This window comes from Lygodium microphyllum, chromosome 3 (genome assembly GCF_053477565.2).
Source record: "Lygodium microphyllum isolate KBCC chromosome 3, Lygodium_microphyllum_v1.1.10, whole genome shotgun sequence".
Classification (NCBI taxonomy): Eukaryota; Viridiplantae; Streptophyta; class Polypodiopsida; order Schizaeales; family Lygodiaceae; genus Lygodium; species Lygodium microphyllum.
In genome coordinates, this window is record NC_141137.1 from 19404146 (window position 1) to 19476234 (window position 72089).

At 42.9% G+C, this 72089-nt stretch overlaps 1 protein-coding gene across 1 annotated transcript; it reads right to left on the reverse strand.

Moving 5' to 3' along the window:
• Positions 1 to 9641: 9641 nt before the first annotated feature.
• On the reverse strand, positions 9642 to 56170 carry LOC148038117 (uncharacterized). Its single transcript, XM_087669147.1, has 3 exons — positions 55859 to 56170; positions 10080 to 10171; positions 9642 to 9993 (listed from the first exon to the last, which is right to left on the reverse strand). The coding sequence occupies exons 1-3, from the start codon at positions 56115 to 56117 to the stop codon at positions 9877 to 9879; spliced, it is 468 nt and encodes a 155-aa protein (XP_087525273.1). The 5' UTR covers positions 56118 to 56170; the 3' UTR covers positions 9642 to 9876.
• Positions 56171 to 72089: the final 15919 nt, after the last annotated feature.

The window sequence follows — 72089 nt, forward strand, 5'->3', positions numbered from 1 at the left end:
AGTTGGTAGCTTTGGGTCTGCATTCCTGGTTTATAGTTTGGTTAGAGCTAGATGTGCCATCATGGACCCATGGCTTATAGATTGGATTGTTTTTTGGCTACAGTCTACAAGGCTTGTAGAGGTCATGTTGGTGAGCCTTCTGTGCTCATTTTGGGGTCCAAATATGGCTACCCTCATAGTAGCCCTGCATGATTAGTAAATTGTCTTTGTTGGGCTTATGGTGAGTTCTTGTAATGATTTTGTGAGGGATGGTACATTGTTATGCAATTCCTAAACTATGATGGGCAATAGGTGTTTGCTTTGGGCCAAGGATGGCTCTTTTGGTTGACTTTGTGTTTATTTTGCAAGCATCATACATTGGTTGGGTTTGATTAAATTCAATTGTTCTTCAATTAAGTTTGTCTTGTTGAATGCAAAGATTATTTTAGCCTTGGGAAAAGGCATATGGATATGTTGCTCTATGAAATCAATTTGATATTGGGTTTTTTACTTGAATGGTCACCCCATCAAAATTTCCCATCCTACATCATTTTGATTAGGAAGAACATAGAAAAGCATAGGGATACTTTCTATCTTGATTATTCTATCAACTTACACTTGCCTAACATTGAGTATGGGGAACCTCCATACAAATTTAGCCCTGTATCAAATGGTACTGAGGGTTGACCTAGTTGTTGCTAAAACTCATAAGGCAAGATGTTGAAGTTGGATCCCTCATCGACTAGGATTTCTTTTGTGGCTATAAGCTTGAGACGCAAGTATGCGCTAGTGGGATGATGTCCTCCTCCTCCTCATCTAGATTGTTGATTGAGACTACTTGGACTTGGAGGGCCTACTATGATGCAATATTTCCTTATGGTATGGGATTCCTTTCCTTGCTCTAGGCCTTTATGGTGGCATGGGGTGTTGTGGGGTTCTCATACTGTGGATGACCTACAAATAATATTATTTGATCGGCTCCCATTGAAGTTTCTGATTCCCTCCCTATTAAGAGTTTCAAGCTCTGTGTTTCCCATTTTGCTAATGGCCTAGAAATGGTGAGGTCCCAACCCTTTTGGATTTAAGCTTCAGTTTGTGCCCTTCTAGTGAATAGAGAAGAACCAAGTTCCCTTGCTCAAAGGATTTTTGCTGCACATGTTTATCAAACCATGCCTTCCTACAAAATTTTTCCATGAGGCAAGCACATGAACAACCAAGTGTTTGGTTTCTGTCAACCACTCCAATTTGGAAAGACGTTTGGTGTAGGTCTTGTTTCCTTCCCAATGTTCTTGTACTACAATACACATGCTAGGAATAAGGAACACTATAGGAATTAAAGGGGTTTCCGTCTTGTAAGCAATGCAGTATGCCTATAGTACTACCATTAGTTTGTTGTCCCAATCTAACCTTAATCCCAATACTATTTTTGTCATTATGTTGAACAAGGATTTATTTATTGATTCGGAATGGCCATTTTCTTGAGGGTAATAAGGAGCTGACTTCTTGTGAATGATTAGGAATGTAGAGAGTAGGTGCTCCAACACTTCATTAATGAAATGGGTAGGTAGGCCCTTGTTATTGAAGTGTTGGAGCACCTACCTAACAAGGGCCAAAGCTATAAGCCTACCTACCATGCATTCAATCTAGTCTCGTGAACCAAGTTTTGGCCCTTGTTATTCAAGCACAAGCCAGAGGCTTGGGCCTTCTTGTCATCAACTATGAGGTTGTGCACCTAACATGCATATTTGAATTACTCTATAAAGCTATATGGGTCATCACTTGCCCTGTATTTGTTTATCTCCTTGGCAACTAGCAAAATCTTAGTTTTGTCCCTAGAGTTGGGAGCTTCTCTTATTCCTATGAGTAGTATATTGGCCAGTTGGGTACCAACATGTATAGCAAATGAGTTATCAATCAATCTATGTTGCACTAAGGTAATCACCAAGTTAATGTGAGGCCCATGAACATTGTGGTTTACTAACAACCTCCTTATGTTGTTCATTTCCTTTTCCATGTCCTCTTTGTCTTGTTGGTGTGCAAGTCCAATAACTTGTTTAGCATTTCCTTGCTTTGTCCAACCACAATACTATAATGGTCTTCTAATCCTACGTATGACACCTCACTAAGGTCCTTGTTGGCTATAGTTAAAAATTTTGAGAGTGCAGTTTTCAATTCCTCATGTGCATCCTTGAAGAATGCTTCCTTGTCCATTGTGCTAATCTCACCAAGTGATATGCCTTAGGTTCTACCTCAAGTTTCTTTTGGCCTTGGTTGTAGTTGTTGTCTTGGGGTTTCCTTCTTTATTTAATGCCTTTTCCTACAACTCTCATGGGTTTCAAGAATTCTTTCTAACTCTTTCTTCAATTGACAACTTAACTCATATGTGACTTATGCTCAACCAAGCTTTTGTATATTTTCACAAGCAATGTAATTTGCACATAACAATTATTTGGTGTGTGCTTGTACTCAACCAGGATTTTTGCTGTTTCCCAAAAAAATGTGTTGATGATGCAAACAATTAATATGGCAAAGCTCATTAATTAATGCAACAATTCCTAGCAAGGTGCTACCATAGCCTCTAGGCAATGCAAGCTTCCAACATGTGTTTTTGCAAGTCTCTTTATGATTGGCAAGGTTTTCCTACAATGTTGTTAAGTCATTCCCTTAATGCCTTCAGAGTTTATTTTTAAAAAATTAAAATAAATTATATATATAATATTTACCTTTGTAAGGTCTTATTTTTTCTTTTTTCTCTTTTTTAAATAAATAAAATTTATATTTTACATTGGCAGATTGTCATGTTGATAGATGTTTTAATGTTGACGATTCTTGATAAGTTTGTGTCGAAAACCCCTCGTTATTTCTATGTCAACGAGTTTCTAATAGCTAATCAACTTTTAGCATTGCTAAGTTTCTCACCATTGACAAGCTTTCCCTATTCATAGATTTCTCACTATCAATAAGTTTGCACTATCAACGAGTTTCTCACAATTGATGAGTTCTAGTCGTCGACGTATTTCTCACACATTTGACCAATTTGTTTTGACATTAATGAGTTATGTGTTACTGTTGACAAGTTTTGGTTTTGGGTCGATGTTGATGAATTTTGCATTGATGAGTTTTTCATAGATAAGTTTTCCCCAGTTGATGAGTTTTCCTTCATCGACAAATTTGGTTTGGTGTTGATAAGTTTTGCATTAATGGGTTTCAACAAGTTTCTACTTGTTAATGAGTTTCTCAATCGTTGACAAATTTCCTTCTGCTGATGGGCTTCTACCCACTTGATAAGTTGGTGCTGATAAGTTCAAGTCAATAAGTTTCAATTAGAATTAATGTTTGGTTCCCTATCATTGATGAGTTTTGTGGTATTTATAAGTTACCCAACCTCGATGAGTTTTTCTCTAGTTGACAAGTTTGTGGTGTTGACAAGTTTTGTACTGATTGAGAAGTTTCTTAGCATCAGTGAGTTTTTGGCATTGGTAGGTTTCACGTTGGCATTGACACATTCACATTGACTAGTTTCCCAATGTTGACAAGTTTAGTTCTATCCATGAGTTTTGCATTGGCAAGTTTCATTTGGTGACAACGAGTCTTGTGTTGACGAGTTTTCCCCATGTTGATAAATTTGTGTCGATGGGTTTGGTGGCATTGACAAGTTTTCCCACATTGACAAGTTTCTTGTGATCGACACATTTCTAACAATCGATAAGTTTCCAAGCTTGACTAGTTCTGCCTTGATGAGTTGGCGCATTGACAAGTCATCGGATTTTGTGTTGACAATTTCTTCATTGATAGGTTTTGGTGGTAAGTCTCTCATGCACCTTGACAAGTCTCTTGATGTTGACAAGTTTCTTGGTGTTGGTGAGTTAGCATTGATGAGTTGGGTTTGATGAATTTGGCATTGATGGTTTTTCCTCCACATCAATAGATTTTATCTCATCAACAAGTTTTGTACTCATTGACAAGCTTTGTGCTTGTTCTTGACAAGTTTTCCACCTATTGATTAGTTTCTATCTTGTTGACGACCGTCGATGAGTTTCTCACTCATTAATGAGTTTTTTCCCATCAATGGGTTTCTACCAATTGATGAGTTCTAATGGGACAAGTGGTAGACAGCTCACAAGATGGTTACAAGGAAATATTTTCAATATTATAATGCACAAATGCAACCTCAAAAAGGGCAATTTCATAACAAACACTTGCCATAATAGATTTAGTTACAACCAATTCAATTTTATGCCCCACTCCTTCCTCACAATTGATGCATGCCCCCAATTGAATTATAAAATTTCATTTTAGCACATTGATAGAAAAATACATTTGTTGGCAGTGGATGAGAGGTGGTGGCTCTTGGTGGTGGCGGCACTCCTTTGCAATGGTGGCCTTGTCAATTATGGCGGTGGTTCTTGATGGAAACAAGTGGTGGCGGTGGTTCCTTCTCAACAGCAACAAAGGGATTGGTGGAGATTGGGAGGTGTGGAGGGGTTGATGCTTTTGCGCTCGTGGTGCTGATTTTGGTGGTGGTGTGTGGTGGGAAGATGTTGAGAGGGTGTGGGAGGATGTGGTAGAGAGGAAGTTTGATGTCTTTATGTGAGGATGGAGAGGATAAGTGGATAAAAGAGTGGTGGTGGAAGAGGTATTAAGTGGCCATTTAGAGGGATGTGGCAGGGGTGGTGTATGGGTGGAGAGATCTTATGGTAGTAGGTTGGTAGAAGGCTAGTTGTGTGGGTGGTGTATGGTGGATCTAGTTGGGAGAAAGGGCGGTGTGCATGGTGATGAGCTTTTTGGTGTGGTTAAGGGGTTGAGTGGTGAAGAGAGTGAGAGGAGGTGGTGGTTTTTGGAAGGGAGGTGGTGATGGAGTTTTTGTAAGGAGGTTATGGTAGTAGGCCATTGTTGTGGTGAGTAAGTGGTGGATGTGGAGAGTGTTGGAAAGGTTATGGCAATGGGAAAGTTATGCATAGTGGTGGTGGGGTAAAAGTAAGAAACAAAAAAAAGGGTGCTCACTAAATAAGTCCAATCTCTATGCATGATGTTCTTCCCTCCTTGCATTTCCTGGCACTGCGAGCTCTCAATGAGAGTCATCTTGAGGGCTTTCTCAACTTTCAATTCGTAAATTCTCCATAAGCATACGATTATTTGTGAAAATGTCATCCTTAAGCTTCATATACATGTCATGTTGTTGTTGATGATGGCTACAAGATGGGAGGCAAGAGCCAGGGTTGTGGTGTTGGCTGCTAGAGTGGTTGAGGTTGGTGGCGATGGTCTTGTTGAGGCAACAGCCAATAGCACTACAAGAGGTGGAAATTTTAACATTGGCGACAACATGGCCACATGTAGGCAACATTTAACTCCTGTTGCCTCCCCCTCTAGCATCATTGAATCCTCATGAATCCCTCATCATCCACCTACACAACTGCCTACTATGTTGCCTTAGCTCCAAAGTAGATACACTCCATGGCTTGGTACCCAAAACTATGGTATCCCAAGCACTGACCAAGCTACCCTTCACAATGATCTATTGTCTAAAGGCGTGCCTACTAGCCTCGATCTCTAAACACTTGGCTATTTACTTGATATCTTTCACTAACACCCGTATTTTTAGGACCCCTGTGGTCATCATTGCATTAGCAAAGCAAGGGGAAAGGACCATATCGAATAGGCACCCGATATCCTCTACCAATTGTCGGTACTCAACTACAACTTCTAAGAAAAGCAAGGTAACCAAATAACGAGGGAATGTTGTGGAGCTTGAAGCTCTCAATTGTGAAGCCACTGCCACCACAGAACCATGTAAATGATGCCTTTCGTGGAGACTATGGGGAAGCTGCCAACAAGTTCCAAGGCTACCTTCGTTGAGGTGTCAGACCATAAAGATGCCTTGACCCATTAGCACTCCCTCTGCAATATGTATGGTGCCAATGTGCAGGGTGGAAAGAAGCCAATCATGAAGTAGTGCACTACGACCTTACCAAAAATTGTGGCCTCCTCTAGTTCCCTTTTTTTGGCACAAATGGACAATAGCTACTCCCTTGCTGAGAGTGACTCACACAAGGCATGTGAAGGGGGACACTCATTGAGCGTTCCAATGTCAGAGTAGGTGTTTACATTATGGGTCTTCACTAGTGACCTTTTAAGAGTGATATCATTAATCAGTGGAAAGCTATCTCAAAGGGAGGGGGCAATAGCAACTATTTCGAGGGGTGGGTTGGCGGACCGGTTGGGGGGGGGGGGGGGGGGGTTTGGTTTTTGCCCATCTATCTCTAGGTGGAAGGATGAGGAAATTTTGAGTTGTGTCCAGAGTCATGAAGAGTTCCTTCTACATGTCGCTCATGAAGTGACCATCTTGATTTGATACAATGGCTAAAGATAGGCCATGTAACTTGAAGACATGAGTAAAGAAGAGATAAGCTACCTCCGTGGCATCCAATGGTGGCTTGGCGAGTATAAAGTGTGCTTACTTGGAAAAGTGGTCCACACTACAAAGATGATGGTATAGCCATGGGATTCTAGGAGTTCAACAATAAAACCCATTATGATGACATCCCATGGATGACTTGGCACTAGCCTTGGTTGAAGAAGTAAGCCAATCAATTTGGTGCGTGGAACTTTCACTAATAAAATCCATGATGATGACGTCCCATGGTGGGGGGGGTTTTGGGTTTTTGCCCATTTATGTTTAGGTGGAAGGATGAGGAAAATTTGAGTTGTGCCCAAAGTCTTGAAGAGTTCCTTCCACATGTTGCTCATGAAGTCACCATCTTGATTTGATACAATGGCTAAGGGTAGGACATGTAACTTGAAGACATGAGTAAAGAAGAGATAAGCTACCTCTGTGGCATTCAATGGTGGCTTGGCGACTATAAAGTGTGCTTACTTGGAAAAGTGGTCCACCACTACAAAGATGATGGTATAGCCATGGGATTCTAGGAGTTCAACAATAAAATCCATGATGATGACGTCCCATGGATGGCTTGGCACTAGCCTTGGTTGAAGAAGTAAGCCAATCAATTTGGTGCGTGGAACTTTCACTACCTAGCACATGGGACAAGTCTTCACATAGTTTATAACCTCCTCCTTTATGTTTGGCTAGAAGAATTGTTTCCTTAGGACCACTACTGACTTGCTTTGACCTTTGTGTCCCCCTAGTTTCCCATCATGTACTTCATGTAGGATGATCAACTCCACACTATTGGGGATGTACAATCGCTTTCCCATAATAAGGATTCCTTCTTCAAGTGTATACACACCATGTGGCATTTTCTCATGTCTCACTTCTATTAGTTTGTGCATTTCTTGATTATGCTCTAGGGCCTCCTTCACTAACTCCTAGCTTATGTTTGATTTCCATGTCAAATTTTGCCAAGAAAACTAGCCATATGGCTTGTTTGGCAGACAACTTGGGATGGGACTAGAAGTATTTAAGTGAGACATTGTCCATAAAGATGACTATGCGCTTCCATAATTAATTTGATTTGGTGTCACATCTTTTTGATAATGTTTCATTTAGAGTAGCTCAACTTTTCTCTTGAATGAAATCCACATGCAAACTAGTACAAGTCAATGAAGAGCATGAAAACTTAGTTTGCCCTAATCTTTTGTCATGCTAAACCACTACGATTATGGTTGGGAAGCCTGAAATACAATATGATAATATCTATAAACCACTACAATTCTGGGTCTTCACTAAGGACCCTTTGAGAACAAGGGAAAAGCAACCTCAAAGGAAGGGGGAGGGGGTGTCCTATACCTGGTGACTAGGTGCCAAAGACAAAACATGGGGGAGGAGCAGCGAGTGGCATAGTGCCAAGCAAGGACATAGAGTGTGGGATGGCAAGAGGTAGATTGGGAGAAAGCAATGGAGGGCAATGGCATCCCAACTATGGTAGGCAATAGTGATCGTCGAAAGGGGGGCAACTTTGTCATGCATTTTTAAGGGGGTGCTTATGTGGTAATGAGGACTGCAACGTTGGTTGTTGCATCAAAGAGGAGAATCTAGAAATTAATCATGGTATGAGTGAGGAGCACATTTGGAAGGGGTAGTTTTCATGATGGATTGTAATTTTTGCCCTACCTTTTGCCAATGTTCTAGAGCTTGAACATGGTTCAAGCATGCTTAAACATAATTAATTGGATTTTGTGTTGTTCACATCGTGTCACAAACAATGTTTCATTCAGAGTAGCTCAACTTTGCTCTTGGATGAAATCTACATGCCAATTGACACAAGGTATCGAAAGAGCCTTGAAGAACTAGATTGCCCTTAATTTTCCTCACGCTAAACTACTACGGTTATGATTGGGATACCTAAACTACAATATGATGATATCCATAAACCACTACACTAAATTATTTCCTCAATTGGGATGGATCACCTCTACAACCGGTTCAATGTAAGAGCACAAATGTGTTGTCTGTTACCAAGGCACACACTTATAAGAGCTAACTTGGAATATGTCGTGATCCCTTGTCATATGAAATTGTCTTATATTCATGGACTCATGGCTCATCCCTACAACCACTTCATTGATGTAGGAGTGCACAATTGAAGCAACAAAAGATGAGCCACGCATATACAAGTGGGTATAGTTGAAAGGGAGTTGAGAACTTGGAAGCACTTCATGTGAATTGTCTTAGGGGGGTGCATTTATGGGACAATTTTCTCACTAGTGTCCAATTTAGTGTTTCAATCAAGTATCTCTCCTCTTTAGAGTTACACGTTGGTAATAACTCAAACTAACCAATTGTAGAAGCACTAAAACATCACAACTAGAAATTTTTGGTATGCTCTCCCTTGTTCAACACCCGTGTTCTATTCCTTTGTTGTCTTGTGTCTTGTAAAAGATCCTTTGTTGTCTCACATCTTGTGTTAAGTCCATGCCCCCCTCTCCACCTTTCTCACCACACCTCATCTCTCGCTTTTGCTAAATACGATTTAAGCCTAATGTCAGAATGCTTTTTGCAATGCTATTTATATCAATATACTGCAACTATCAATAGTATAGTGATAGACGTGCTTGGACCCTCTTTCAAGTGCATGAAAAAAATGAATTGTACATGTTAAGTCCCAAGCTAATAGGGTGATGCACAACAATGTGGTACACTTTGTGTTGCTTCAAAGAGAGCTTGACCACAATGCTGGTTTCCATGCCATGCTCTATATCTTTGAATCAATTCTAGATATGGATACTTTGAAAAATTATGATTTGATTTGCAAAAGCTGAGACCATTGTGTTGTAAAATCCTTGTTAGGCAAATTTCCACGCCAAAGAGCAATGTTTGACAAATTTAAGAACACCCATTCTACTTCTTCCAAGCTCTTGAGCCAAATTGGCACTTGTGAATTGACTACAAGAAACAATAAACATAAGAAAAGGATACCAAATGAAGCAAGTAAAAGATGGGATAGTCAAATACACGTCCACATCAATTGACAAAGGGAGAAATCGCAAGCTTTTGTATTACGGATAAAGAAATTCTGAATTGTTTAAATTTGCCATTACAGTTTCAAGAATTTATTAATATCATCCCTAAAGTAAAATTCAGTAATGAAGGCTAATATATGGGCTCTGTCTACTTTAAGGTACTGTCAATTTATAATATAAGCAATTTGTTAGGCATTGTATATTCTCAACCATAAGATACATTCATTTCTATATGTTTCCAATTCAAAATCCCTCACCAAATCATGCATTAAAAGGAAGAGCTGGAGGTCTGCATATTTCTCAGCAAGGACTGGAATATAATAGTACAAGTCCCCTCTCAGCAAATAGTAATGCGGATCACTAGTGATAATAAGACTTACATCCAGCAATTATGCTGGCCCACAATAAGATCAAATGAGGAAATTGGCCATTTTGTTACTACACTACAGCTTCTGCCATCTACGAAAGAGTCAAAATTTACTTCAAAATTTCACCCTTCCTAGTAATAATAACAGGCGTAAATTTTACATCTGGATACTTCTTCTCAATCCATAGACCATCATTTTCCATGACAAATTTATCCTCAGGGTCAATCTGAACAAAGAACAAGTATGTTAGGTTGGTGTGACATGACAGGAAGGTGTAATGCTATTCTGATACGAATGTTCAAGGTTACTCGCCTCTGGGGTCAAGTACTCCAAACCATGAGAGTAACTGTCTTTGAGAACACTCTTCCAATCTTTCCAAAGCTTCTCTATCTTGGTGGCTTGACCTGCAACATTAAGACCATCAATGACAGAACAATAAGGCAGTACAACTCTCCTCATGACTCTCCACGGCTGCCATTCTATCATGCTCACCAGACATCCCAAAGGAGTAATTAGCTTGTCTCAGTTTCTTCTATAATCACTATGCTGAATATTCGGAATGTTTCATTCAACTACATTAAACCAGCCATGCAATAAAGGTTCTTTATAAACTTCTCGAAAAAAACCACCAAAACTTTAAATTTTTTTAACTTGCCTTATGATTCCAAGAATAGACCAATTAAACACTATTTGCACCTTTTCAAGTTCAATCCAAATGCCATCAATCGAGATGACCTAACCAAGATATAACAACTCTGTGTGAAAAATTAACACTTGACACATTTACAAACAAGTGTAAAAAAATTTGCACTTGATACTTTTACAAACAATTCTCATCCTAAGAGACGTAAGTCATATGCAAATGTTTCACATGTTCCTCCAACAACTTGCTATAAATAAGAATGTCATCAAGAAAAACAACTATCCATTTTTCAAGATACGAACGAAATAAGTCATTCATATAGAGGTAGCTTGATGGGGATGCACTATTGACTAGGTCCTCCTACTCGCAACCAAAGTATTATCAAAATTCTTTGTATACTTGTAGACATCCTCAAGTAAATGAAGTGGATTGTTGAACACCTCATTCTGGTAGTTCAAAGGCAATTCGAAAATATATCTTGTATAGAGCAATGCTTAAGGATCATCCAAGGCCTTTGTTTTGTACAACAGATCTTTTCTTTAAACTCCTATGTAGAGGCATCCAAGCTCTTCTTCTTGATATCCAACTCAAATAATTTTTAAATCAATTTCGATCATTGGTCACACAACGTTTTCAAAAAACAGTTTAAAAATCAGTCCAACCCACTACGCCTACGTCTTCCCTTGTAACATGATTTTTATTTATCTGATGCACTAAGCATCATTGAACTAATATAAATCAAATTATACCATCCATTTGGCTAGCCATTAATCGATATTTATCTCGTCACATTCCTTCTCCCCTTTAAACGGATCAGATAGAAACTGAAGAGGCAATGTTCTCGTGGCTACAAGCACAAGTCAAAAATGGAAAGAGCGTAATTCAACCACTTGCCATTGAATTTCCATGACTTAAGCTTGGAAAATTGTCACAAGTAATGAATCTCTATTGGATTTAAAAGAAGAAAAAACTTCAAGATATTACCCATGCGTGTATTTGGTTTCGTCGGGAGAAGCCAAATGAGCATCCTCTATGTGTTGAGGTTCAATGACAACAAGTATATCGAAAAAAGATACATCGTGTGTAACAAACCTTTTGTATATGAATTATTACCAAGATATATTGGCTCAGTGATTCCAAATTAATTTGATACTCATGTACTTTGAAGGGCGATTTATATTATTTAAGTGTTTCAAAACATGATTAAATGTTCATATTTCTATTTAAGAATGGCCAATGGCGAGAATACCCTATAGTTATACTTGGGTCATCATTGATGAGATGCCCACGAGAAATTAAAAGTTTAGTTGGACGGTCAGATTGACCAGAAAGCTCAAATGACTAAGACTTTTACACTAAGTTATATTGACTAGAAACCCATATAATGAGTAGTTTTAAAAAGTAAAACCAGATGCTCATGATCAAAGAAACAAATGATGAACTGATGAACTTATATAATGAAGCTCTCTAAAAGCTAAATTTGGCGACTCCTAAAATTTAGGAGGTTACTATTTTTAAAAGTTACTCAAATGGAAATTATGTTCCAAAGGCGATGGAATTTTGCAAAGAACAATTTGTCTTTAGTAACTATCTCAAATTCTTAACCATTTGAGAGTTTTTTTTAGTAGAAGGTTTGGAAGCTTTTTTCTCTAGAAAAGTAGCATGTGGCATCTAAAAGAAGGCACATCATTTTAAAGAGATAAGTGAAGTGTCATTTGTAGCCTCTACTTTCCACTTTTGAGCATCCAAGTCCACATCTATATATAAGATATCTCTCTCTTCATTTGAAATAAGCTCTCATGATGAAATTTCAACCGCGTGTTTTGTATTATTCTATCTATCTCTCATTCAAGAAGCATTTTCTACTTAGTTTGATCTAACCAAGCACTAAAGAAGAAAATCAGCTTGCTGCCTAAGTTTGCAGGAATTAGAGTTTTAAAACCCTAATTTTTAGAATTGGAGCAAATCAAAATTTTCTATATGGTTTACGCACTTGGTGCCCATGGTTTTGTTTCAATAAATTCTTGTAAAGGAGAAGGGGCCGGTTTCCCTCTTAGCGTGGTGTGGACCTCTCTCTCTCTCTCTCTCTCTCTCTCTCTCTCTCTCTTCTAATTTTCATAGTGATAATTGATCGAGCTGGTTAAGTTCAAGTGTTGTCATTCTCACGTTCTTCCCTAGACTTACATTGTGGAAAGCCATGATAATAAGAGAGAATGTATTAGGGGAGAGAAAATAAAAAGATAGAATGAGTACACAAGAGTATGTGCTGGTCAAAATTCATAGAGAGACAGGGCACATTTGAGTATACAATTGAAAACAGATTACATTTGATGCAAATCTATTCAATCACTTCTTTTTTTTGTGCACAAGCAAGGGGGGCCACTTTGGTCAGACAAAAGCATAGATTAATTTTTAGAATCCTTTCAAAAGAAAGATTAGAAATGTTATTTGGTCCTTCTTTCTTCCCAAGAAAGAAATCCATACACGGCTAAAGCAAATTTAACCACGCATATCTCATAGATGGCTTGTCTTCCACGTTAATATGTTGGAATCGACTTTCCCACCCCCTACGACAAAAATGTCAACCTTTTCCAACTGGTGACGGCCCTCTGTCCCATCTCATCAAGTATCATGAGCCCGACAATTGTGTCTCTACTGGACACATCCTATTTGTCCGAACAAACGTTCTGCCCAACATGCTTTCCTACTTTGTTTCTCCCTCTCTCTCCAGTTGCTCAATACCTGCCAAAAGACATATCACGTGATCAATCCCTCCCAAAGACATAATTCTCTCTCTCTCTCTCTCTCTCTCTCTCTCTCTCTCTCTCTCTCTCTCTCTCCACAATCATTTTTCTCTCCGCATCTAATCCACAATGTTTCTATCATGAGGACATGTATTTTGAAACCTCACTTAACATGTGGATTAATTTTTAATCTCATGGTTAAGTAAGGCTTGCACATGTGAGGTGTAACTGAGGTTAGAGTCATAGAGACAAGGGATGCCCATTCTGGCACATAGAAACGGATTAACACGTTCCGGGAGGTCCGAGCCCAAGAAACGCTGGCAAAACGTTCCAACCCATTCCCTCTCTCGTTTCGGGCCATTCCCTAGCCATTCCAGGTTTGTTCCTTGTTTAGAACAATCGTTCCAACAGTGGACCTTTTTTCTAAAAAGAAATCATTTGAACAAGCGTGGCTCGTTGGTCTGACGTCGCCTGTTCAGTCGCGCGACTCTCGCCTCTCCTGCCTCTCTCACTTGCACATCTCTCCTATCTCGCCTCTCCTGCTTGCTCCCACCTCTCCTACCTGCCCTGCCTACCCCGCCTGTCTGGCCTGCCTCTCTTGCCTGGCCTGACTCCTATCTGCAATCAGGAGAGGATCATTATCTCCCCCAAATTTGGGGCATTTTGGATCAAACTTCAGTTGTTGGCAATTACCCCAAAATTTGGGGCTTTCTCAAGGATTGGGGCCCAAAATTGGCTGCAATGTCCCCATTTTGGATCAGACTTCAGTTGTTGGTAATTGCCCCAAAATTTGGGGCTTTCTCAAGGATAGGGGCCCAAATTTGATTGCAATGTCCCCAAATTTGGGCCATCATCCAGGGATCTAAAAGAGTCCCCCATTGGGGCATTTTAAATCAGTCATTGCCCCGAATTTGGGAGCTAAAAATGCACCAAATTTTGGGGCATTTTCAGCAAGGGAATGCAGGCTGGAATGCCCCAAATTTGTGGCATTTTGAATCAGTCATTGCCCCAAATTTGAGAGCTGAAAATACGCCAAATTTTGGGACATTTTCAGCAAGGGAATGCAGGCTGGAATGCCCCAAATTTGTGGCATTTTCAGTAAAAGGAATGCAGGCTGAAGTAGCACCAAAATTCAGGCATTTTTAGCAAACATTTAACACATGCATGTTGAAATTTTGGCTGCAAATTTCTGCAATTTCATTGAACTTTACTCACTATTTATCACTTTTATATAGGTGGCAGCATTGACATCCATGGGATCTTCATCATCCTCAACAAGTACTTCGTCAACAACTGGACGAGGTCGAAGCACTACTTGGTCATGGTGGGATGAGGTAGATGCAGGGGTGCCATTGAGAGGTGGAGGGGCTTGCCCTTGGAAATGCAAACTTTGCTCTTATACTCACACTAGTAGGGATGATAAAGTGAGAGCCTATCTTCTACATGAGGAGGGGAAAGAGGTGTGTTTTTGCACCAATGTATCAATTGAGAAACGGTTGGACTTACTTGACCGCATAGCCAATTCTATGGGGAATTCACATGCTACGAGGACTCCAAATATAGCAGTGGATCCAACAACATGGACTCCAAGGCCAACAGGGCATGGTGCTTCATGCAGAAGACCACCAGGATTAGTGGCTACACAGCCTTCTCGTGGGCCATCAGTGGCAACAGGTCGTGGCGTTAGACAAAGTTCATTGCACACTTCATGGGAACCAAAGAAAAAAGAGGAAACAGATGCAGCAGTGGCACGCTTTTTTTACCATGGCCATATTGCATTCAAATCAGCCAGGTCGCCTTATTTTTTAAATATGCTGACAAAGATTGCAGAGTATGAACCCACATATAAGCCCCCTTCATCAAAAACTATCAGGACTACATTGCTTTAGAAGGAGAAAGCAACAGCCATAGAGATTGCAACAGCAAATATTCGCAATCAATGGGCAAGAAATGGAGTGACATTGATAGCAGATGGATGGAGTGACACACGCCATAGGTCCATACATGTCGTCGTTGCATATTCTAGTGGGGATGTATACTTCATTGTTAGTCATGATGCTTCAGAGACTAGAAAGAGTGCTGATGTATTGGCATCCGAGTGGTGCGAGGCAGTACAGGCTGTTGGGACAGAAAATGTAGTATAGTTTATGGCAGATGGTGAACCTACAAACAAGGCAGTAGGAAACATTTTAATGGCAATGTATCCACATATCACCTTTAGTCCATGCATGGCGCATTGCTTGAATTTGTTGAAGGATATTAGGGGCTTGCCATGGATTGCATCTCTTGTTGCGAAAGGCAACAAGATTATCACATTTATATCTAATCATCAGTACTTGCATGCTGAGTTTCGCAAGAGAAGTGACAAAGAACTTCTCAAATACTAGGATACACAATTTGCATATAACTTTCTTATGCTTGGTTGATTGCACTATTGCAAAGGTGCAATTAGGCAGCTATTTGCTAGTGATGAGTATGAAAACTGGATTGGGACTGCCACTACTACTGCTGTGTTATGTAATGCATATGTCTCTGATAGAGATTTTTGGGATGAGGTGAATCGCACCAACCAAATGGTTGATCCTATTATGCACATGTTAAGGCTTGCAAATGGCATGGATCCATGCATTGGAAAGATCTATGAAGGTATGGATTGCATGATTGAAAGGTTGAAGAGTTTGGAACCAAATGCAAACAAGTATAAACCTTGAGGTGGTCAAGGCTTGGAACACATTGCTTGCAAGGCTTTATCCTAGTCGTGAAATACGACACAAAGTTAAAAATCATCTCTCTCTGTATCAGCAAACATTAGGGATGTTTGGTACAGAGGATGCACTAGAGGACAAGACAAATATTGGGGTTGCTTTATGGTGGGAGGACTACGAGGCAGAAGCTCCAAAGTTGCAGAGTTTGGCTATTCGTATTCTTAGCCAAACAATTAGCTCTTCTTGTTTAGAGCGACTATGGAGCTCATTCAATCACATTCACTCAAAGAAGAGAAATCATCTTGGTACAATGAAGATGAATGACCTAGCTTATGTGAGCTCCAATCTTCGCTTGCTAGCTCGTACATCAGTTGCAAAGGTTGATTCTTTTATACGTTGGGAAAAAGATGGTGATGATGATGATGATGGTGATGGTGATGGTGATGGTGATGGTGATGGCAAGGATGTTGTTCAGCAGGATGAGCATTTAGGCACAGTGGAGCCATCTTCCATGAATCAGAGCACTTAGCGGCTAGCCTTTTGGAACTTTAGAGTATTGACTTGGAAATTGGGGCTCTTGTAACTTGGATCTTTAGACTTTAAAGTTTAGTGCATATTTTGTGTCTTTACAATGCACACTTGTTGGACTTATGCAACATTGTTGATTACAATGTTGAATCATGAATGCGACAATCCATTGCTGATTACAATGTTTTGAATATTTATTATTGTTGAAACTTGATTACTATGTCTCTAATTTCACGAATTATGGTTGATATGATATATCTCTCTAGATTCTAAGATTTAAGTGTTGATTCTCTCTCTCTTTTTCATAAATCTCTCTCTCTCTCTCTCTCTCTCTCTCTATATATATATATATATATATATATATATATATATATATATATATATATTCCACAAATCGAACATCTTGACTCTGTATACCTCCTGGGAAACGCAATCATAAAGTCTATATCCTTGGGACTAGAAGCTAAATCCCACGAACACCTGTTTCTTGGAATCCGGCTCAAACTTGTCTCTCTTCTTCGAGATGTGAATGCATCGCACCCGAACACCCTGAAATAAGAGACATCTGCCTTCTATCCAAAATAATCCTTGAAAGAGGTCATACCGACCACGGCCAAAGTAGGGTATTAGTTAAGAATGTGGACCACGATAGCCACTGCTTTGGCCCAAAGACATTGAGGTGTCTGCCGATAGTCCATCGTAGTCCGCCCCCATCTCGATCACATTGCAATTCTTTTACTCCAATATGCTATTCTCCTTAGGGGTATTCGTGTTGGCAAACTCGCCATGATCTACACAAAGAAGAGTTAGTTCATGGGAGACAAACTCCCCTCCCTTGTCGGAACACATGGTCTTGAGTTTCCTATCAAACCTATTCTGTTCAAAGATCAACCAATCCTTAAAATGTGAAAATGCTTCAGACTTCAAGGCCAAGAAATACATCTATGTCATCCTGCTAAAATCATGAACAATTAGCATAAAATACAAAGTCCTCTTAAGGGACTCTATCCTCATGGATCCACATAAGTCCATCAAAACAAGCTCCAAGGGCTCCTTAGCCCATCATGAAGCCTTGCTGGAAATAGTATCCCTATGCTGCTTGCCACCACGAATACAAGATACACATGGCAGGTGGCTCACCCCAATCACTAGCAATCCACATAACAACCGACTACGAGTTGCCTTCCAAAGGTACTCGTAGTTGAGGTGGCCAAACCAAGCATGCCAAAGCTCAATCTAATTTTGTGAAGAAAGAAGAAGAGAAGAAAATGCAAAATAAGACCGCATCTTGTAGACTCCATTCTCCTCATATACTACACAAAGAATTTGTTGAGAAACACCATCAAGAACTCAGAAGGAGTTCTTATCGAACTCAATTGTTAAACCAAGAGCATAGATCTTGTGCACTAAAAGGTGATGATACCTTAGACCCAGCGCATAGAGCATCTCTGATGTGCAACCACTGCCTTGCCATCCAAAATCAGCTACATATCACCCTTGCCTTTGATGGGCGATGAATTGTCACCTATAAGGATTTTTCCATACATTGAACACATACGAGCAATACCTTCTAAAGAAAGAGTCATGCGGCAAGAAGCAACACCATCCACAATCCACTCATGCGACTATGGGGCCATCATCGTTGCATCAGTGGTGGCTGTCGGACAAACATCCTCTACTACCTCCAAAAGGAGGAAGGCAACTGATGAAGGAGTAGCCAATGCTTCTAAGGCCTTTGTAGTCTTCTCCTTCTTGGTGTCCTTCTTGTACTTGTTAGCACAATCTTTCTTCCAATGACCTATCTTGCCACATATGTGACAAGTAGACTCCTTGGCTTTGTCCTATTTAGACTCCCCTCCCCCTCCCCCTCCCCCTCCCCCTCCTTTTTCTTCTTCTTCTTCTTCTTCTTCTGTTGGAAAGACTGATCAGTCAAAGCCTCCAACTTAAAAGCGTTCTAATCTTTTAGTTATTCCTCTTGGTCTCTATTCCCACTTAAGGGTCTCTGTTCACCCTTAAGTGGTGGAAGTGAGACCTCTTGGTCTTTGTTCCCACTTAAGGGTCTCTGTTCACCCTTAAGTGGTGGAAGTGGGAGGAATAACTGAAAGATTAGAACACTCTTAAGTTGGAGGCTTGGACTGATCAATCTTCCCAACATAAGAAGAATAATAATAATAAAAAGGAGGAGGGGGAGGGGGAGGTGTTAGCGATGACAGCAGTATTGCAGCAGGCAGTATGGACAATGCAGTCGATGCCACGTCAGCAGTCGCAGCCACGTCAGCAGCAGTCGGACAGGTCAGACAGGTGCCACATGGCACAACAGCAATCGGCCAGGTTTTCTGTGCAATCGACCAGGTTTTCTAAGCTATTTATAGCAGTTTAGTCCAGCACTTGGATACACATTCTAATCTTGAGATCTGACAGAGACAGACTGCAGAGATGGACAGCGCCTGGGCTGACAAAGATCGAGGTCCTCAAGGGGGAGACACGCACAGATATTTTCTCTGCACCTGTGTATATTTCTGCATTCCTCATTCTACAGTGCAGATTTTCTGCGTTACATTGTCTCCTTTTCTCTCTCTCCTCTCTGTGTTCACTCTTTCCCAATTTTTGTCCTACGCTTCCACATCGCTACACTCTGACATGGTATCAAAGCGGTGAAATCGGATGGACTAATTGAAGAACCTATTTGAAGAGGAGATTTCAACGCGACACAAGGCTACGTTTTCAGCATTCGAGGGCGAGCAGGACAGCTGTGCATCGGAACAAGGCTGAAGTGAGTGTGGGTGTGCCGGAAAGGAATCCAGCTGGTGAATTTGCTGCAGGTTATTGCTGTTCGAAGGGGGGGGAGGCTGTGTTTTAGGCCTTCCATTGCAGATTTTACCTTTTCATCGCCTCTGGCAGCTGAAGAAAGTTCGGGAAGCGGAGAAAACAGCCCTCACAAGCTGCATTTACACAGTCAGAGGGGGCTGATTTTGTGTTTATGCAAGCATTGCAAGTGAACATGTCTACAAAGACTGATTTGGAGTTCCAGGCGATCATGGGCAAGAAGGTGCCTGTCCTACCGGCTCTTCCATCAAATCAGAAGCTTGATGGTGACAATTACCGCATCTGGCAGGTGATAATCTTGGCCATTGTGGAGTCTTATGATTTAGCGGAGCTTGTGATGGAGGAGATTAACAGGGCCTCGATGAGAGATGAATCCAAACTCTCTTCCAATGCTCGTGCGGAGTTGACCAAGGTCAAGTCTCATTGGGACAAACCAAATGCTACGATTCGTTCTTTTCTTTTTCTGTCTTGTACTACAGTCGTGATAGCTCACATCGAGCACTTGACGGTGGCTCGACAGATATGGCTGGAGCTCGACCAGATGTGTAACCAGATGACCCTGATGAAGAGGGTTTCTTTGAAGGTGCAGATGTGGACCTTGTCCGTTAATAAGTCTACTTCGCTTTGGGAACACATCAACAAGCTTCGGCAGCTTCTGATGCAAGTTCAAAATGCAGGGAAGCCTATTTCCTCCGAAGACATGGCCATCACTTTATTGTCCCAATTGCCGCCACGATTCAGTACTTTTTATTCCACTCTTATTGCATCAGGGCGGAAGTTGACTCTTCGATGGGAAGAGTTGGTTCCTATTGTCTTGGACCAAGAGGAACAATTGAAGGGACAAAATGCTTTCAAATCGGAGGCTTTGGTTGGTCAAGCCTTTCAGAAAAAGGGGAAGGACCAAAAGAAGAAGGAGGAGGACAACAAATCCAAGAAGGACAAGGAGAAGGAATCGACTTGCCATATTTGTGGTAAGACCGGTCATTGGAAGAAGGATTGCCCCGACAGAGACAAGAAGGACACCAAGAAGAAGGACACGAAGGATTCTAGAGCGGTGGCTGCACCCTCATCAGCTGCTTTTCTACACTTAGCAATCATTGAGGACTCTACACCGAAGACTTCTGATACTGCGATGACAACTCCCCAAGCTCGAGAGTGGATTGTGGACAGTGGTGCCTCACGGCACATGACTCCTCCCGTTGCTGTTGCCCATTTGAGACCTTCGTGTAGACAGATTCTCATTGGAGACAGCTCTTCTGTATCTATTGTTGCGCGGGGTGAGATGCAACTGATTCCAAATGGACATGGTGGTACCCACATTTCCGAGGTGTTGCATGTGCCAGGCTTGGGGTATCATTTGCTTTCGATCCATAAGATTTGTTCTCTTGGTCTCTTGGTGGAGTTTGACAGTGATGTTGTTTGAGTCCTTGATCATGGATCGAGGAAGGTTATCTCTTCTAGGTATGAGGAGAATGGCATCTACAAATTGAAGTCTTCTACAGCTCTTACCTCTCTTCTTCTCACCTCTCAGACACACTCCAAGCTATGGCATACTCGGTTTGGCCACCTGAACTATGAGTACCTTCGGAAGGCGTCGCAAGGATCGTTTGCCGAGGTTTGCCGGACATAGTGGTGAGCCATCAGCCATGTGTCTCTTGCATTCGTGTGAAACTGCATTGGGATGTGATTCCCAACAAAACTTCGAGGCGGTCTACATCACCTATGGAGCTTGTATCTACGGATCTTTGTGGCCCGATGAGAACTAAGTCTCTGAAGGGGAGCTTGTACTTCATGTTGATCGTAGATGACTACAGCAGGATGACATGGGCCTATTTTTTGACATTGAAGTCGGAGGCTTTCTCTCACTTCAAGGATTGGCTTCTCTTTGAGGAGAACCGATCTGGCTGGCGACTGAAGACCTTGCATTCACAGAAGGGCAGTGAATTTATGTCTAATGAGTTTGCTCGTTTTTGTGCAAATAGGGGCATTCACCAGGAGTTTGCTAACACCAACACTCCTCAAGAGAATGGCATTTTGGAGCAAAAGAATCGAAGTGTGATCGAGATGGCACGCACCATGATGGAGTACCGACAGACACCTCAGTTTCTGTGGGCCGAGGCAGTGGCTACCGCAGTTCACTTACGCAATCGATCTCCCACTTCCGACATTGAAAGGATGACACCTTTTGAGGCTTACTTTGGGACTAAGCCTGATGTCTCATACTTCAAGATCTTTGGGTGTGACGCCTATGTGCACATCTCGAAGACGTAGCGTGACAAGTTCGAGGTGGCTTCCCAATGATAGGTTTTTGTTGGCTACAGCTCTCAGTTCCAAGGTTATCGTCTGATTGATCCCGTCAAGCGAGATGTCTACACGAGCCGAGATGTACGATTCGTGGAGGTTCCAGCCACAGAGGGGGCTGAGGAGCACCCTGTCCTTGGAGATCCAAGGGAGAGTTGGGCTCCCAAGATAGTTCCTTTGGAGCCAGAGCCTTCTGATGGAGATTCTTCTTCTGATTCATAGTCTTTCCTTCCACCGGCCACCCCAAAGGAGATTCCACCGGTAGATGTACCCAAATCTTCAACAAATGGAGAGCGATGGGGAGAGGTCTAGCCTCCTCCTCGTTGGGCCCGTGACACATTCCGAGATTCAGGGATCAAGAGGATCACTGAGGAGTGGGAACCGCAGGATGGACCGCAAAGGTCACGGAGGCACCATGCACATTCTACGGAGCTTGTTTGCTCTAACTATTGTTTGATGACCCATGTTATGCAGGATCAAGAGCCCACTTCTATAAAGGAGACTTTGCAGTCTGACCATTGGTGGAAGGCTATGGAAGCTGAGCTAGAGGCTATTGAGAGAAATGGCACTTGGTCTCTTGTGCCTCGTCCCTCTCACAAGAAGGTGATTGGCGTCAAGTGGGTCTTCAAGACCAAGTACCTTAGCGATGGTTCTTTGGACAAGCACAAGGCTCGCCTTGTTGCTAAAGGTTTTGCTCAACGCCCAGCATTGACTTCCATGATACTTTTGCCCCCACTGCTCGTATGGCGACTATTCGAGTTGTTCTTGCCTTGGCTGGTCATAGGAGATGGCCTATCTATCAATTGGATGTGAAGTCCGCATTTCTCAATGGTGACTTGCAAGACGAGATCTATGTAGAGCAACCTCCTGGCTTTGGTTCCTTGAAAGGGAAAGTTTACAGGTTGAAGAAGGCCTTGTATGGCCTCAAGCAGGCTCCACATGTATGGAACGAGAAGATTAACTCGTTTCTTCAGTCGAAGTTGGGATATCGGCGCTCCAAGGCCGATCCGCAGCTTTATGTGCACACTTCCAAGGTTGGTCGTGTGTTGTTTGTGTTGTATGTTGATGATTTGATTTTGACAGGGAATCATGCACAAAAGGTCCACGAGACCAAGACAACTTTGCATCAGACGTTCGAGATGATGGATTTGGGGCTTCTTCATTTCTTCTTGGGTCACGAGATTTATCAGTCTCACAGGGGGATCTTCATCTCTCAGCAAAGATAAATTCAGGAGCTCTTGGTGACTTTTGAGAAGGAGACTTGTCGGACCATTTCTACTCCTATGGATCCGAACTGGAAGGCCACTTCACACTCAGATTCTCCCTTGACAGATGCTTCCCACTACCATCAGTTGATTGGATCCTTGATTTGGTTACTCGACACTCATATTGATCTTTGTTTTGCTGCAGGTCTTTTGGCGAGGTTCATGAGTGAACCTAAGCAGGTGCATTGGCAGCTACCTTGCGGATTCTTCGGTATTTGAGAGGGACCTCTGACTTAGGGATTTCTTATCTAGCAGGTACAGATGCTTCAAATCTTGTTCTTGCAGGTTGGAGCGACTCGGATTGGGCTAGCAATGTGGACCATCGGCGGTCTACTACAGGTTACTGTTTTACCTTGGGTACAAGTGTTATCACTTGGAGTAGCAAGAAGCAGCCCACAATAGCCCTTTCTTCTACTAAGGCGGAGTATCGGGCCGTGTCTTCCACCACACGTGAGGTTGTGTGGCTTCGGAGTTTGTTGGAGGAGCTTTGCTGCCCCCAAACTCATTCTACTCTTCTGCGGTGCGACAATGAGAATTGCATTGCCTTGGTACGGAATCATGTATTCCATGCCTGGATGAAGCACATTGAGACTTAGTATCACTTCATTCGGGAGAAGCTTCTCGATGGCACCATTGATGTGGAGTACTGCAAGAGGAAGGATAATCTTGCAGATTTGTTCACGAAGGCGCTTTCCTGGGCTCCTCTTCGGCAACATTCCAAATCCCTCAGTCTTTTGCCATGTCCAGGATCTAAGAGCAGGTGTTAGCGATGTCATTCCCTGGACAGCAGTATTGCAGCACGCAGTACAAACAGTGCAATCGATGCCACTTCAGCGGTCACAGCCACGTCAGCAGCAGTCAGCCAGGTTTTCTGTGCAGTTGGCTGCATTTAAGCCGACCTGATTTTGCCCATTTTTTGTGATTATTTTCTCTGCTATTTATAGCAGTTCAGTCCAGCACTTGGATACACCTGATCTTGAGATCTGACAGAGATAAGACTGTAGAGACAGACAGCACCCGGGTGTTGAGAAACCCTTCACCCGCAATTTGCATTTTTTGCGTTTTTGCGTTTTGCGTTTAGCGTTTGCAGCCCCAAAAGGGCACCATCCTAGACTGACTGTGCCTATTTATAGGCCACTCTCTCATTCATTCACCATGGTTGATTCATTCAGTCCGTCACCTCCTCTCCAACCCTCTCCACTACCCTCACACCCCTTCAAGAGAACATTGCGGTTCGTGGTTCGTGGCTGTCTTCATCATCTTCCTTGTGCTACGACACCCTTGTTCCCTTGTATCACATTCACTCCATGATTCAAGTCTTCATCATTCCATTCATCAAAGTTTCGTCTCTCTTCTCTTCTCTTCTCCATGTTTGCCAAGTTCATTCCCTGTTCCTCCCCGCAAACCCTACTGTCTCGCTGGTACGTCATCTTTTGACATGGTATCAGAGCCAATTCTGCTCAAACACTGGCAAAGATCCCCCACTCCAGTGAAGGCAAAGACCGGTGGCACGTTCGGCATCGACTTCTTCTTCTTCTTCCGCTCCATCAAAATCTCGTTTTTGCAGGTTTCAAGTGTTTTCACATTGCTGCCCACACCCCTTTCGCAAAGGACATCACAATCTCAGCTATCCCTTGCTATTATCTACAGTCTAGCGCCTGTTTCCAGCCTTCCACCCGCAGTTTGCAACTGTTTACAGCAGAACGATTGTTGCTGATCACTCTCCATTCAGAAAACAATCTCGTTTTTGCAAATTTCAGGTATTCCAGCTTGTTGCCCACACCCCAAACGCGGAGGACATCGCGGTCCAAGATGGCCATTGCTGTCTAGAACAGTCTGGCGCCTGTTTCCAACCTATCACACACTGTTCAGAGCTAATTTCAGTATATTGACTACTGCTGCTGTTTTTTCCCTGCGTTTTTAGTCTTTCTCTCACCTTCTGCCTACGTTTTTAGTCTTTCTCTCTCCTGCTACCTGCATTTTTAGTCTTTCTCTCTCCTGCTACCTGCATTTTTAGTCTTTCTCTCTTGCAGGCTGTCCTGCCTACGTTTTTGGTCTTTCTCTCACCTGCTACTTGCGTTTTTAGTCTCTCTCACTTGCTGCCTACGTTTTTAGTCTTTCTCTCTCCTCACCTGCGTTTTTCTACTGGTTGCAATCTCTTATTGCTAGTCACATCCTCTTCCCACTTGCAGCTCACTTCCAGCCCTTCCACTACCCTCCCACCCCTTGAGGCGGACATTGCGGTTCGTGGTTCATGGTGGCTAACCTCTTCCTTCTTCAGCAAGGCACACTGGTATCCATGGCTTCTTTACCAATAGATGACTAGTCTGCTGATGGTTCCTACTGCGGCACAAACGGTCAAACCTTTGCTCCCTGCCCCCCCCCGAGTATATATGCCTTCCACCAGACACTCCTTGTGCCACCTCTTCTTTCTAGGCCACAAAGATCGTTTTGCATCGGCTATCAGAGTACTATGCTCAAGGCAATAAGACGCATGTGATGCGCATTAAGTCCTTTCGAGCACATGGAGGATCCATTGGCACTGCGATCTCCTGGAGATCGTCGCAATGCCAGCAGCAATCTTCTCCCACTTATTTTCAAGTACAATGGCTTCCCTACAGATCTGCAATTCGCTCCATCGAGAGACAATGATTGTTTTATATAGTCTCCTCATCTGTCTGCTCCTTCGAGAGACACTGGCTGCTCGACTCCTTCCTCTTCTTCGGCTACCCCGTCTGCTCCATTGAGAGACAGCGACTGTTGCCCACCTCTTGCTCATTCTGAGCCCCACTCTTCCCCACCCTCGACTACTCAGGTTCGAGAGGCTACCTCTGGGAGCTCTTCGGCACCCATGTTGTGCTAAGAAATGCACTTAGCCGCTTAAACAGCCCCAAAACATGCTTATTTTAGGCTTATTTTAGCCAAAATCCTAAAACGGGGAGTCAATCAAGAAAGTTAAGTGGGAGAGGATCTAGAACCCTAATTTTCTATAAATTGGCAGCCAGCCCTCAACTCTTTTACAATCTCGTTGTTGCAGGTTTCAGGTGTTACCAGCTTGCTGCCCACACCCCGGTCACGGAGGACATCTCAGCCCTCGCTGTCCATCACTGTTCGCTACAATTTGGCGCCTGTTTCCAGCCCTCCACACGCTGATTACTGCTATTTCTGCCTGGCGGCTGACTGTTGTTCCATCTGCATTGTTGTCGTACAGCCTGCCACGCCAGCAAACTGCTGCGTTTGCAAGCTCCAGCTGCCGCCCTGACAGTTTTCTCTCTCCCATCTACAGTCGCTGCAGTCTTTCTCTCTCCTGCAGGCTGTCCTGCCTGCGTTTTCAGTCTTTCTCTCTCCTACCGGCTATCTTGCTTGGGTTTTTAGTCTTTCTCTCTCCTACAGGCTCCGTTTTTAGCCCTTTTCTCTTCTCATTGCTATCTGCATCAAATCCAGCTTCTCACTGCTGTGTTTGCTGGTATTTGACATCCGGAGGCTGCCTTGCTGCGATTCGGGATCCGTTCAGAGTACGAGACACTCTCCAGCTCATTACCCCTGCTCCTGATCCTAGAGATACAGGAGTTCGAGATTCAGTATTCATTCACTGCATAGTGTGTTTGCTACATGAGCATCGTATTATTAGTAGTCATATCATTTCATTTATTCACTGTGTTCATTGTCTCTGAGTTACTCTAACCCTAACCCTAACTGTGTTCTTTTTATCAGTCTGTGCTTTGTCGTACGGTTTCTATTTATGTTTCTATGTTAGGGTATTTTTCTTTACATGGTATCAGAGCCTGTTACTCTCTAAGAAACCTAGGCCTTTGATTTGAAAGCTCTTCGCAAGAAGCAAGAACAACAGTAGGTTCAAATGACTTTGAACACATCAACACCGATTCAGTCTCAAAGCCGAGAACCGAGCGAGAGTGAGCCGATCAGCTTGCTTTACAAAGTTCCGACGTAGTGGAAGAAACATCTGAGTACATGGAAGAAAAGATAGGCAAGCTGACCTCTGAGGAATACAAACTGATCATAGCCTATCGACAAAAGAAGATTGAAGAGCTCGACCAAAGGATTGCCCTTCAAGAAAAGCTTCTAAATGAAGGTATGCATGGATTTCACTCTTCAGATGTTGCGCGTAAGTCTGATGATGTTGCAGGGCCATCGAGACCACCATCAAGGATGGGCCCTCCTCTTGGAGAGCAAGATCCGGAGTATGTTCCATTTTTTCAAACTCTTCCATTCTCTCTGGTGCAAGGTCCTTTTGATTCGTCTTTTGTGCCTTCTTCTTTTACCTCTTCTATTTTGCAATATACTGGTAAAGATCATATGGAAAAAAGAGTACAATCTGTTGACTACGGAAAAGGTTCTCTAGAGGACCAATTCTTGAATGTTAATACACGTCGCGGGGATTATAAGAAAAAGCCAAGTAACTCTTCTTTTGTCCTTCCTTTTCCGTCTACTTCACATAATCAGAATAAATTTGGTGTTCCTTTCACTTCATTACATGGTGTATCATCATCTTCACAGTTTCATTTTCAGTCTTTAAATGATAAAAATGAACAAAAAGAATCTGCACCTCATACACCTCACTTTCAAAACCCACCTATCCCACCACATTCTTCCGCTCCTTTAGCACTTCCATTTACACCATTTACATTTCCATTTCAGACACCTCATGTCGCACTACACATCACACCGCGGGGTTATGGAAACATAGGCACATCCTTTAGGACCTCATCCTTCCCTCAACCGAGTGGTGTTCTAACTACCTCATACACACTTTTGGGATCAATGCAGCTTGGGTATCCCACTCAGTCTCTCCCGAGTGTGGATCAGTTGCCTCCACAGTTTGCCTCCATGGCATTACCTAGTGACCTTCTGGTCATAATGCTATGTCCCAGTCTTACTTTGGACAAGGCTACTGTGTCCCACTGCCTCCACCTACACTCGCACCTTATGGAAACATTCATGTTCCAGTGCCTCCGCATCAATCGCCACTCATTGGACACTCACAGCCTACTTCTGCCTACCCACCTCTTCCCCCTCCTTCTTACTCTTATCAGACACTCTCACCTCCACTATCTTTCCCACCATCATCTTACTCCACCCACCTGACACCTCATGGTTCTAGCTCATCTTCTGTCAAGAAATGCATTTAATGACAAGACTCGTTTTAACAGATCAAACTTTACTACTTGGTCGAATTTGATGAGACATGTCCTTGATTCACAGAACCTATGGGATCTAGTGCAGGGGTTGGAACCCCAATCCGATCCCACATTTATTCCATACGAGGTCGTCCACTCATGGAAGACTAGGAATGCCTCCGCTATTGTTGAGGTGATGCAGGGCTTATTGCTAGCGTTTCATTCTCAACTTCAGTATTTTGACTTAGCATCAGAGCGATGGGCACACTTGATTGACCGCTATACGGCTCGAGATAGGACCCGTCGTATTAATCTTGACCATGAGCTTCAGCTTTTCAAAATCACCAACCGGGATGACTTGAAAGTCAAGTTGGCTGAGTATCGGCGTCTCCTCGTTGAATTCTCCACAACCGAGACTCCGAAGTCCTCTAACAATCAGGTCACATTGTTCCTAAATAAACTCCCCAAGAAATACTTCAATTTGTGGAAGGAATAGTTTCAAAGCCTACCATGCCTACATTCTACGAATTTGAGTGTCAGTTGTTGCGTTACGTACGGTTGTTCAATCAATTTCATATGAATTCCTCTTCAAAGGGGACTCTTCTTGCTCATTTCAGAAAGGGCAACCAGGGAAGGGCAAACCAAACCAAACCTCCACTCAAAATTAAAGTCAAACTCAAAAGCTAAATCAATCTAGGGATTCTCAAGGAAACTCCCAGTCACAACTCAAACCTGGGTGGCAAAATATACCTAAAAAGAAAAGGTATTGTCAACATAGTCAAAAGACTGGCCATTTTGACGACGAGTGTCGATCAAAGGCACGAGGCACAGCACCAAAACCTAAGACTCAAACCCCTGCCAATCAGTCGGGCAACCCCCAGCAAGGGGGGCAGAGTGATGGCAAGGGGCAGTTTAAAGGTCCAACTCACACTGCCACCGCACAGTCATCTCAATCGACAACGTTCTCAACTCCAGAGGACTTGTCTGACTGGTCTACAAAGGCCCATATCTTCTCCATAGAGACATTAGATGCGAGTCTTGTCCCACATCTGTGAGATGCCTCCCGACGAGGTTACTGCAAAGGCCCACACGTCACAGCTGAGCACTTCAGCTCCAGTTTGGATTGTGGACAATGGAGCTACACATCACACGACTCCTATAGATGACATTTTCCGTACCCAAGCCCCTGCAGCAGGGTGGGTCCGTGTAGGAAACAACTCCTCAGTCAAGATTCGAGCTCAAGGTTGCATCAGTTTTGCCACTGACAAGGGTCCGGATCTGGCTTCACTGAACAATGTATATCACGTCCCTTAGCTTGGGGTGAACTTGTTATCTGTTCAGCAACTTTGCCGGTTGGGGCGAGCAGTTTTCTTTACAGCGACCACAGTCGAGGTCCTTGACTCTCTGACAGGTTTAGTGATTGCTCGCGGCGAGGCACAGCCTAATGGCCTATACAACATGACACTTTTTAACCGAGCCGACCGTCGAAGGCTCCGTGTTCCATAGCTTCCAAGCCTTAGCCACATCTCGGAAGCCTACGCACAATGAGCGTCTTTGGCATTTTCACTTAGGGCATCTTGGTTATGACTCACTTTATGAGTTGTCACGCCGTGAGCTGGTTGAGGGCCTTCCACGCCTGAAGCTAGCTCGAGATGTCTGTAAAGCTTGTCAGCTCAGGAAGCAGCACTGTACCCCATTTCCTCAGTAGTCTACACATAGAGCTGAGGAGCCTCTTAGATTGATTCATGTTGATCTTTGTGGACCGACATCCACTGCTGCTTTAAACGGTGCACTGTACTTCTTTTTTATAGTGGATGATCATTCTCAATACATATGGGTGTACTTCCTCAAGCATAAGTCAGATGCTTTCACCTATTTTTTTGCTTGGGTGCTGCTGGTTCATAACCAGAGTGGTCGTCGTGTTGGGTGCATGAGAAGTGATAGCGGTGGTGAGTTTATCTCCCACGAGTTTTCCGAGTTTCTACAGAAGCATGGCATTTCTCGCCAGCTCACCTCTACCAACTCCCCCTCTCAGAATGGAGTCGTAGAGCATAGAAACCGCACAATAATGGAAATGGCACGCTCTATGCTGTTCGCAGCAAAGCTTCCTCAGCGCCTTTGGATCGAGTCTGTTAACACTTCGGTGTATATCCTCAACCGGTGCCCGCCTGCGGCTCTTCCTCAGAAGACCCTGTATGAGGCATTTTTTGGCTCTCGGCCTATTATTTCTCATTTCTGAGTCTTCGAGTACCGTGCGTACACACATACGCCTAATGACAAGATAGGAAAGCTTACTCCACGAGCTAATCTCCTTATTTTTGTGGGATATTCCTCTAAAGCGAAAGCCTATCGTTTGTTCGATCCTCGGACAAACAAGGTGATCGTTAGGCGGGATGTCGTCTTTGACGAGAGGAATATTGTGCAGTCTTCTGCACCGGATTCCGGTCCACTTCCTTCTTCCACATCATCAAAGATCGTGCCTACTAAGCCTGGTCTACTTCCCGCTCCTAACATTCCGCAGTTTCTTCACCTCCCAGGTCCCCCTTCGCGAGACCTGCTATACCCTAGGGATACGGTATTCCGCTTGTAGAAAGCTCTTTATGGGCTAAAGCAAGCACCGCGGTCTTGGTTCCATAGAATGGATGAGTTCTTACAGACTCATGGATACCATTCTACCCCTTATGACCCGAACTTATATGTTCGATCCACTCCAGAGGGGGTTAGCTATATCCTGCTATATATTGATGACTTACTCATCACAGGTTCAGATTCAGCTGCCATAGCGGAAATTAAGGCTAAGCTTAAAGCTACATTTGAAATGATAGACCTTGGTTTGTTGTCTTATTTTTTGGGGATGGAGGTAGTTCGTTCTAAAGAATGTATTTTTGTATCACAACAGAAGTACGCACTTCAGCTTGTGGAACAATACACTTCGGATCAAACATGGCCAGTGGCCACGCCTATTGATCCTAATCGAAGGATACCCTAGGACAGCCCTTCGATGCACACACCTATCGTTCTATTGTAGGAAAACTTCTTTGGTTAATTCACACTAGGCCAGATTTAGCTTACTCATTTAGCATACTCAGTCAGTATTTCACAGCACCTAGGATGTCACATTGGATTGCATGTCTTCGTGTGTTACCTTATTTGCGGTATACTTTTTCTTATGGCTTGACATATGGTTCTGGATTATGTTTGCAAGGGTACACTGATTCTGATTGGGCAGGAGTGTCAGAGTGCAACGGTGCGGAAGCGTAGGACTGAGAGAGAGAGAACGCAAAGAGAGAAGGGAGAGAAAGAAACAGTGGACGATGAAGATCTGTTGTATAAAGAATGCTGAATACAAAGATATACAAGGGCGCAGTGCGCTGGACTGCGTGTCTCCACCTCGACGATGCAACCTGCTGTCCACCTCGAAGTCTGCTGCAGTCTGCACTGTCTGCTGTCTGAAATCTGTGAACAGAGACAGAAACTGCGCGTCACCGGTCTGTAATCTGCGTCAGAGAAGTGTGTATACAGACTGCTGAAAGTGTCGACTATAAATAGCCGAAATCTGCCAGGAAATAGGGCGCAGCCAGAAAATAGGTCGGCTGCATTAAATGCAGCGGATGCAGCCGACTGGGCTGCAGGCAGTCGGACTGCCACGTGGCAGTCCGACTGTGCAGCTGCCCTGCTGGTCCGACTGTGCAGCTGCCCTCCAAACAGGCTATGATCTCTAACACCCCCTCTCAGAGCCTGGACAGAGCAGAAGCCTGAGGGATCTGGAATGTCGCCGAAGTAGAGCCTGAGGAAGCGCCTTCGTAAACAAATCCGCAAGATTATCCTCCGTCTTGCAATACTCCACAGTGATGGTCTCATCCAAAAGCTTTTCTCGGATGAAGTGGTACTGGATCTCAATGTGCTTCGTCCGGGCATGAAAAGCAGGGTTCCGTGCCAAGGCAATGCAACTCTCATTGTCACATCGCAGCAATGTAGGACGAGTCTAGGAGCACCCAAGCTCCTTCAATAATCTCCGAAGCCACACAACCTCGCATGTGGTGGAAGACGCGGCCCAATACTCCGCCTCAGTAGACGAAAGGGCTACCGTGGGCTGCTTCTTGCTACTCCATGAAATAACACCTGCACCCAAAGTAAAACAGTAACCTGTAGTAGACCGCCTGTGGTCCACGTCACCGGCCCAATCCGAGTCGCTCCAACCTGCAAGTACAAGATCTGACCCATCTATCCCTGCGGGGTAACGAATCCCCAAATCAGACGTCCCCCTCAGATACCGAAGTATCCTCTGAGCAGCCTGCCAATGCACCGTCTTAGGTTCACTCATGAACCCTGCCAAGAGCCCAACAGCAAAACATAGATCAACCCTCGTGTTGAGAAGCCAAATCAAGGACCCAATCAACTGTTGATAGCGGGACGCATCCGCCAAAGGAGAAGCTGAATGGGAAGTGGCCTTCCAGTTCGGATCCATAGGAGTAGAGGGGGCCCGACAGTCTCCCATCTCAAAAGACACCAAGAGCTCCTGTACATATCTCTGTTGGGAGAGAAAGATCCCCCTCTGAGACTGATAAATCTCATGGCCCAAAAAGAAATGGAGTAGACCCAAATCCGTCATCTCGAACGTCCGATGTAAAGCTGACTTTGTCTCCTGGACCTGCTGTGCAGCATCACCTGTGACAATCAAATCATCAACATATAATACAAACAGCACACAACCATCCTCGGAAGTGTGAACATACAGCTGCAGATCGGCCTTGGACCACCGATATCCCAACTGAGACTGGAGGAACGAATCAATCTTCTCGTTCCTTGCACGCGGAGCCTGCTTGAGGCCATACAAGGCCTTCTTCAACCTGTAGACTTTCCCATCTAAAGAACCAAAGCCAGGAGGCTGCTCAACATAGATCTCCTCCTTCAAATCACCATTCAGGAAGGCCGACTTCACATCCAACTGATAAACAGGCCATCTCCTATGGCCAGCCAAAGCAAGAACAGCTCTAATGGTTGCCATACGAGCTGTGGGGGCAAAAGTGTCATGACAGTCAATCCTTGGGCACTGTGCAAAACCTTTAGCAACAAGGCGAGCCTTGTGCTTATCCAAAGTACCATCACTGAGGTATTTGGTCTTGAAGACCCACTTGACTCCAATCACCTTCTTCTTCGGGGGGCGGGGCACGAGTGACCAAGTGCCATTCCTCTCAATAGCCTCCAACTCGGCTTCCATAGCTTTCTTCCATGGTGCGGACTGTAAAGCCTCCTTCACGGAGGTGGGCTCTCGATCCTGCATAACACGGGTCATCAAACAATAGTTGGAGCAAACAAGCTCCGAAGAATGCGCCTGGTGCCTCCGTGACCGCCGCGGACCATCCTGCGGTCCCCACTCCTCAGGAACCCCCTCGATCCCTGAATCACGGAGTGTGTCACGGGCCCAGCGAGGAGGAGGCCGAATCTCCCCTCGTCGTTCTCCATCAGCAGAAGACTCTGGAATATCCACCGGTGGAACAGTAGATTCTGTGTCAGAAACAGAATCATAATCAAAAGGCACAGGCTCCAGTGGAACTGTAGAAGGAGCCCAACTCTCCCCTGGATCTCCAAGAACGGGATGCTCCTCACCCGTTGAAGTAGCCGGAACCTCCACAAACCGCACATCATGGCTAGTGTACACATCCCGCTTGACGGGATCATACAGTCGGTAGCCTTGGGACTGGGAGCTGTAGCCAACAAATACCTGTTTTCGGGAAGCCGCTTCAAATTTATCACGGTGAGCCTTGGGAATGTGAACATAGGCATCACACCCAAAGACCCGAAAGTAAGAAACGTCTGGCTTCGTCCCAAAATAAGCCTCAAATGGAGTCATCCCTTCCACGGCCGAAGTAGGGGATCGATTAAGGATGTGGACTGCAGTAGCCACAGCCTCGGCCCACAGAACCTGAGGGGTCTGTCGGTGCTCCATCATGGTGCGCGCCATCTCGATCACACTGCGGTTCTTCCGTTCAAGAATACCATTTTCTTGAGGAGTATTGGTATTGGCAAACTCCTGGTGAATTCCTCTATCTGCACAAAACCGAGCAAACTCATTAGACACAAATTTACCTCCCTTGTCGGATCGCAAGGTCTTCAACTTCCGGCCTGATCGGTTCTCCTCAAAGAGAAGCCAATCCTTGAAGTGCGAGAAAGCTTCTGACTTTAGTGCCAAAAAGTAGGCCCATGTCATCCTGCTATAGTCATCCACGATCAGCATGAAGTACGAGCTCCCACGCAGGGACTCATTCCTCATAGGGCCACATAGATCCGTAGATACTAGCTCCATCGGTGTAGTAGACCGCCGCGAAGCTATGTGGGGAATGGCATCCCTATGCTGCTTCCCTCGTATGCAGGAGACACATGGCTGCTGGCTCACCACTATATCCGGCAACCCTCGAACAAGCTGGCCACGGGACGCCCTCCGAAGATAGTCATAGTTCAGGTGACCAAACCTAGCATGCCATAACTTTGACTATGACTGTGAGGTAAGAAGAAGAGTAGAGAGAGCAGAGGAAGACTTCAGTTTGTAAATGCCGTTCTCCTCATATCCAGATGAGAGAACCTTCCTCGATCCACGATCAAGGACGCGCACCGTAGTACTGTCAAACTCCACCAAAAGACCAAGGGAGCAAATCTTATGAACTGAAAGGAGATGATACCCTAATCCTGGTACATGAAAAACCTCTGAGGTATGGGTACCACCTCGTCCATCCGGAATAAGCTGCATCTTACCCCGACCTGCAATAGAAACTGAAGAGCTGTCTCCAATGAGAATCTGCCCACGCGAGGGTCGCAACTGGGCAACACCATCTGATGAAGGAGTCATGTGCCGTGAGGCACCACTATCAACAATCCACTCTCGAGCTTGGGGAGCCGTCATCGCAGCATCAGAAGCATTCGGTGAAGCGTCCTCAATGACAGCTAGATGAAGAAATGCAGCTGATGAGGGTGCAGCCACCGCTCCAGAATCCTTGGTGTCCTTCTTCTTGGTGTCCTTCATGTCTTTGTCAGGGCAATCCTTCTTCCAATGGCCAGTCTTTCCACAAATATGGCATGTGGAGTCTTTGTCCTTGTCCTTCTTGGACTTGTTATCCCCCTTCTTCTTCTTTTGGTCCTTCCCCTTCTTCTGAGAGGCTTGACCTGTCAGTGCCTCCGTCTTGGAAGCATTCTGTCCCTTTAACTGTTCCTCTTGGTCCAAGACCATAGGAACCAACTCTTCCCACCGAAGAGTAAACTCTCGCCCAGAAGCAATAAGGGCAGAGTAAAATGTACCGAATCGTGGCGGCAACTGGGACAATAGTGTGATCGCCATGTCTTCGGAGGAAATCGGCTTCCCCGCATTCTGAACCTGCATCTGTAGCTGCCGTAGCTTGTTAATGTGCTCCCGTAGCGAAGAAGACTTATTAACGGACAAGGTCCGCATCTGTACCTCCAAAGAAACCCTCTTCATTAGGGTCATCCGATTGTACATCTGATCAAGCTTCAGCCATATCTCCCAAGCCACCGTCAAGTGCTCGATGTGAGCAATCACGGCTGTAGTGCATGATAGAAAGAGAAAGGATCGAATCCTCACATTCAGTTTGTCCCAATGAGACTGGGCCTTGGCCAACTCCGCACGAGCATCGGAAGAGAGTTTGGACTCATCTCTTACCGAGGGCCGGTCAATCTCCTCCTGTACCAACTCCGCCAAATCATAGGACTCAAGGATGGCCAACATCATGACGCGCCAAATGCGGTAGTTGTCGCCGTCGAGCTTCTGATCTGTAGGAAGAGCCGGTAAGACAGGCACCTTCCGGTCCATAACCGCCTGGAACTCCAAGTCCATCTCTGTAGACATCTTCAACTGCAATGCCTTCTCAAACGCAAAAGCAGCCCCCTCTGACTGGGAAAACTCAGCCTGCTAAGGCTCTTCTGCGTCCTGAACCTTCTTCACCCGCCGGAGGCGATGAAAAAGCAAAACCTACACTTGTGGGCTGAAAACTCAAACTTCCTCTGCGTCAAACAGCAATAAACAGCAGCAAATCCACCACCTGTACTCCTTTCCTGTGCGCCCACACTCGTTTCAGCCTTGTTCCAAGGCGCAGCCCTCCTGTCTGCCCTTAAACGCAAAAAACGCAAATTTGTGTCGCAATGGAAACTCCTCTTCAGGTTGATTCTGCGCTCAGTCAGCCCTCAAACACTGCTCTGATACCATGTCAGAGTGCAGCGGTGCGGAAGCGTAGGACTGAGAGAGAGAGAACGCAGGGAGAGAAGGGAGAGAAAGAAACAGTGGACGATGAAGATCTGCTGTATAAAGAATGCTGAATACAAAGATATACAAGGGCGCAGTGCGCTGGACTGCGTGTCTCCACCTCGACGATGCAACCTGCTGTCCACCTCGAAGTCTGTTGCAGTCTGCATTGTCTGCTGTCTGAAATCTATGAACAGAGACAGAAACTGCGCGTCACCGGTTTGTAATCTGCGTCAGAGAAGTGTGTATACAGACTGCTGAAAGTGTCGACTATAAATAGCCGAAATCTGCCAGGAAATAGGGCGCCAGAAATAGGGCGCAGCCAGAAAATAGGTCGGCTGCATTAAATGCAGCCGACTGGGCTGCAGGCAGTCGGACTGCCACGTGGCAGTCTGACTGCACAGTCCGACTGTGTAGCTGCCCTGCTGGTCCGACTGTGCAGCTGCCCTCCAAACAGGCTATGATCTCTAACAAGGAGATCCTGACACCCGGTGTTCCCATGGCGACTACCTCTTTACCTTGGGCACGGCTCCCATTTCTTGGCCCAGCCGTAAGCAAGAGACGGTGGCGGCTTTCACAGCCGAGGCTGAGTGCCGGGCTCTCTTCGATGGCACTACCGAGGCCATCTATCTAAGGAGTTTATTGGCGGCGCTTCATTTTCCATGTGACTCTCCCACGGTTGTCTACTACGACAACCAGAGTGCCATTGCCCTTGCGGGCAATCCGATCATTACACCATGGACACGGCATGTGGGAGTCCACTTCCACTTTTCCAGAGAGCAGGTTGAGCTAGGCACTATTCGCCTGGTGTTTGTGCCTTCATTAGATAATTTTGCAAATATCTTGACTAAAGCGGTCAACCGGCCGGTTCTTCAGTACCTGCTATCCAAGATCGGCTTGGGTACACCCTCCCCTACTTCTTCAGCTTGACAGAGAGAGGGTGCTTCCCACTTACTTTTCCTTCCAGTTTGAGAGGGGGCGGCTCCTACTCTTGATCGTGACAGTGATAATGCTTACAGTTTTTTTAGACATTACATTCACTTATTCTTTTGTATTGTATTATGGGCATTTGTAACTTCATCCGCACTATCAAGATGACCTGATTGTAAAAGGACACTTGGACAAGTGAACACTTCCCCTGCGAGGACACCGTCCCAGTGGCACCGTTGCATAGCATATTGCATGAGCATGACATCTTGCATCTCCCTTTGCATTACCCTATGCATTGGCATTCTGTTCATGTCAACATGCATCTGTGCACATTTATCCCTTTTCAGTCTTTTGGAGTGGTCGACTCTAGGATCCACCATATTCGTAGCATAACACATAGCAATTCTCCTAAAGGCAGTTTCCCTACCCTTGCTTGCTTGCTTGCTTTGCTTGTCTTGCTAAGCCCACCGTTTTTTTTTGCCTCTCACATATTCAACACATGATTGGCACATACACTCCCTTTTATCATCCTTAGGCACTTATCCTCATCAGTGCGAGGAATTGGCTTGCTAGTTTTGTGAATAACTTGGGTTTAAAACTCTCTTTATCTTTTCCTATCTGTCACTTAATCGGCCGCTGCCCCTATATTACTTATGTATTTTTAAAACACTTTTCAAAAAAAAAAAAAAAAAAAAACAGACAAGTCCATTGTTGATTCCATCCGCCTTTGTAGGCCTTGGTAGGCCCTTGGGCAGCCGACGAGCACCCTTGGTCCGATTCCCTGACGTCTCTGGGGTGATCACTTGGGCTCCCTTGGTAAGATATCCATCGCCTCTGTAGTCTTGGTAGGTCACTCGGCAGCCGACGTGCACCTTTTGTCCGATGCCCTGGCTGCTTTGGGGTGGGACGCCTTGGGGTAAATCAAAATTTAGGCTGGCCTACATTTCTCGCCCTATTTTGGGCCTGAGAGAGGGTGTTTTGCTACGAAATTCACTTAGCCACTTAAACAGCCCCAAAACATGCTTATTTTAGGATTATTTTAGCCAAAACCCTAAAAGGGGAAGCGGATCGAGAAAGTTAAGTGGGAGAGAATCTAGAACCCTAATTTTCTATAAATTGGCAGCCAGCTCTCCACTCTTTTACAATCTCGTTTTTGCAGGTTTCAGGTGTTACCAGCTTGCTGCCCACACGCCAGTCACGGAGGACATCTCAGCCCTTGCTGTCCATCACTGTTCACAACAGTCTCGCACCTGTTTCCAGCCCTCCATATGCTGATTGCTGCTATTTCTATCTGGCAGCTGACTGTTGTTCATCTGCATTGTTGCCGTACAGCCTGCCACGCCAGCAAACTGCTGCGTTTGCAAGCTCCAGCTGCCGCCCTGACAGTTTTCTCTCTCCTGTCTGCAGTCGTCGCTGCAGTCTTTCTCTCTCGTGCAGGCTGTCCTACCCGCATTTTCAGTCTTTCTCTCTCTTGCAAGCTGTCCTGCCTGCGTCTTCAATCTTTCTCTCTCCTGCAGGCTCCGTTTTTAGTCTTTCTCTCTCCTGCAAGCTCCGTTTTTAGTATCTCTCTCCTCACTGCTGCGTTTGCTGGTGTTCGACATCTGGAGGCTGCCTTGCTGCAATTCGGGATCCATTCAGAGTACAACACACTCTCCAGCTCATTACCCCTGCCCTGATCCTAGAGATACAGGAGTTCGAGGTTCACTATTCATTCACTGCATAGTGTGTTTGCTGTATGAGCATCGTATTATTAGTAGTCATATCATTTCATTTATTCACTATGTCCATTTTCTAAGTTACTCTAACCCTAACCCTAACTGTGTTCTTTTTATCAATTTGTGCTTTGTCGTACGGTTTCTGTTTATGTTTCTATGTTAGGATATTTTTCTTTACACCCCAGATACCTTCTTCGGCATGACCGACGGCACTTCCTTCGTCATCAAACATTTCGGATTCCGTAATTCATGAGTTTTTGAATTCCCTATCTACTTCAAAGGGGAATGTTATTTCTTTGCCCTCAGAGGGAGCATCTACTTCTTCTTTGACTTCAGCGGGGATCCCTCCACCTCCCACCTCAGAGGGGGAACCTACTCCATATGAAGTTCTTCACCCATCCTCTACTTTCTTGGGATGGTGGTCTTCGACCAATCATCTCTTCTACCGATATCCAAGATCTTCAGATACCACCTAGATCGGGATCTCGAAGGTTCAGCCACGACTTGGTGACGAGGCCTTCGTATTCCTTTCAGCATGGATGCACGAAGCTAGTGGCTTCTCTCCCGAGGTTGAGTTTCGGGTTCTACAGCTCATCCAGTCTCCTGCCTATCTTCAAAGGTCTCCTTTCAAATGGTATTCTCAAATTACAAGGTGGATCTTCTTCGTCACTTGGTCAGCACAGAGCCACCTCCCGAGATTGAGTATGGGCATATCCTTATAGTTCTTGCCACCACACAAAGTCCGACATTCCTCCTATGCATCGCATGTTTTCATCATCTTTGTACTAGGGCACTTGGGCAAGTGAACATTTTCCCCACGAGGGACACTGTCCAAGTGGCACCTATTGCATAAGCATTGCATCTCCACCTTACTCTTCTCTTGTTCCCCTTTTTGGGCCTGAGAGGGGGTGTTGAGAAACCTTCACCCGCAATTTGCGTTTTTTGTGTTTCTGTGTTTTGCGTTTAGGGTTTGCAGCCCCAAAAAGGGCGCCATCCTAGACTGACTGTGCCTATTTATAGAACACTCTCTCATTCATTCACCACGGCTGATTCATTCAGTCTGTCACCTCCTCTCCAGCCTCTCCACTACCTTCACACCCCTTCAGGAGGACACTACGGTTCGTGGTTCGTGGCTGTCTTCATCATCTTCCTTGTGCTATGGCACCCTTGTTCCCTTGTATCACATTCACTCCATGATTCAAGTCTTCATCATTCCATTCATCAAAGTTTCGTCTCTCCTCTCTTCTCTTCTCCATGTTTGCCGAGTTCACTCCGTGTTCCTCTCCACAAACCCTACTGTCTCGCTGGTACGTCTTCTTTTGACACCGCGCTGACAGAGATCAAGGTCCTCAAGGCGGAGACACACAGAGATATTTTCTCTGCACCCGTGTATATTTCTGCATTCCTATACAGCATACTACACTGCAAATTTTCTATGTTACACCGTCTCCTTTTCTCTCTCTCTCTCTCTTCTCTCTGTGTTCACTCTCTCTCAGTCTTTGTCCTACGCTTCCGCATCGCTGCACTTTGATAGGAGCGGGAGGGGAGTCTGAATAGGACAAAGCCAAGGAGTCTACTTGTCACATATGTGGCATGATAGGTCATTGGAAGAAAGATTGCGCTGACAAGTACAAGAAGAACACCAAGAAGAAGAAGACTACAAAAGCCTTAGGAGCATTGGTTGCTCCATCATCGGTTGCCTTCCTCCTTTTGGAGGTAGTAGAGGATGTTCGACCGACAACCACCACTGATGCAACGATGATAGCCCCACAGTCTCGTGAGTGGATTGTGGATAGTGATGCTTCTTGCCACATGACTCTTTCTTTAGAAGGGATTGCTCATATGTGTTCGATGTATGGAAAAATCCTTATAGGTGACAATTCTTCGATCCCCATCAAAGGCAAGGGTGATATGTAGATGATTTTGGATGGCAAGGCAGTAGCTGCACATTAGAGATACTCTATGTGCTAGATCTAGGGTATCATCATTTAAGTGGTGGAAGTGGAAGGAATAACTGAAAGATTAGAACGCTCTTAAGTTGGAGGCTTTGACTGATCAATCTTCCCAACAGAAGAAGAAGAAGAAGAAAAAGGAGTGGTGGAATCAACTCCTCCCACTTAAGGGTCTCTGTTCACCACCTTGAAGCAATCAGGGCCGAGTAAAATGCACCGAATCAAGGCAATAACTAAGAAAGAAAAGTTATCACCATTCCTCCAAGGTAAGTGCCTTTCCTACGTTCTAGACCTACATCTATAATTGCCAAAGTTTATTGGCATGCTTCTACATAGAAAAAGACTTGTTAGCTTTAGATGAGGACTTAAAGTCCTCATCTAAACCTCTAGAGACACCTCACCTCCTTCGTCAAAGTCATCCGATTCTACATTTGATCAAGCTCCAGCCATATCTCCCAAGCCACGATCAAGTGCTCAATATGAGCAATGACGGCTGGAGTGAAAGAGAAAAAGAGGAAAGAACAAATGCAAGCATTCAATTTGTCCCAATGTGCCTATACCTTCAACAACTCGGCCTTCTCATCTGCAGAAAGCTTGGAGGCATCACGGGCTGTAGTATGTTCTAAAACCTCAATCATAAGTGCCACCAAATCATAAGACTCCAAGATGGCAAGCATTATTACATGCCAAATGCAGTAATTCCCAAGAGCTTGCAACATGAGGACCTTATGGTCCATAATAGCCTGAAATTTTGCATCAATTTCGATCAATGTTGTAAATGGAACGATATGCACAAAAACAAGAGCAGCTCCCTTTAACTCTGCCCACGGTGCCAATGCCTACTAGGGCTCCATCCGCTCATCCTCAAAGAGTTTCACTTGCTGAAGGCGATGAAAACTCAAAATGTACAGCAAAAGGCCAACAACGCAACCTTTCCTCCTTAGCAAACAGCTAAGACCTACAAAAAGATACAACTTCGCTCCTTCTCCACACTATACCTAATCACCTAAGCCTCCATAGGATGTAAGCACAAACTTTTTGTCACGAAGAATCCTCCCGATCGAGTCTAGCCACGATCAATCAGCCCTTCTACAATGCTTTGATACCATGTCAGAGTGCAACGAATGCAAAAGCGTATGGACAAGATTGAAAGACAATGAACAACAAGAGTAAGGGAGAGAGAAAAGAGAGGAGAACACAAAAATCTGCAATCAATGAATGATGAAATGAAGAGGGCAGATGTACAAGGACTATCAATGTATCTCCTTGAGCCAGATCTCTCCCACCAACACCTGAAAACCAAGTGAGGAGGGCAGGCTGCAAAGTGCCTATAAATAGCAAAAAAAAAATGCAAGTTGGCCTACAAAATTGGCCAACCAACAGGCAGCCACAATAAATGCAGCCAACTAGCTGCACGCAGTCCCCCCAAAAGTTGTGATCTAGCCATAGCCTGCCACATGGCACTGCTCTTGCCCATAATCCACTACAACTACTAGAAATAACCAAATAACTAATAGGAAATGCATAAGTCCCTCTGACAAAACTGACTACACCAACTATATCCTAAGAAATGCTAGTAGAGGGGATACCTAATCTCTAACAACTTCACCTTAAGATCATCCCACTAGATCTATGATTCTAAATTCTTGGAGCTCATGGTTGAAATTTATATGATGAATCCTATCCCAAGTCGCATAGTGGTCAGTCAAGTGTTCCCATTGCTCCATTGGAGCAGTTGCCTACTGTTGACAACATTAGATCTCCTGCATTTCGTCATTCTACCCTACCATACAATTGCCATGTCATCATCTACTGCTGCATTTTGTTGCAGCAATTGTTGCCTGCCCTTTCCTTGACAACAATCCCTAGTTTACTGCCCCTCTGTCACTAATCCATCTCCCTTTGCTGCCTTTGCTACTAGACACTCAGGGAGGCTGTTTGCTACCTTTCAGGATCTGTTAGAGTATGACACACTCTCTTGCTCATACTCTCTACCCCGATCCTCCAGAAACGAGAGTTCAAGGGTCTATATTTCACCTTTGTATAGTGTGTTTGCAACATTGAGTATCATATATATTCAGCATTCATTTATTGTTCTTGTGGATGACTATTCGAGATATATGTGGGTGTATTTCTTAAAGCATAAATCAAATGCCTTCACATACTTCTCTACTTGGATACGTCTTGTACAAAATCAAATTGGTCGTCCTATTAGAACCATGAGGAGTGATAGAGGTGGTGAGTTTTTAACTCCCACAAGTTTTCGGAGTTCTTGCATGAGCACAGCATCTCTCATTGGCTCACCTCTACTAGTTCTTCCTCTCAAAATGGAGTTGTAGAACATAGCCTATAGGAACCAAATTGTGATAAACATGGCATGCTCTATGCTATTCGTAGCAAAGCTCCCTGAATCCCTATGAACTAAGGCTATTAACACATCAGTTTACATCCTCAAATACAACTCGATTGCGGTGGTTTCTCATAAGACCCCCTTCATGGACCGTAAAGATAAGGTCTTTCATTTGCAGAAAGCTCTTTATGGGCTGAAGCAAGCACTGCAATATTTCTTCGAACTCATGGTTTCCATTCTACCCCTTATGGTCCAAACTTATATATCAAATCTACTTTAGGGGGGTTTAGTTATATCTTATAGTATGTTGATGACTTACTTATTACAAGCTCAAATTCTACCACCATTGCAGATATTAAGACCCAACTTAGCTACACATTTCAAATGACTGACCTCGGTCAAATGTCTTACTTTTTGGGGATAGAGGTAGTTCAATCTAGGGGTTCCATTTTTGTCTCTCAGCACATGTATGCACTTTAGCTAGTCAAACAATCTTGCACTAATTAAAAAGGTATGTCGTTGCACCTCTAGATCCCACCATCAAACTAGCTAAGGATTCCCATGGTCAGCCCTTCAACGAGTGTACATATAGATCTGTCATTAGGGAAACTACTCTAGTTAATTCATACTAGGCCAAACTTAGCTTACTCAATATCTTTGCTTAGTTAGTATTTCAAAATGCACCTAAAATGTCACATTGGACTACTTGTTTGTGTGACTTGAGAAATATTCGGTGTACCTATTCTTATGGACTCACTTATGGTCATGGCTTGGATTTGCAAGGTTATACCAATTCCAACTAGGCAAAAGATTTTGACACCGCGTTCCCATGGAGGTTACATCTACTCTTTGAGCATGGCTCCCATTTCATGGTTTGGATTTGCAAGGTTATACCAATTCCAACTGGGCAAAAGATTTCGACACCATGTTCCCATGGAGATTACATCTACTCTTTGAGCATGGCTCCCATTTCATGGTCAAACTATAAGCAGCAGACAATGGCTACTTTCACCATTGAGGTAGAGTATTGGGGACTCTTCAACAACAAGAGTGGAAGTCCTACCTCCCCCTTGAGCATCAAGTAATACTCTGGATCCTTACTCTGATCAACTTGACTGAGCCCAAACTGAAGTCAGCTCTAATTGAAAGGCATCTAGGTAAAGCTGCAACAATTGAGGAAGGTTTGCCAAGTCCTCCTCTTCCATCCATTTTACGTCTATTGGTGAAACAATGCTAAAGCTTCAACAAGAAGCATATGGAAACTTTACCTCTAACTTTATTTGCCTCAAACCTCCACTAGGTTGTAGGCCTTTCTTCTTCTTAAACACTGCAATACTTTATACTTTCGCATTGCCACAATTCCAACTTAACTAATATGCAATATTACATCTAGTTGACTAGCCCCTCGTGTACTTGACATGCTAGAAGCACCAGATACATTAGGATACCTAGCTTTCACCTAGGCGACCCAAGTTCAAATCCCGGCAATGGAACCTTGAAACCAACCTTTCTTCTTGGAAAGGGTGGTAGTTCCCTGATTAAGCACTTAATTACAGCAATCAGCAACAAAGAAACATAAATTGAAATGCACAATTTACCTTAATAATCTTAGACATAGGACACCTTGTTGACCCCAAAACTAGTACCCCTTCCAGTGTTTCTTTAACTTTAATTGCTAATGGAATGAGTACAAGCTGAGATTCCACAATCTCCTTTGCTGTTCCAAAAGCCCCTTGACTTTTCACCCAGAACTTGCACAATTGGAACCACAAACTAGCCAAATGCTACCCCAATTTACAATGATTCGGCTGGCATCCAAATTCCCTGACAACGATTGGGCTAATGGAATGAGTACAAGCTAAGATTCCACAATCTTCTTTGTTGTTCCAAAAGCCCCTTGACCTTTCACCCAAAACTTGCACAATTGGAACCACAAACTGGCCAAATGCTACCCCAATTTACAATGATTGGGCTGGCATCCTAATTCCCTGACAATTACATAAATTTTAGGTGCTGAATTCAATGTACGATGCCTTATTCTATTGACACAACTCTCAAGGTGGCTATCAAACCCTAGTTTCTGCAAAAATTTAAGGCTCAGTCAATATCCTCCTACTATCCACCAAATATGGCTCAGATCTCCTCCAAATGGCTAAGAAATGCTAAGACCTTTTGAGAAATTATTGGGAAAGGTGAGAGAAAGCCAAGATAAGAGAGAGATCTGATTTTCTTAGCAAGAAAATCCTAAAATCTATTTGTTGCCTGCTTCAGCCTGCATTTAATGCAGTCATCTCCTACCAGGCACCTCCAATATTGTCACCTGATCAACAATGCTATTGCCAGCCCCAGGAAGGTGTCTCCTTGCTACCCCTTGCTTGTTGAGGCTCCCAGATGGCTGCCTTTTGTAGCAAATTACTATTCTCTAATCGAAAAATGGACCCATAGCTCCCTCTCTCTCTCTCTCTCTCTCTCTCTCTCTCAAGCTATAAACTAACTAAATGGTTGAGAGCCAGCCCCCAAAAACGTATTCTCAATTTGCATGGGCATTTTTGCCAAGTAGTAGCCTTCTAAACCCATTTTTTCAGCATCATCAACCATTTAATTAATTTTCAAGATTAAATAATCTTAAAATTTAATTACAGCCCTTTTAACCCTACCCAAAATTAAATGTACCCATCCATAATTAAATTGGCTAGGCCATTTTCAACGCGAAGTGGTTCCCAACCTCTATTGGCCCCCAGACTAGCATTAATTAATTAATTAATTAAGGCTACTCCCTAGTGTTAGCACTAACACTTATTGGCCAAACAACTATCTAGGGTTAAAACTAACACTAACTGACCACCAAAACCCAGTTGACATAATTAATCACAACTTTTGCCTTTAAAACCCATTGCATGCTCGGGGTCCTTTGCCCGTTACCATAAAATAACTCCCATGTGCATCACATGTGCTAAAAAACCTTACACATTTGATTAATAACTTAATCAAATGTTATTAGCAAGATTAAAGCATCTTAAAATTTCACATCCCCATGACAAGGTGTCTCGCAGAAGGCAACTACTGCAGATGAAGTAGACAATGATGGACAGCAACATGATCCTAAAAACACAAACTCCAAAGGCTGAATAAAGCTGGCGACAACTCCAAGGAGGAGACCTGCAGAAGGTAAGGCAGCATAGTTACCAGGAACCGGGAACGGGAACGGAACACCCAAAGTAAGTCTTAGAATCTAGATAGAGATATCATATCAACCATAATTCGTGAAATTAGAGACATAATAATCAAGTTTCAACAATAATAAATATTCAAAACATTATAATCAGCAATGGATTGTCGCATTCATGATTCAACATTGTAATCAACAATGCTGCATAAGTCCAACAAGTGTGCATTGCAAAGACACAAAATATGCACTAAACTTTAAAGTCTAAAGATCCAAGTTATAAGAGCCCCAATTCCCAAGTCAATACTCTAAAGTTCCAAAAGGCTAGCCACTAATTGCTTTGATTCATGGGAGATGGCTCCACTGTGCCCAAATGCTCATCCTGCTGAACAACGTCTTTGCCACCACCATCACTATCATCATCATCGCCGTCATTCTTTTCCCAACATATAATAGAATCAACCTTTGCAACTAATGTACTGGCTAGCAAGCGAAGATTGGAGCTCACATAAACTAGGTCATTTGTCTTCATTGTACCAAGACCATTTCTCTTCTAAGTGAATGTGATTGAATGAGCTCCATAGTTGCTCTAAACAAGAAGTGCTAATTGTTTGGCTAAGAATACGAATAGCCAAACTCTGCAACTCTGGAGCTTCTGCCCCGTAGTCCTCCCACCATAAAGCAACCCCAATATTTGTCATGTCCTCTAGTACATCCTCGGTACCAAACATCCCTAATGTTTGCCGATACACAGAGAGCTGATTTTTAATTTTGCATTGCATTTCACAACTAGGATAAAGCCTTGCAAGCAATGTGTTCCAAGCCTTGACCACCTCAAGGTCTCTTTCTTGCAGCTTTCCTTGAAACTCGGGATCAAGCACATATGTTGCAGCATGCATAGGAGAGTCATACTCATTCCATCTGCTGATGCATAATTCTTTCATCTGCTCATACATGTTTGCATTTAGTTCCAAACTCTCCAACCTCTCAATCATGCGATCCATACCTTCATAGATCTTTCCAATGCATGGATCCATGCCATCTGCAAGCCTCAACATGTGCATAATAGGATCAACCATTTGGTTGAGATGCGATTCACCTCATCCCAAAAATCTCTATCAGAGACATATGCATTACATAACATAGCACTAGCTGCGGCAGCCCTAGTCCAATTTTCATACTCATCACTAGCAAATAGCTCCCTAATTGCACCTTTGCAATAGTGCAATCGACCAAGCATAAGAAAGTTATATGCAAATCCTGTATCCCAGTATTTGAGAAGTTATTTGTCACTTCTCTTGCAAAACTCAGCATGCAAGTACTAATGATTACATATAAATGTAATAATCTTGTTGCCTTTCACAACAAGAAATGCAATCCATGGCAAGTCCCCAATATCCTTCAACAAGTTATTCAAGCAATGCGCCATGCATGGACTAAAGGTGATATGTGGACACATTGCCATTAAAATGTTTCCTGCTGCCCTATTTGTATGTTCACCGTCTGCCACAAACTGCACTACACTTTCTACCCCAACAGCATGCACTGCCTCGCACCACTCGGATACCAATACATATGCACTCTTTCCAGTCTCTGAAAGCATCATGACTACCAATGAAGTATACATCCCCACAAGAATATGCGACAACACCATGTATGGACCTATGGCATGTGTCACTCCATCCATCTGCTATCAATGATGTCACTCCATTTCTTGCCCATTGATTTAGAATATTTGTTGTTGCAATCTCTATGGCTGCTTTTTCCTTCTAAAGCAATGTAGTCTTGATAGTTTCTGATGAAGGGGCTTATATGTGCGTCCATACTTTGCAATCTTTGTCACCATTGTTAGCAGATATTAGTCAGCTCATGCTGTGAGTCTATGTGCAGAGGCTGGGCATTTTATGTAGCATTTTATGCAGTATTTTATGGCACATTTTTGTGGCCATTTATGATGTACTTTTAGCATTTATTGCTGGCCGACCTGCATTTTATGCTCCCCACTTTTGTGGCTATTTATAGGGCTCCTCCTCCACAGTCTTTTGTACTTCAGCCATCAGTGGAGATCCTTCTGGGAGAGAGGAGCTGGTGCTGAGGAGCCCACGCAGCCAGTGACTCACCGTTGTATACTGCTGTCTCGTGTTCGATATGGATTCCATTTCCCGAGCATACATCTGAGTTCTCATCTGTCTACTGTGTTCATTCTTTCTTCTGTCTTGTGTTTCAGCATTTATTTCAGCATATTCTTTACGCTTCCATTGCTGCACCACTTCTGACATGGTATCAGAGCTCAAGCTGCAACCTATTTGTGCTGTGTTTTCTTGCTGATTTCAAGATTTACACCCTTCTTGCTGATCAGCCAGCTGTCCTTCCTGCTGGTGACTGCTGATTTGCTGCTGGCGACAGTGATTCAGCATTTGTGTTTTGCGTTTTTCTGGACAGATTTGCGTTTACTGCTGTTCCACTCTTTGCTGCCCGTGTTTCCTTCATCAAACTGCTGGCAACAGTCTTTAGCCCCTGTTTATTCAGTTTGCAGCCTGCGTTTTGCTGTTTACAACATTATTTTTGCCTGTTTTTCTGATTATTCAGGCCGTTTTTGCTGTTTTTGGCAGTTTTTGACTGATTTTTTCACTTTGTGCAACAGCTTTTGGCTTATTCTGGTCAGCCTTTGGGTTATATTGCATGTGAACTCACTATTTTTGGTGTTTTTGGTTGCGTTTTGGCTGTGCTCACTCTCCAAACGACCTTCTTTTCTTCTACTTCTCTTTTCTACCTCCTGTAGGACGTCTCCTGAAGTATGGCAAAAGTTGCAGCAGATGTACGAGGCACCTTCCACCATGCGGGCCGTCACACTTTATGGCCAGCTCCAGCAGATGAAGTTTGAGCCGAAAGATACTATTCAGTCTTTTCTTCTTCGTGTTACGCAGGTACAGGACCAGCTTCGGCACATGCAATCTGCTCTTCCCGAGGTGCATCTTGTCGGGACGGTTCTCTACAAGCTCCCCCCGGAGTTTGATGGAGTGGCCAATGCTTTGCAGGCGCAGACATCATCGACTCCTGTCAGTTTTACACATATGACCTCGATGCTTCTTGAGCATGAGGCATCCTTGAGATTACAGGGGCGGCTTCTGGCACATTATGGAGGTGAGGCTTATGTAGCTTCAAAGAGGGGTGACGGGAAGAAGAAGTCAAAGGCCCAGTGTTACCACTGTGGCAAGAAGGGACATTTGCGGAAGGACTGCAAGAAGTTAGCGGCTTCCAAGAAAAAGGAGCAGAAGACGAAGCGGGATGCTGACTCTACCGATGAGTCCTCTCCTTCATCAGACTCCGACTCCAATCCTCCGACCAAGGGGAAGTCCAAGGCGCGGAAGGGATCCTCTTCTTCGGATCGCGGGAAGGGCTTGGTTGCCCCTTCCTCGGCTGCTTTCTAGTGGTGGTGATGAGGTCATCCCTCACGACTCTCTTATGCCAGAGAGGGAGTGTGAGCGGGTGTTGGTGGGGCTGCAGTGCCTCATCTATATTTTGATATCGATGCACAGGATCCAGAGAGGGATGTCCCTGACGCATCGACGGTATCTGGCAGTGAAATCCTAGAGACTGGAGTTGATTTCTGGGTTCATGATGAGCTGTTCTTCTTGACAGAGAGCGAGAGGCTTTCGTCTGGAGCTCACATGAGGGGACACTTTGGTGGTTTGGCCAAAGGCGGGGAATCCATGGTCACATGTTCAGAGACATGTTTGGCAGATTGGCTTTGTCTGTCCTGAGTGACATAGGTGACATTACACAGAGAGCTGCTATGAGTCTTCTCTATTTTCAGGTGTTGTTGGTACGATCGACATCGACATCAGATACTCTCCGAGGCATCTTGGTGGTGGGCTGGCCACTCACCGCTTGGACATCCATGGTCCTTCTGGTGTTTCTTTGTTGTGTAGTTTATGATTCTCCATCATTGTACTATTTTATTGTATAAGATCCCACATGATCTGAGAGAGGATGTTAGCAGATATTAGTCAGCTCATGGTGTGAGTCTATGTGCAGAGGCTGGGCATTTTATGTAGCATTTTATGCAGTATTTTATGGCACATTTTTGTGGCCATTTATGATGTACTTTTAGCATTTATTGCTGGCCGACCAGCATTAAATGCTGGCCAACCTGCATTTTATGCTCCCCACTTTTGTGGCTATTTATAGGGCTCCTCCTCCACAGTCTTTTGTACTTCAGCCATCAGTGGAGATCCTTCTGGGAGAGAGGAGCCGGTGCTGAGGAGCCCACGCAGCCAGTGACTCACCGTTGTATGCTGCTGTCTCGTGTTCGATATGGATTCCATTTCCCGAGCATACATCTGAGTTCTCATCTGTCTACTGTGTTCATTCTTTCTTCTGTCTTGTGTTTCAGCATTTATTTCAGCATATTCTTTACGCTTTCATTGCTGCACCACTTCTGACAACCATATTTTAAAAATAAGGTGACCTGGTTGATTTGAATGCAATATGATCATAGTTAAAAAAGTGTGCCACTGTTGCATCTGTTTTCTCTTTTTTCTTTGGTTCCCATGAAGTGTGCAATGAACTCTATCTAACACCACGACCTACTGCCACTGATGGCCCACGAGAAGGCTACGTAGCCACTAATCCTGGTGGTCTTCTGCATGAAGCACCATGCCCTGCTAGCCTTGAAGTCCATGTTATTGGATCCACTACTATATTCGAAGTCCTCCCGGCATGTGAATTCCCCATAGAAGTGGCTATGCGGTCAAGCAACTCCTGCCTTATCTCAATCGATACTTTCGTGCAAAAACGCACCTCTTTCCCCTCCTCATATAGAAGATGGGCTCTCACTTTATCATCCCCACTAGTGCGAGCAAAAGAGCAAAGTTTGCATTTCCAAGGCAAGCCCCTCCACCTCTCAATGGCACCCCTGCATCTACCTCATCCCACCATGACCAAGTAGCGCTTCGACTTCGTCCAATTGTTGACGAAGTATCTCTTGAGGATGATGAAGATCCCATAGATGTCAATGTTGCCATCTATATAAAAGTGACAAACAATCAGCAAAGTTCAATGAATTTGCAGAAATTTGCAGCCAAAATTTCAACATGCATGTGTTAAATGCTTGCTAAAAATGCCCGAACTTTGGTGCTTCTTCAGCATGCATTTCTTTTACTGAAAATGCCACAAATTTGGGGCATTTTGAAACCAGCCTTTCTTCTTGGAATGGGTGGTAATAACTTGATTTAAGAGTAAATTACAGCAATAAATAAATGCACATAAAATGAAATACACACTTTACCATAACATTCTTGGACAATAGACTCCCTGTTGGTCCCAAAACTAGAGCCCCTTGCGGTATTTCTTTAGCTTTCATTCAATTGGAAGGAGTACAACTTGAGATTCTTCAATCTCCTCCTGCTAACCAATTGCTCTTGCTGTCAAAAATGACCAGCAAGCCTTTTGGGTCATTTGCCCCTTGATTCACCCCAGACTACTTCTCCAATTTGACCCTTGACTGGCCAAATGCTGCCCCAAATCAATTCGGGATGAGCTGGCTTCTGAAATCCTTTGATAATCTTCAATTATCAGCTGCTGATTTCAGTCCCTTGAGCCTTCAATCTCTGGCACAGATCCCAAGGTGGCTGCTAAACTCTAATTTCTGCTGTAAATTAGGGTTTACTGCAGAAATTACAGATCAGGCCACCAAAAATGGCTGAGATCTCCTCCGAATGGCTAAGAATTGCTGAGAATGACTGCGCATAGGCTGAAGGAGACGAGAGAATGCTGTAGAGAGAGAAATTTTGAGATTTGTCGCGAAGAACTGATCAAAATCTGCTGCTGCCCTGCTATACCAGCCCCAAACGGATGCACCAACAACAATAGGAGCATCAGAGACTGTGATCTTCAGGAGAAAGTGCATCAGCAGCAATTGCCAGCTTCCCAAGGTCAAGAATATGCAATCTCCATCACCAAAATAGTCTCCAATGGCTGGGAAATGGCCCCAAAAGCTGGCAGCAACAGTCCAACACCTCTTTCCAACAGCTCACAAAATGAAAAAATGAGATTTCCCTCTCCCTTCAGCCCCTATTTAGCCTTTCTCCCATTTGCATGGGAAAGTTTTGCTAAGTGGCAACTTTCTTAATCCATTTTCAGCAATTTTCAACCATTTAATTAATTTAATTAATTCTGAAAATTAATTCAGCCCTTAATCCATGCCCAGAAAATTTACCTGGCCCATCCAAAAATTAATTGGCTAGGCCATTTGCAACCCAAAGTGGTCCCATGCATTAATCCATTAATTAATGCCTAGTCCCTAGTGTCACCACTAACACTTAATGGCCAATTAATGGTCCTAGGGGCAAACTAACACCAAAATTCACCTAGAATCTAACATGTAACTTGTTACAACTTTTGCCTTTGACACCCATCTTTTTCATAGGGTCCTTCGGCCTTCAACTGTGAAAAAGTAGCCTGTACCTCGCATGTGCAACACATGTGCATCTTTTAATTGCACATTTGATTAATCCTTTAATCAAATGTCAATTAGACATAAACAAAGCATCAAATTTTCATATCCTCGTGACACATTCCAACCTGCATTCCCTTGCTGAAAATACCCCAAAATTTGGCGTATTTTCAGCTCCCAAATTTGGGGCAATGACTAATTCAAAATGCCACAAATTTGGGGCATTTCAGCCTGCATTCCCTTGCTGAAAATGCCCCAAAATTTGGCGCATTTTCAGCTCCCAAATTTGGGGCAATGACTGATTTAAAATGCCCCAAATTAGGAAGCTCTTTTAGATCCCGGGATGATGGATCCCAATGCCCCAAATTTAGGGACATGGCAGCCAAATTTGGGCCCCAATTCTTGAGAAAGCTCCAAATTTTGGGGCAATTGCCAACAACTGAAGTCTAATCCAAAATGCCCCAAATTTGGGGGAGATAATGATCCTCACCTGATCGTGGGCAAGAGTCAGGCCAACCAAGAGAGGCGGGCTAGGCAGACGGGAGTAGGCAAGCAAGGTAGGCGAGGCAGGTGGGAACACGCAGGCGAGGCAGGCAGGGCAGGTGGGACAAGCAGAAGCAAGCGGGAGAGGCATGCAAGCGAGAGAGGCGGGAGAGGCAAGAGTCGTGCGACTAAACAGGCAATGTCAGGCCAGTAAGTCGAGCCCGTTCAAACGATTTTTTTCTTCTTCTTTTTTAAGTCCACTACTGGAATGGCCATTCCGAACAGGGTGGAACGGCTCGGAACGGGAGGGAATGGGACAGAAATGGGACAGGGAATCAACTGGAACGTTCCACCAATGTTTCCTGGGCTTGGACCTCCCGAAACGCGTTAATCCATTCCTATGTGCCGGAACGGGCATTCCCTGTCTCTATGCAAGGCAACTTGCGACAGCTTCTATTGTTAAAGGAGAAGACAATGATGAGGGTGATGATAACTAAGGTGATGGCACTAAATGTGAGGATTAGGGGTGAAGAGTGGTGTGCACACTATCCCATTTACTTTAAAAGGTAAATTTTGATAGCTCAACAAGGGGGTTGGCAAAATTTGCTATTATAACTAGCAATGTGTATGTTGGCGTGCTCTTGGAATATCACACACAAAGTATGCCAAGCAAGTGATTCACTAAGGTAGAGAAGAAGAAACTCTACATAATCACCAAAGCAAGCTGGAAAAGAAATAGAAAGACTGCAAGTTTGCTTTAGACTTGCTAGCAGTAGTACAAGTGCTTAATATAGCAGTGCATCAGCTCCTCGTGAAACCTTGTTTTGGACACTAAGAGCGAACGCAGAGCAACAAGATGACTTCAGTTCAGGTCTTCCAGAAGTTCAAAAAGCAGTTAACAGCTTCTCAACATCCATTTTACCAAATCATTGCTTTTATGACATATTCATGACAAAGGAGGGCATTCTAATATGTAGACTAAAGGTATTAAAATCTCACAGAGCACCCGAATTTGGCTGTGCTGCCGAAAGGGAAAAGTTGACCAGCAGGTAAAATGACCAAAACAGCCAAGTGCAGACTCAGACAAACCTCCTGGCTGCATAGTCATCACCTAACAACCATGTGGATGGCAGAATAGTGATCGCCACTCTAGCAAGCAGTTAGACCTATTTTAACAGAATTTGGTCTAACTCAGTTCATGAGGATATCACCTCCATGCATCCTAAAGTTAGACTTGCCTAATGAAGGTCAGACATCTACTAAAGCTAGCAGTTTGACAGCTACTTGCACAGCCAATGTCAATGGTAGTGCACAAACTTGAGGAGGTTAAGAGGAGACCAAATTGAGGATGTTAAGCCTAGAAGTTAGGTTAAGATGACAAAGTTAAGGATGCCTATCAAAGGACTCTTGGTGTCAGATGTGAAAGGCAACTCCTCGTGGACTCTAGTGCTGGGATTGCTCAGCATGTACATCAAGAGACGCCAATTCTCATAAGGCTAGGAAGATGAGACCTAGTCATTGCTGCTAGCCCTAGGCTCGGGGGGTGAGGTAAAATGGCTTTACAATTGGGAGGTGGTGAGGTGCCAATCATTCTATGTTTTGAGCTTTGTGTTTGTTGGTTCCCACATTAACATTTTTGTAAGCCGATCTAAGCTTAAGCCTAACAATGGTAAAAAAGCAACAACTTGCTTGGATGGAACCAATGTCACAAGGTGTTCAAGAAGGGAGAATCGATCCACTTGCTGATCACACTCTTCATGTCTCTGTTCTCTCTCCTCTAAGCTGGCTAGTGTGGCACACTTTTGGAGGGAAAGATGGTACTGTGAGCCGAAGGAGCAAATGGATGTTGAGTACTTGTAGGTGTTTGCCTGCTCTATATTTGTATGGAGCAACTACTCAATCAGAGCAAATTTCAGGTTATGTATAAAAGCCCATGAGACGGCCACATGTTTGAAGAGTAGGCAGCTGAGTAGAAGTCTGTTTGCAGCCTAACAAGACTGACTTAGAGCTCTGAAATAATCCATCGACCTCTTGCAGGCTTTTGGAGTCACCAAGTCATGTGGGATTCTTCGTTTACCCCTTTGTTCATGGTGTCAAGATGGGAAACTCCTTGTTGCCCAACCCATGCAGAACACATCATCAAATGGGCTTCTAGAAGTATACATAAACCTGGAAAGGAGCACAACACTTAGGAAAGACATGCATCTTTGTGCCCCTTCAGTGGCCTTCTTACTCTAAGGCTTTGTTTCTGAACCAAGCGAGGAAGGGAGATTTTATGGTTAGTCCATGTATATGTGTATGTATGTACATGTCATCAACCAACACTCAGGAAGACATGCATCCATGTACCCCTTTATTGGCCTCCTTACCCTATGGCTTTGTTTTAGTGAAGCAATAAAAGATATGTTAAGGTTAATGTCGTATGTGTGTATAGGCAAATACCTTAGACCTTCATCAATGGCCGATGTGTATGTTCTCTAATTCCATGCCCATTAGATGAGAAGGATTGCGGACCAGCACTTGGGACTTTGTTTCCATTGTTTCAGCGCTGCTCGCCACATTGGGGACTAAGATTGTACATTCAGTTTTGAAGTTGCACAGTTTTCGCCCAAAAACAGAAAGAGTATATGTACATACCATAGACTTGAGGATAAATCCGCGGAACCCCACGGCTTTCGATACGCCTACGACGGGCATTGTAGCTGGCAGTGCGCCTGATGTTGTGGACATGAGCAGAGGGGGTATCTCTCGAGCTGCTGAAATCAAGGGAAAAGTTATTATTCGTGGACTCCTCCTGTGAGCAGTGGACGATACGAGCATTCCTTCGGTTCGTCAGACTCCCATGACGCACACATGCGGGGGCAACTGGCGCTGGAATGCATGAAATGCTTGCCATGTCCACCCTGCGAGAGAAACGATGGAAAGTTCGATTGGTATCATTATCATTATTGATATTATGATGTTTATCTACCATGCTATTCCTTACGGAAAATTAGATATTTCACGAGTGCTTCATCTAAACCAGAGCGCAATATCACTTGCAAGAGCATTGCCCTATTGTTGTTGTTTTTTTCTTACGAGTGTTTGGAAGGACTTGATTTTGCTACCTAGCTTGCTAGCTTCTGCTTGTCTACAAATCCTTGTTTTACATCTTCATAGTTTATCTTAATTAATATAATATTATATTGTGTTTTGACTAATAGTGAAAGTCAAACTCAAGAAATGCAATTGTTACTAGCACAACTCATGAATTATCTAGTTTCATAAAATAGGCTTAAAGTAATGATATTGCATGCACAAATTGTAATAAATCAAAATGCATTTTCGAAAATGTTTTCTAATTCTTCGTTTTCTAGAGGACTACTAAGATTATTAGCATACATCAATTGTAAGAACAACCTTGAGCTAAGCATTGCTCACGAGAAGCATTAGGATAGTCTTATTAGACTCTTTTATACTAGCAAGTATGTCTCAAGTAATCATGTGTTGATAATGGACTTGCAAGATAGGAACTCTTACATTTGCTAGGTTTAAAAGTTGTTAGCTTGTTCATGCACATGTGGTAGAAACTTTCAAATATTCTCTCTCTCTCTCTCTCTCTCTCTCTCTCTCTAGCATAATGTCCAAAGCAAATTTCCATAGGGAAATGGCTACTGATTTAAAAAATAATAAGCATGTGGCACATTTACTATTCTTTGATGTGTAAGGGTACTCCCTCTCCATTGTTGTTTTAACTAAGGTTATTAATACAAAGCAAATTTGACTTCCAACAAGCATTTGCATTCAAAGTGTGCCATTGAGGGTACACAATAACGGTAGATGACAAGACTGATAGAACTTGCCATGACTCACATAAAATTGAGATCCAATTTTCTTATATGGGCTAGGGGCATGAGCATCAAAGCAATGAAATGGAAGACACACATAGTATGAATGTAGAAGGCACTCAAATTGCCCAAGGTTGTACACCTGATGCAACATTGCTTGAAAATTCACAAGGGGATGACACAGCTTGGATAACTGATTATCAAACCCCAGATACACTTTTCTCTATAACTTTTTTGAACAAAAGTCCAAGGGCTAAACAACATGAGCAACAAAACTAGCATTCAAAAGGCCATAATGTGTCTTGAGAATGCCCTTGATGAGATGAGGATAGCAATAGATAACATTAGAATGAGGAGGCCACCTAGTGCTTGGAATAAAGTGGGAAGAGCTCAATTTTCTCCTTCAAAGCCATTAAAAGGTTTTGAAAGGAGAATACAAGAGGAACAAGGCTCGAAGGGAAGAGAGAATGGTAATAGAGTTAGGTATGGATGGGAGGATTTCCAATTCAGACACCTCATTACTACCCAAGAAGGCGGGCACATCAAATTGGTGAGGAACCACTACCACACTTCAAGATTGAAGAAAGACGATGGCAACATGTTGGGGAACAAAATGTCCAAATCTCACTAAGAGCTCAAGTAAAGGTTCACTATTTAACAGTACCTTCAATATCCTACTACCGGAGGACTATGTTTCACTCCATTCACTATGTTGATTCCCTTCAGGTGTGTTGCCACCTCATCAAATAGGACAATGCAATCATCTTCAAAGCTTTGGCTTTCTTGTATCTGCTTGATTCACTTAGCACCATTCAATGATTTGTCATTCATCATCATCTTCTTCTATGGTTTCTTTGAGTTTTTTCTTCTTAGTGTTTGCCATACACTCTATGTTTCTCCTTACAAAACCTATTGTCTCTCTGATATGGTATGAGTGGATACTGGTCCAACACACTATTTTGACAATGGTCTCAATCAACATGCAAGTGTTAGCTTATGTTCATGAATTTGCAATGGTTGCACGGTAAAGTGGATGCTTGGTATTTAGCAATCCTCAAACTCAGGGCACCAACTTAGATATTCAAGTTTGAAATAGCAAGACACATCTCTCTCTCTCTCTCTCTCTCTCTCTCTCTCTCTCTCTCTCTCTCACACACACACACACACACGTATACATAAATTTATTGCTTTACTTGCATGATGAAAACTTATAGAGTTGGCTTTGTTGATCAAAGAGCTTATATATATACAAGGATCTACATGTTTATTATGATGATTCATGCTACACAGCCCCTACACATGCTATGCAACCATCTTTAAACTTGGTCAAAGTCTTTTGCAAGGTGTGAGAAATCAACTTTTTTTGAAGGTTTTGGTGATGAGCCTTCCTCTTGGTTCCACTTTTGTTGTTCCCTAGGAATCCTTTTCCATGATATGCGAGACCCCTCTCACTATAAAACCCCCACCCCAATCAGAACGAAACAAGAAAGGGAGGAGAAAATGACACATTGAATGGCACATCAGAGAGAGAGAGAGGGAGGGAGAACCTTCTAGAAGGTTCCTCCTTTTCCCCTCCTGGAGTGGCCACACATGTTTAGCCTTTCACTCTTATCCGTGAGCTTAACCGCCCTTTGCAATAGAAGAGAGAGTCGCCCCGGCATGCTATCTCTCCGACAAGAGAGAGAGAGAGAGAGAGAGAGAGAGAGAGAGAGAGAGAGAGAGAGAGAGAGAGAGATAAGCTAAAAGTATGGCCCCAAAACGGAGGGAGACATGCACCAATGGTAATCCTGCGTCCCCAACAATGGAGCCACCGGTCAGGGCATTACCATTATTACGAATACAATGTTGGGTACGAATAATTCATCTCCGAATACCCAGGTATTAATTGTTATCTCCGCTATTCATTGAGACATAGGTTATATCACTTGGGCATGTGCATGAATTCATTTTAATAAGTAGCTTGAATTTATTTTTCAATAGTTAATAAACTCAATAAGGCATCGTAGGATAATTCTTTCTGTGTCAGGTTCTCCATAAACATAAATGACCTTGCATAGATTTTTGCATATGGTGCATTGAGGTTCGCACAAATCCTTGTACCCAAATACAATCAATGCATCCCGTTGCCACGCGATAAAATCATATGTAGCATGAAAAGCATGTAAGACCTTGAGGGTTATGCACATAGATAGCACATGCATGGGAAAGAGTATATGAAACATACATCAATGGTACATGAAATGATCTTGCATTAAAAGTCTTGCATCCATCCTATGAAGGTTTCACATTAAATAACGGTTAAAGGGTTACCTTGTGCTGCCAAACCATGAATTGATTACAACTTGTACAATAATTTGGGAATTATTTTGCATTGAAAGATAGTCTTGCATCATATAAGAGCTTATAATTGCTACTAGTTAGTCTCGCATCCTTTATCTTAGGAGAAAGAAAGACAAAGTCATGTTAAAATTCTACATAGTATTGCTCTAGGGAAAGGCTAAAAGATAAATGTCACTTAGAGAGGAGGCATAAATGTTCTTGACAGATTGATTATCTTGCATTGAAATGATAGAACTTACATGAGACCTCATCATACACCTTAGCCGAAGGAAGGGAGTGTTAAGTAGAATTTTGCATAATATCGCTCTTAGATCCCAAAGGGGGGGAGCAAATATGAGATGGAAGTGTTATCACGTCTATTCTTGCATTGTTTGGAAAGAATACAATTGGTTTTGTTGGTTGATCAAACAACATCCTAAATGCCTTACATTCAACTATTTGTTGTATTGTCAATTGGATGATTATTCTAAGTACTTGTGATTGATGGTAAATTCCTGGCAAGGGTGCTGACAAATTTCCATGGGAATAAAGGAATGTTTTCTTGGAAGGATATATTCGGCTAACTACCTTGAGTGTGCTTGATTCTTACATGATTTGATTAAGGAAAGTTTTTTGCACAGGTGGATCATCTCCAAGATCACACTGCGGATTAACTCGAGAAGGGCACTGCTGGATTCACGGGCCGAAGGTCGAGTGGTGAAAAGGCCAACCACAGAAATAGTATTTCACTCCTAGGCATCTTGTGGGTCAGGTGGAGCTTTGGACACCCCTTGCCGAATCCGAAATGGAGTTGAGGACCTTCATGGCCCCAACATCTGTGGCATTGGAAGATCCTATTCTAGATAAAGGATGGAAATTGTGGTGCCATGTGATTTGGACCAGTTACTTCTGTATGGCAAAAGGGATATATAATTTCTCCTGTATGGGCAGGGGACAAAGATTAACTTGAAGATACGTTAAGGAACTTATATAATTTCTCCTGTATGGGCAGGGGACAAAGATTAACTTGAAGATACGTTAAGGAACTTGTTTGTCAAAAGGACTGCTTGCTCTTTTTTCGTGTCAATGCTATAAATTACGCATATGAACCATGTTCCCTAAAATGCTTAATTAAGGAAACTGATTTTAAATGTCACTCATAAATGTGATAGGACCAAATTAGATAACTAAAGAATGCCTACTGAGGGAAGCGGGTGGGCGGAACCCCCGATGGGTCCGTCCTATGGCAGGGTGGTCCTAGAGAACTAGGAGGCTTCTCACAAGGTTTTACTGTTGACCCTTAGTAATTGTTAGTCTAGAATCTTGGTCCATGTCGTTTTAGGGAACCAGAATAGGACTATGCCCTACGCGTAGAGAGGTTGAGCGGCACATCGCTCTCGTTTCCCATTCTCGTTGAACCAAGTGCGGCATGGATCTGCTTTGGCTTGGGTATCTCTATGTAAAGTAGGATATCTAGGACCAGATGCTAGAATGCTATCAAGAGACCTTGACTACTAGGAACCCAAATTTGAGGTCGATCTCAATGGGTTTGGGCCACGAACGTTCTGTTGCGAGGGGGACTCAAGAAACCCTAGTCGACAAACCTCGTAACATTCCATGGGAGTGCCCGGCAGCGTCACTTAGATTCATCTCTCAATGGACTGCTAAAAACATGCCTGGAAAACCGATAGGCGGGCATGTTAGAGTTGGTATCAGAGCAAAATTCATAATGATGTGGGATTGATTAATATATGGTTTGTAGAAATATCCTAAACAGAGTAACCTAAGTGGTATGGCTTGATTGTCATGCACCTTCTACACCCACGAATGCTGGCATACAAGAGGAGAAATTCCTTCTCAAGCAAATTAAGGCACCCGAGTTTGGTGGAAAAGGAATAGACATCACAATGGAGGTGAAGGTATGGATTAAGTCTATGGATGATTATTTCTATGCATGAACTGTTTCTGCTAATCAAGCAGTGATAGCCAAACTTATGTTAGTTGGTCAGGCTCGAATATGGTGGAAGCAATGGTGCAAAGATCAAGGTATTTTTGAAGCCACTGTCACTTGGACTTAGCTGAAAGATGATGTACGCGGACGATACCTTCTGCCAACCTACCAGATTTTGAGGATAAATGAAATCTTCAAGCTAAAGCAACTAGAATTAACCTTAGAAGCTTACTACTCAAAGTTTGTAACCCTACTAAAATACACACCACCTATGGATATTGCATAGCAAGTATCCAAGTTTTACCATGGCTCGAACACTCCTCTGAACCACCGTCTTGAAGCAATGCGTCCAACAGACTTGCAAGATACATTACTTCGAGCAAAGCCAATTATCCAAGAACTTAGATCAAGCAATTGTGCCAAATATAGTTTCCCAAAATCAAGGCAAGAGATGCCATACATGTAGAGAGATAGGGCACATCTGTAGGAGATGTCCTAACTGTTGATGCTTCCATTGAAATGAGCTAGTGCACGTCCAAGTAGACTGCCATTTAGGAAGATATTAAGCCTATAAGAAAATGAAGCTACACAAGTTCAGTCTTTGGATATATAGAGGAATCAAATGAAGACAAAGACCTAGCTGCTACACCTCTTCAGGATGATTAGAAATCCTAGAAAAATTTTATCGACATGTAATACAACTTGTATTGGAATAAACTTTACTCTTGTAACTATAGTTAGCCCGAGTAAAATGAGTTACATAAATTTTGAGCCTAGAACTTGCAAGTGATTAGAGATGCTTTAGCAAGGAATGATAGTTATAACTTGTGATGAACTTTTCTTAAGTTGTTTTCTTCTCAACTAATATAGATTGGGTCTTGTCGAAACGTCAAAGCTTGGGAGTATTCTTTAGTATTACAAGCAAAGCCAATTATCCATGGATCTCAGTCCAGATCCAAAAAAAGGACAATCCCAAAACAGAGTTTCCAAGATAAAGGATTACTTCGGTCTACTAAAAGGATCCTAGGGCAATTTGGTCTAAAGAAGAAAATCCTGCCAAAGTCAACCAAGAATCTTGTGACCTCAAGTGATAAAGCTTTGCATTGTTTCCATTGCAAAGAGTTAGATCATTTCAAAAGGGAATGTCCAAAGCACCCTAAACATCGATACTCCTGATGCCATAACATTGGACATATCTATGTCAATTGTCCCAACAAGACTCAAAGGGAACTTGAACTTACAAGGAATGAAGTTGTATAAGCTTCAGCGATCCAGAACTTACCAGGAAATTCTCAAATACTTAGGAATAACCTAGAAGATACCCATGAGATGTAAGTGCAACAAACTTTTATCTTGTAATCCAGTATATCCAATATACTAAGTTGTTGTTGTAAAATACCATATGCTTCTGAGTGAGCAACGAATGTGTGAGGGGTTCTACCCCAATGAAATCCCCAATTCTTCCGAGATGAGGACATCTCGAGTTCTCTAAGGGGGAGAGGATGTAACGTCCCCACCCCTTCATATAAGAACCCCCCTAAATGATTCAATTAATTTAAAAATTTATCCTTTGTCATCGCATAGGGGGAGGAAGAAGTGGATGACATGGGGAAGAAGAAGCGGTAGATGATGACGGTGAAGCCGAAGTGGAGGAAGACGACAACGAAGATGATGTTGATGAAGGGGAGGCCACTGGCCTACCACCCCTCCCTAGCCTTCTCAACCAGTCCACAACACCGCCATGTAGTCAAACAAGTGGTGGGTGGTGGCATCACCACCACTCCACTTCCTCCCCACCCCTCCCACTATAAATCCCCCCCCCCCCCCCCCCCAATTAGAACAAAACAAGAAAGGGAGGAGAGAACGACACGTTGAACAGCACTGCACAAAAAGAGAGGCAGAGACATAGACAGAGGGAGAACCTTCTAGAAGGTTTCTCCCTTTTCCCCTCCTTAGAGGGTGGCCACACGTGTTTACCCTTTCCCTCTTATCCGTGAGCTTTACCTCCCTTCGCAATAGAAGAGAGAGTCACCCCGCCACGCTCTCTCTTTGATGAGAGAGAAAGAGAGAGAGAGATTTTTAAGCTGAAATTATGGCCTCAAAATGGAGAGAGACATGCACCAATGGTAATCCTACATCCAACAATGGAGCCACCGGTCTTAGAACGTTACCGTTATTACAATGGGTACGGATAATTCATCTTCGAATACCCAGTTATTAATTTCCATCTCCACTATTCATTGGGACATAGGTTATATCACTAAAAATGTGCATGAATTCATTTTAACAAGTAGCTTGAATTTATTTTTCAATAGTTAATAAACTCATAAGGCATCATAGGATAATTCTTTCTACGTCAAGTTCTCCATAACCATAAATGACCTTCCATAGATTTATGCATATGGTGCATTGAGGTTTGCACAAATCCTTGTACCCAAATACAATCAGTGCATCTCGATGCCACACAATAAAATCATATGTACCATGAAAAGCATATAAGGTTACCTTGAGGGTTATGTGCATAGACGGGTACATGCATGGGAAAGATTATATAAAACATACGTCAATGGTACATGAAATGATCTTGCATTAAAAGTCTTGCATCCATCCTATGAAGGTTTCGCATTAAATAGCGGTTAAAGAGTTTACCTTGTGCTGCCAAACCATGAATTGATTAGAACTTGAACAATAATTCAGGAATTATTTTGCACTGAAAGATAGTTTTGCATCGTATAAGAGCTTATAATTGCTACTAATTCTCTCATCCTTTACCTTAGAAGAAAGGAAGATAAAGTCGGGTTAAAATTCTACATAGTATTGTGCTAGGCAAAGGCTAAAAGATAAATGTCACTTAGAGAGGAGGCATAAATGATCTTGTCAAATTGATTATCTCGCATTGAAATGATGGAACTTACATGAGACCTCATCATACGCCTTAGCCGAAGGAAGGGAGTGTTAAGTAGAATTTTGCATAGTATTGATCTTAGATCCCAAGGGGGAGAGCAAATATGCAATGGAAATGTTATCATGTCTATTCTGGCATTATTTGGAAAGAATACAATTGATTCTCGTATTATTTAGATCCCAAGGGGGAGAGCAAATATGCAATGGAAATGTTATCATGTCTATTTTTGGCATTATTTGGAAAGAATACAATTGATTTTGTTGGTTGAGCGAACAACATCCTAAATGCCTTACATTCAACTATTTGTTGTATTGTCAATTGGATGATTATTCCAAGTACTTGTGATTGATGGTAAATTCCTGGCATGGGTCTGTGCTGACAAATTGCCATGGGAATAAAGAAATGTTTTCTTGGAAGGAGATATTAGGCTGACTGCCTTGATTGTGCTTGATTCTTAAATGATTTAATTAAGGAAAGGTTCTTTGCATGGGTGGATCATCTCCAAGATCGCATTGCGGACCCGAGAAGGGCACTGCTCGATTTACGAGCCAAAGGTCGAGTGGTAAAAGGGCCAACCACAGAAATGGTGTTTCACTCCTAGGCAGCTTGTGGGTCGGGTGGAGCTCTAGACACCCTTGCCGAGTCCGGAACGGAGTTGAGGACCTACGTGGCCCTAATGTCTGTGGCATTGGAAGATCCTATTTTAGATAAAGGATGGAAATTGTGGTGCCATGTGATTTGGACCAATTACTTCTGTAGGGCAAAAGGGATATATAATTTCTCCTATATGGGCAGGGGACAAAGATTAACTTGAAGATAAGTTAAGGAACTTGTTTGTCAAAAGGATTGCTTACTCTGTTTTCGTGTCGGTGCTAGAAATTACATGAACGAACCTTGTTCCTTTAAAGGCTTAATTAAGGAAGATGATTTTAAATGTCACTCTCATAGGTTGAGTGTATAAACTAATGTGCTGCCCTTGACTTCACATTGTCATATGTGGAATTGATGCTCTATTATCATTGAAAGGTAGAGTTCTTTGCCACTTACTACCCAAGTTGCTGAGAATGGAGATCATCTTATCAAACTTAGTGTCCAACAATTGATATGCTGCCCAAACTTCTCAAAGTGATTGGCCATTTGTCCAAACTTGTCATCTGATCAAACTTAGTGTCCAACAATTGATTATGCTATCCAAACTTCTCAAAGTGATTGACCATTTGTCCAAACTTGTCATCAATTGTTTGGTTCAATTGATTGATACCCTCTTTCATGCATTCAATCCTATGAGAAAGCTGTTGGAATTCATTTGAGTCATGTGATCCATTCACTTCAAACGTATGTACCTCATCAATTGGGTCTCTTGGCCATTGAGATTCATCATGTACATTGCCATCATTACCATCCTTTTTTCCAAGATTTTTAGCTCTAATGGATTATTTTATCTTTTTTTGATACTCAGCTAAGTCTTCATTTGTGATTTCCAACATTTGCTCTTTCTTCTTATTCATAGCCATTGGAATGGGTACAGTAAGAGAAGATTGACTATCAATGAATGGGCTATAACAAGAGTTTTATCCCTTCAACCCTGGCATTTATGGGCTCAAAACGAAGACTAGTATGCATAGATAAGGCATATTTTTTGAAATTTCAAGTTGCAGTTGAGTAAGGAGTGATCCCTAACCAAAACTATGTACCCTACCTAGCCGTCTAAGAGCTGTTTTTAGTGACCACCTGTCAGAAAAATGAGCATAACTTTTGCTCCACAACTCCAATTGCCAAATTTCTTAATTAGAATAGAATCTTGCTTTATCCTCTACGTAATGAGTACAAGAATTCTATGTCAAAATAAAAATATCTAATCTGAATTTTACTTTTTTGTGATTGTCCAAATTGTGAGACTACCATGTTTGACCCCCTAGAATTGCCCTATTTGTCACTTTTGACCATTGGCATGCATGATACACCTATGCCTATTGAAGTACAATACGTATACCCTTGCTCTTAAGGCTCAGCTCAAGAGGATCTTTGAGATGAAAGATCTGGGACATGCCGCTCACATACTTGGTATGCACATTAGACACGACAGGCATCAGGGACTCCTCTACTTGTCACAGAGAGGGTACATTCATAAAGTCCTTGAGCGCTTCCGCATGCAGGACGTAAAGCCTATTGGCTGTCCATTGCCTTGTTATGTGAAGGTATCACAAGCTGATTGTCCACAACAGATGAGCAGAGGGCCGAGATGGCCAAGATTCCCTATGCATCGGCAGTGGGCAGTCTTATGTATGCCATGATAGCCACTCATCCAGATATTGCCTTTGCAGTTGGTGTAGTGGGCAGTCTTATGTATGCCATGATAGCCACTCATCCAGATATTGCCTTTGCAGTTGGTGTTGTGGCACGCTATATGGCTACACCTGGCAAGAAGCATTGGGATACCGTGAAGGGTATCATGAGGTACCTGAAGGGCACTGCAGATATGTGCATATGCTATAGCAGCCAGGATACAGGAGTCATGGGGTACACTGACTCTGATTATGCAGGACATGCAGATAGTAGGAAGTCCGCTTCTGGCTATGTATTCACCTATGCTGGATGTGTTGTTTCTAGGATGTCCAGGGTGCAGAAATGCACGGCCCTTTCGACAGAGACCAAGTATGTTGCAGGCACTAAGGCTTGCAAGCAGGCCATTTGGTTGGGTCGTTTAGTTTCTGACCTTGGTATTGATGCTATCCCTACACTGCATTCGGATTCTATGAGTGCTATTCAGTTAGCCAAGAATTCGGTCTTCCATGCAAAGACGAAACACATTGAGGTGAGGTATCACTTCATACGTGGGGTCGTTGAGGACAAGTCTGTTGATCTTGTCAAGATCTCGACTGACCAGAATCTTGCAGATCTGCTCATGAAAAGCCTCTCTATAGAGCGCTTTGCCTTCCTCAGGAGGTTGATGGGCGTGGGATGAGATGACGTCTTTCCTCATCCTGTTGTACATGTATACATATTGTACTGTCTTTTTTTTCTTTTTCTTTTCACTCCTCAATGGGAAAAATTTGCCTTTAAGTGGGAGGTTGTTTGGGGTAAAGGCGCCTCTGCCTAGCCACCTGTGTATTACTACACTGATAGTCACCACCACTGCACACTGCAGGTGGTGGGCGCCTGTCACACCGTCACTTTATTCTTTATTCTTTTAGTGACAGTTTGAATAAAGAAAGGCCCGATCACACATTGTGACTGTTAGAGTTCCCATTTCTAGTCTCTCCCTTTCTTGCTCTTGCTCTCCCGCCATAGCTCTCGAGTCCAACCTTCGATCCATTGCTCCCTTTTAATAACGAGGGTTTCGCCAATTTCTACCGCGTTGTTTTCTCCATCAGTTGTGTTCTTTGCTTCCCTTGCTTCAAATGGGCTTTTTGAATTTCTACGACCTCGTGGAGCTATGGTTGTCAGGAGAAATTGATGTGGTAGTTTAGAAAGAGTTAGTGGTCGTCTAGAAAAAAATTTGCCAACTTTTTGCTTAGCGATATGGCTGTCTGGGAGGAAGGCATAACAAGGGGTAGGGAAAATAGAAATGAGATAGAAGAGGGGTATTTTCCTCCTTCAAGGCTCAAGCTAGAATGGAAAAGAGAAGTAGAGAAATTTTTCCATCATCAGGAGGTCTTCCTTCTTGCTTTCTTTGTGAGGGAGAGGGGATGTATTTATACCCATGAGGGGGAGCATGCAGTCGACTCATTCTTTTGGCTACTTGTCAAGAGCTAAGTAAGCTTTATAAAAAATGCTTTTTAATTGCCTACCTATTGGATGGTGACATGGGGATGATTTTAAAATGCTCTCTCTCTCCATGCGTAAAAAACGTCATGATTTTTTTACGTTTTTTAAAAAACGTCTTTTTTTCTTCAAAACAACTTCATCTGGTGGTTTTTGGCCAAGTTACCTTATGACTTATCTAGTTTATAAAGTCATACTATATCTTTGATACTTAACTTACTCAATATCATACTCGTTCGTGCGCGTTCTTTGTCTACCAATTAAGGCTTTTGTGATTTGTCTTGCGATTACGAAATCAATGCGATCTTTGACACATTAAATGGAACCAGGAATACTAAATCAAATATAATGCAAGATAAATTATGATCAAGCCATCGTAATATTATTTGCGAGGCGTCTTTGCTTCTTGTTGGCTTGAAATATTGAGGCGTCTTCTCGTGTTAGATTGCAGAATTGATTTAATGCAAGACTCGATATTTTAAAAAATTGCATGGGTTACTTATCTGATAGCTCGATGAGTAATTTTTAAAACATTTCAAGCCCAAATTTGTTTCTTGATATGAAGTGTTATGACGGGAATACTACATATAACTTCGTGGCCATCTATTTGACATCTTAGGTATCCCACAAGGATCCTGAGCTATTTAGTAGTTGCAACCTAGATTATCGAAATTATTTATCCAATTTCTTATCATTTTTTCTTTAATATTACTTTTAAAATACAAAGAATCAACCTGGACTTGGTTTTTCATGATAGGGATATCAGTTGTATGCACTACCTCTTGTCTAGTTCCAAGGTTTCTCCATATTGGGGTCATCTTGTTGGTGCACTCCTCACCTTCCTTCTTCCTTTGGTCTTTGTCGATCTTGATTTTCTTGAGGCTCCTTGAGTTAGAAAGATAAGCTCAAAGGAAGTATATATCAAGTTTGAGTAGAGGGAAGTTTGGCTTAATGTAGTAGGCTTAGTGGTAAGGTGAGAGGGGGTATGATATATTTTTGGGAGGTTTTGATGTTATCTTTGGATAGAAAATAAGGGAGGTAACAAGGGTAAGGTGATGATGATAGGGGACAAAGAAGAAGTGGTATATGAAGTCGCGTTTGTTTTAGAGTAGGTGGATAGGGCAAAGAGAGTAGCAAGGTAATCCACAAGGAGGAGGTCAAGGTGAAGTGGTTGATGTCAATTCTCGATGCCCTTCTTTGTCAAGTTCTCACTCTCCCTCTCTAATTCCCTCTTCTCTCCATCTCTCTCACTCTCCCTTCCTATTTGTCTAGTTTAATATGAGTACATATAAATGGTAATTAAAGCTCTCTTCCTCTCTATGTTGTCACTCTCATCCTTCTCTCTTCTCACACTCTCTCTATTCTCCATGTGTGTGTACATGCACGTGTGCATGTGTGTGCATGTGCATGTGTGTCTGCGTGCATGCACGCGCGCGCGTGCATGCGTGTGTACATGCATGTGCGCACGCGCGCGCGCGTGTGTGTGTTCAATAGTGCAATACAATCAATAGCCTTAAGTCTTAGTAGCTAAGGCTTATATAGCCTTTGGCTCTATTTGTTCAATGAACCCCCCCTCCCACCTTTTTTAGCTACTCAGCGCTCTTTACTCCCTCCACATCCATGCTTTCAATCCTTAGAGTGTGCCTCTTTGCGTTTACTTTTCTCCACTAGTTAGAATCATCATCCCATCTTTTACTTCATGTGGCTACACCTAGGTCTCTTATGTCAAACCAACCCAAAGAGGCCATTTTACTTAAAATGATCCAAAGCCTTCCACCTCGAGGTTCTCTCCTTTGTCGATTGATCCAATAATGGTTGGGATTTTATGTAAAACAAAGTCATTCTAGAGTCTCGTGGCTCTCATTAGGCACATGCTCTACACCTATGTACCATATATCATTTTAGAATTGGACACTTGAACCTTCATCCTAAAATAACAAATCCCTTGCATGTTGTAGATCTATGTTTATGAGTCCAATGCTTATACATTCCTTTTTTTTGTGTTCTAATATTTGAGCCTCTAGTTTTAATACAAAAATAAAAATAAAAATTCATGGACCATATTCTTTAGAGCCATATTATAAGAATGCACCATTGCAATTTATAACCTCCTAAGATCCATCCAAACATTCTTATATTTAATTTATTAAAGAATATGCAAAAAATTTTGCATTGTCTATTAAAAGGCATTGAGTCCCTAATGTGCTTGCAGTCATCATCAAAAGCTTCATGATTGTAGTTTATATCTCTCCTTTGGAATTATATATGGTCTAGAAAGAGCAAAAGTGCATAGCCAATGCTTAGATGAATATCATTATCACTAGCTTATTAATTGTTCAATACCCCTTCTTGCTAGCTAAAGTATTGTCACATGCTTCAAAAACTTGATTTGGTTAGATTTGATCTTAAATCCTTCCACATATCTTAATGTAGTGAACTTGCTATTGAATTCTTGATTAATTTGATAATGTATTCTCTATTTTGGCATATTATTTACCTCCTAAAATGTAGATTTATGAAGCCAATTCTTACTATACCATTTTTTAGCCTTTGATTGAAATTTCCACCCTTTGGTGCTCAATTCTCAAGACTGTTACCTTGTTTAAACTTAAATCCAACAAAAGTCACAGGGACTCTCAATTTAGCAAGTTGATCATTTTGGTTTTCTTTTTTCTCCTCTTTAAGCTTCTTGAATTGCACATCCAAGGTTTGCAACTATTTCTTAACCTTAGTTGACTAACTTGCTTATTTTCTATATTTTTCCTCCTAAGTATAATGCTTATGATAAAGCATTTACCTTATAATATGAACCTCAATTTCATGTTGAGAGTGAGAATGATTACGATATCCTAGTAACCCACTCTTTTTATCTCCAATAAATTGAATTGTATCATGAAGTGTTCGTTGAAATTTGAGTGCATTATCTATTAATAACTTTATTGGATATGACCCTCCATCCACCCAAAGATCAATGTTCTTCTTGCCTTCATTTCTTAATCTTTTGGCTTCAACTTGATCACTAATAAGAACCTTGTGGTTCCTTGCTCTCGATGTATAATATGGTTCTTCCACCACTCTGTGGATATGAATCTTCCTTTTTATTAAATCTTCATCCATATATTTGGAAGGAAAGAAATTCTTGTAAATAAGAAAAATGGATTTTAAGTAGAAACAAAAATTATTGTTGGTTGGCAAACCAAGTAACAACCTATCTCCTAAGGATATAATCAAGCACTTAATTGTCTATGTGTATGTGTGTGACTGTGTTTGAAAGAGAGGTAGTTGAGAGAGAGAGAGAGAGAGAGAGAGAGAGAGAGAGAGAGAGAGAGAGAGAGAGAGAGGCCTTTAATTATCACACATATGCCTATTAGGACTTCCAACACTATTATAAATGCAAATACAAAGAAAAAGTGTGTTCCTAGTGTTTCAAACAATACCATAACCAATTTATTCTACTTGGAATCTAAATGATACCTCAAGCTTCTTCCAACACCACACACAAATACATAGAAAGAGAGAGAGAGAAATGGTGAGAAGAGAAAGAATACAAAGCAAATAGCATGTAAAAATCAAAAATATTTATTAAGACTTCTACTTACGAGGTCTAATCAACGTTTTGGGAATGGGAATATCAAACACACAATGAAATAGAAGAGAGAGAAAAGAGAGTAGTTTAATCCTAATGTAGCCTAAAGTTAGAGAAAATTGAGCAAGTAATAAGTGGACTTATTGTCATATTTTTATCTAGTTATAATGCAATTAAAAATGATTTCAATTCCTTTCTTGAAAAAAAAAACAAGTTGATTCTTTCACCACCCATTTGGCCTCTTTTTTGGCCCTAATAAATTGAAGGAAGATAACAAAGCCAGCCAAGGCAACTAGAATATGTATAAGCATGATTGTGTCACCCTTTATGGTAGCCATACTCTAATTGATCTCACTCCTTTAATACCTCACAAGCATAACCATTGGATAACCTACAATAAGTAGGTACTTATGAGTTAAGGGTAGTTCATTAGAAAATAAATTAGAAATATATGATTAGAGTTGAGGAGCTAACTCTTATGTTGCTCACTTTAGGCAATAACCTCACAAGGATCA

Coding starts and splice junctions, on each gene's coding strand:
- LOC148038117 (XM_087669147.1), bottom strand. CDS start 56,117: ATGGCAAGCATTTCATGCATTCCAGCGCCAGTTGCCCCCGCATGTGTG. Junction 10,172..55,858: donor GATTTATCCTCAAGTCTATG/GTATGTACATAT, acceptor TTAATGTTGCAG/GTCAAGCCACCAAGATAGAG. Junction 9,994..10,079: donor TGGAGTACTTGACCCCAGAG/GCGAGTAACCTT, acceptor TTCTTTGTTCAG/ATTGACCCTGAGGATAAATT.